The sequence below is a fragment of the Coregonus clupeaformis genome, unplaced genomic scaffold (assembly GCF_020615455.1).
Source record: "Coregonus clupeaformis isolate EN_2021a unplaced genomic scaffold, ASM2061545v1 scaf0131, whole genome shotgun sequence".
NCBI classification, from domain to species: domain Eukaryota; kingdom Metazoa; phylum Chordata; class Actinopteri; order Salmoniformes; family Salmonidae; genus Coregonus; species Coregonus clupeaformis.
The window spans coordinates 123382-195470 of NW_025533586.1; the positions used below are offsets into that span (position 1 = coordinate 123382).

Genomic DNA, 72089 nt, shown 5'->3' on the forward strand with positions numbered 1-72089 from the left:
CAGAGGGGGGAATAGAGGAGAGAAGAGAGGGAGGAATAGAGGAGAGAAGAGAAGAGAGGGAGGAATAGAGGAGAGAAGAGAAGAGAGGGAGGAATAGAGGAGAGAAGAGAGAGAGGAATAGAGGAGAGAAGAGAGGGAGGAATAGAGGAGAGAAGAGAGGGAGGAATAGAGGAGAGAAGAGAGGGAGGAATAGAGGAGAGAAGAGAGGGAGGAATAGAGGAGAGAAGAGAGGGAGGAATAGAGGAGAGAAGAGAGGGAGGAATAGAGGAGATAATAGAGGGAGGAATAGAGGAGAGAAGAGAGGTTCACAGACACTTCCGCTCAAAAGCGCTAAGAGTCTTATGGACCAACACAACACAAGCACAGAGCCGTGCCATTTGATTAGCTAAAATTACATCTGTGAACATAGAATTCCATGGTCACTCTCTTACTAAGGCCAACTTCGAATCAGTGATGTACCAGGATTATATGCACTGTGCAATAGGCTGGGGATGTCACGACTTCCTCCGAAGCTGCCTCCTCTCCTTGTTCGGGCAGGCTTCGGCGTTCGTCGTCACCGGCCTTCTAGCCACTGCCGCTCATTATCTCATCATTCCATTTGTTTTGTCTTGTTTATTACACACACCTGGTTCATATCCCCTCATCAGTACATGTAGAAGTATTCCGTATTTACTGCACTGGAGTGTTTTACGCATTGCAGCGTATCGCTGTTTACCGAATAAACCATTTATTCTGTGATTTACCCTCCTGCGCCTGACTCCGTCCAAATCACCCGCCACAGGGGACGAGGTTACGTGGAGGGTGACCTACAGCAGGAGAAACAGAGGAGCACGCAACATGGTTAGTATTTGTATTCGGACCTCTATTATACCATAGAAGAAGAAGACGAAAAAGAAGTACCGTATTTTCCGCACTATGAGGCGCACTTAAAAGCCTTTAATTTTCTCAAAAAACGACAGTGCGCCTTATAATCCGGAGCGCCTTTATATATGGATCAATTGGTTAATTGGTTGATCCATACTGGTTGTACACGGCGCTCAAGGCGCTCTGTCAAAATGTTTCAGTATGAAAAACCAATAAAAACAATTTAATAATAATGAAATGTTTCAGTACGACTGGTAAACTACAAAGCCGCACCGCTTGCAGCATTACGGCTACCGTAGTCAGTAAACACCAGTACTGTGCTTACTCACAGTCCCACACCACTTGTGTGTGTATAAAGACCCCAAAATTGTTGTCAGAACGCTTAATAAAGTTTGACTTTATCTGACTGTTTTGTTGACATTCCCTTTAGCACAGCTCCATCTAGTGGATGCATAACGCAACCCCAGTCAAACGTTTGACTGCAGTATCTTCTATTCTATAATATAATAATAATAATAATATGCCATTTAGCAGACGCTTTTATCCAAAGCGACTAACAGTCATGCGTGCATACATTTTTTTTTGTGTGTGGGTGGTCCCGGGGATCGAACCCACTACCTTGGCGTTACAAGCGCCGTGCTCTACCAGCTGAGCTACAGAGGACCACATTCTATGTGCCTTATAATCCGGTGCGCCCTATATATGAAAACAGTTCTAAAATAGGCCATTCATTGAAGGTGCGCCTTATAATCCGGTGCGCCTTATAGTGCGGAAAATACGGTATTTCCGTTGCAGTAAGTTGTGAGTGAGCCATGGTAGTGTGTATAGAAGGGTTCCCTAACTGGTGGCCCGCGGGATGAATTTGGCCAGCTAATGATTTTATTTGGCCCCGCAAAGTTTTGTGAGCAACATACAAAATATTGTAAAAAAATTATCAGAATTGTTGGATATGAAAGACTGCAAAAACACCAGCAAATAAATGTTGAAAGTTTGTTCCAAAGTATTCCCACACATAATAAATTGATGTATGTGATCGTATACAACTGTAAGAAAGTTTTTTTTTGTTTGTCAATTTGCAGTCTACAAATTATTTGTAATTATGTTCCGGCCCAATGACCATCGCTCAAGAAAAAATCGTCTTGCAAATTAATCTAGTCGATGATGCCTGGTGCATAGTGTTGTGGCGGTATGGCAGTAAGTGTGTATAGTATAGGGGTGTTGTAGTGGTATGGCTGTAAGTGTGTATAGTATAGTGTTGTGGCGGTATGGCAGTAAGTGTATATAGTATAGTGTTGTGGTGGTATGGCAGTAAGTGTGTATAGTATAGTGTTGTGGTGGTATAGCAGTAAGTGTGTATAGTATAGTGTTGTTGTGGTGGTACGGCTGTAAGTGTGTATAGTATAGGGATGTAAAATACTTATGTAAAAATACTTGAAAGTACTACTGAAGTTTTTTGGGGGGGTATCTGTACTTTACATTACTATTTATGTTTTTGACAACTTTTAATATAAATAATAATAATAATAATAATAATAATAATAATAATAATAATAATACATTTACTTCACTACATTCCTAAAGAATATTATGTACTTTTTACTCCATACATTTTCCCTGACACCCAAAAGAACTTGTTACATTTTGAATGCTTGGCAGGACAAAGAACTGGTCCAATTCACACACTTATCAATAGAACATCCCTGGTCATCCCTACTGCCTCTGATCTGGCGGACTCACTAAACACAAATGCTTGGTTCGTAAATGATGTCTGAGTGTTGGAGTGTGCCTCTGCCTATACGTAAATGTAAAAAACTGGAAAATGGTGTCGTCCGTTTTGCTTAATATAAGGAATTTGAAATTATTCATACTTTTACTTTTACTTTCAAAACTTAAGTATATCTTAGTAATTACATTTACTTTTGATACTTAAGTATATTTTAGCAATTACATTAACTTTTGATACTTAAGTTTATTTATAACCAAATACTATTAAAAAAATGTACACAAGTAGTATTTTACTGGGTGACTTTGACTTTTACTTGAGTCATTTCCTATTAAGGTTTCTTTACTTTTACTCAAGTATAACAATTGGGTACTTTTTTCACCACTGGTATAGTATAGTGGTGTTGTGGTGGTATGGCTGTAAGTGTGTATAGTATAGTGGTGTGGTGGTGGTATGGCTGTAAGTGTGCATAGTATAGTGTTGTTGTGGTGGTATGGCTGTAAGTGTGCATAGTATAGTGGTGTGGTGGTGGTATGGCTGTAAGTGTGCATAGTATAGTGTTGTTGTGGTGGTATGGCTGTAAGTGTGCATAGTATAGTGTTGTTGTGGTGGTATGGCTGTAAGTGTGCATAGTATAGTGTTGTTGTGGTGGTATGGCTGTAAGTGTGCATAGTATAGTGTTGTTGTGGTGGTATGGCTGTAAGTGTGTTTAGTATAGTGTTGTGATGGTGGTATGGTTGTAAGTGTGTATAGTATAGTGTTGTTGTGGTGGTATGGCTGTAAGTGTGTTTAGTATAGTGTTGTGGTGGTGGTATGGTTGTAAGTGTGTATAGTATAGTGTTGTTGTGGTGGTATGGCTGTAAGTGTGTTTAGTATAGTGTTGTGGTGGTGGTATGGCTGTAAGTGTGTATAGTATAGTGGTATTGTGGTGGTACGGCTGTAAGTGTGTATAGTATAGTGTTGTTGTGGTGGTATGGCTGTAAGTGTGTTTAGTATAGTGTTGTGGTGGTATGGCTGTAAGTGTGTATAGTATAGTGTTGTTGTGGTGGTATGGCTGTAAGTGTGTTTAGTATAGTGTTGTGGTGGTGGTATGGCTGTAAGTGTGTATAGTATAGTGTTGTTGTGGTGGTATGGCTGTAAGTGTGTTTAGTATAGTGTTGTGGTGGTGGTATGGTTGTAAGTGTGTTTAGTATAGTGTTGTGGTGGTATGGCTGTAAGTGTGTATAGTATAGTGTTGTTGTGGTGGTATGGCTGTAAGTGTGTATAGTATAGTGTTGTTGTGGTTGTATGGTTGTAAGTGTGTATAGTATAGTGTTGTTGTGGTGGTATGGCTGTAAGTGTGTATAGTATAGTGGTGTTATGGTGGTATGGCTGTAAGTGTGTATAGTATAGTGTTGTGGTGGTGGTACGGCTGTAAGTGTGTTTAGTATAGTGTTGTGGTGGTATGGCTGTAAGTGTGTATAGTATAGTGTTGTTGTGGTGGTATGGCTGTAAGTGTGTATAGTATAGTGGTGTTGTGGTGGTATGGCTGTAAGTGTGTTTAGTATAGTGTTGTGGTGGTGGTATGGTTGTAAGTGTGTTTAGTATAGTGTTGTGGTGGTATGGCTGTAAGTGTGTATAGTATAGTGGTGTTGTGGTGGTATGGCTGTAAGTGTGTTTAGTATAGTGTTGTGGTGGTGGTATGGTTGTAAGTGTGTTTAGTATAGTGTTGTGGTGGTATGGCTGTAAGTGTGTATAGTATAGTGTTGTTGTGGTGGTATGGCTGTAAGTGTGTATAGTATAGTGTTGTTGTGGTTGTATGGTTAAGTGTGTATAGTATAGTGTTGTTGTGGTGGTATGGCTGTAAGTGTGTATAGTATAGTGGTGTTGTGGTGGTATGGCTGTAAGTGTGTATAGTATAGTGGTTTTGTGGTGGTACGGCTGTAAGTGTGTGTAGTATAGTGGTGTGGTGGTGGTATGGCTGTAAGTGTGTATAGTATAGTGTTGTTGTGGTGGTATGGCTGTAAGTGTGCATAGTATAGTGTTGTTGTGGTGGTATGGCTGTAAGTGTGCATAGTATAGTGTTGTTGTGGTGGTATGGCTGTAAGTGTGTATAGTATAGTGTTGTTGTGGTGGTACGGCTGTAAGTGTGTATAGTATAGTGTTGTTGTGGTGGTACGGCTGTAAGTGTGTATAGTATAGTGGTGTTGTGGTGGTATGGCTGTAAGTGTGTCATCCCTCAGAAATAGGACACAGTGTAACCTACAGGGGCTGATGGGAATGCCTGCTCAGTGCTCACAACCAGGCCACTGCAGCCCTCAGACCAATCACAGGATAATATAGCTACATTCAATAGACAGACAGACACATATGCACACAGGAAAATTATCAGCAACAAAATAGTGATCCAATTAAGATCCTACATCTTAATTGGGGGGGTGTCTGTCTGTCTGTGTGTGTGTGTGTGTGTGTGTGTGGGGGGGGTGTCTTTCTGTCGTGTGTGTGTGTGTGTGTGTGTGTGTGTGTGTGTGTGTGTGTGTGTGTGTGTGTGTGTGTGTGTGTGTGTGTGTAGATGATGGTGCAGAAATCAAATGACAGCAGTCAATCACAGCGTCAAACAGACAAATCAGACGGGTGAGTGGGGACATAAAGATCACTCAGTACATCAACTCCCCATCCCTCTCTCTATCCCTCTCTCTATCCCTCTCTCTATCCCTCTCTCTATCCCTCTCTCTCTCTCTCTCTATCCCTCTCTCTATCCCTCTCTCTATCCCTCTCTCTATCCCGCTCTCCATCCCTCTCACTCTCTCTCTCTCTCTATCCCTCTCTCTCTCTCTCTCTATCCCTCTCTCTATCCCTCTCTCTATCCCTCTCACTCTCTCTCTCTCTATCCCTCTCTCCTCTCTCTCTCTCTCTATCCCTCTCTCTCTCTCTCTCTCTATCCCTCTCTCCTCTCTCTCTCTCTCTCTCTCTCTCTCCCTCTATATCCCTCTCTCTATCTCTCTCTCTCTCTCTCTCTCTCTCTCTCTCTCTCTCTCTCTCTCTCTCTCTCTCTCTCTCTCTCTCTCTCTCTCTCTCTCTCTCTCTCTCTCTATCCCTCTCTCTCTCTCCCTCTCTCTCTATCCCTCTCTCTATCCCTCTATCCCTCTCTCTATCCCTCTATCCCTCTCTCTGTCTCTCTCTCTCTCTCTCTCTCTCTCTCTCTCTCTCTCCCTCTCTCTCTCTCTCTGTCTCTCTCTCTCTCTCTCTCTCTCTCTCTCTCTCTCTCTCTCTCTCTCTCTCTCTCTCTCTCTCTCTCTCTCTCTCTCTCTCTCTCTCTCTCTCTCTCTCTCTCTCTCTCTCTCTCTCTCTCTCTCTCTCTCTCTCTCTCTCTCTCTCTCTCCCTCTCTCTCTCTCTCTCTCTCTCTCTCTCTCTCTCTCTCTCTCTCTCTCTCTCTCTCTCTCTCTCTCTCTCTCTCTCTCTCTCTCTCTCTCTCTCTCTCTCTCTCTCTCTCTCTCTCTCTCTCTCTCTCTCTCTCTCTCTCTATCCCTCTCTCTATCCCTCTCTCTCTCTCTCTCTCTCTCTCTCTCTCTCTCTCTCTCTCTCTCTCTCTCTCTCTCTCTCTCTCTATCCCTCTCTCTATCCCTCTCTCTCTCTCTATCCCTCTCTCTATCCCTCTCTCTACCTCATCTCTGTACCCCACAATTATCTGTAAGGTCCCTCAGTCGAGCAATTCCAAACACAGATTCAACACTAAGACCAGGGAGGTTTTCCAATGCCTCGCAAAGAAGGGCACCTATTGGTAGATGGGTAAAACAAAACAAAAACAGACTTTGAATCTCCCTTTGATCACGGTGAAGTTATTCATTACACATTGGATGGTGTATGAATACACCCAGTCACTGCAAAGATACAGGCATTCTTCCTAACTCAGTTTCCGGAGAGGAAGGAAACTGCTCAGAGATTTCACCATGAGGCCAATAGTGACATTTAAACAGTTACAGAGTTTAATGGCTGTGATGGGAGAAAATTGAGGATGGATCAACAACGCCGTAGTTACTCCACAATAATAACCTAATTGACATACTGAAAAGAAGGAAGCCTGTACAGAATACAAATATTCCAAAAATGCATTATGTTTACAACAAGGCACTAGAGTAAACCTGCAAAAAAATGTGGCATAGCAATTCATTTTTTGTCCTAAATACAAAGTGTTTTGTTTGGGGCAAATCCAATACAACACATTACTGAGTACCACTCTCCATATGTTCAAGCACAGTGGTGGCTGCATCATGTTATGAGTATAATTGTAATTGTTAAAGCTGCAATACGTAACCTTTTGAGTGAACTGACCAAATTCACCTAGAAATGTGTATTATACTGTAGATCTGTCATTCTCGTTGAAACCAAGTCTAAGAAGCGGTAGATCTGTTCTATGTGCGCTATTTCTATGCTTCCTGTTCTTAAGTTTTGGTTTTTCATCTTTTCTTTTAGGTTTTGTACACCAGCTTCAAACAGCTGGAAAGAAAAAAAATTTGGTTACGGAAAATATATTTTTACAGTGGTTTAGATGGTACAATGATTCTCGGTGGTATACTTGCTTGTTTTGTCACATAAACAGAAAATAGGAAATCTATTAGAATTTTAGCTTCTAGGAAATGGTGGAGCCATTTCTGTATAGTGCATTTTTAAGGACTGGGGAGTTTTTCAAGATAAAAAAATAAATGGAGATTAATTCATCTTTCAGCAGGACAATAACCTAAAATACACGTCCAAATCTACACTGGAGTTGATTACCAAGAAGACAGTGAATGTTCCTGAGTGGCCGAGTTACAGTTTTGACTTAAATCTGCTTGAAAATATATGGCAAGACCTGAAAATGGTTACCTAGCAATCAACAACAAATTTGACAGAGCTTGAAGAATTTTGAAAAGAATAACGGGCAAATGTTGCACAATTCAGGTGTGAAAAGCTCTTGGAGACTTATCCAGAAAGACTCACAGCTGTAATTACAGCCAAAGGTGATTCTAACATGTTTTGCCTCAGGGGGTTGAATATTTAATAATCAAATGTCTTCCACTTTGACATTGCAGAGTATTTTGTGTAGATCGTTGACAAAAAAATGACAATTAAATACATTTTAATCCCACAATACTTTCAGAAGGCATTGTAACCCTAACCCTAAACTTAACCCCTAAGCCTAAAATAGCCTTTTTCCTTGTGGGGACTGGCGAAATGTCCCCACTTGTGGGGACTTCTGGTCCCCACAAGGATAGTTAAACCCCCCCCCCAAAAAAAATACACACACACTCACACACATGGTTTTGTGCGTAATTTATGTGTTTTGAAAAATGTATGCACTCACTAACTGTAAGTCGCTCTGGATAAGAGCGTCTACTAAATGACTAAAATGTAAAAATGTAAAATGTTTTTGTGGAAGCATCAGACGGAGGGGATGTTATCCTGCCTGAGAGCAGGAGACCTGTGTGGGAGGGGTCAGTGTGATGACATCACACCCCTCTACCCCCACCCTGCCCCTATCCCACCACCCAATACCCCCAGGCCTCACCTCTTGGAGCCCAACACAGGGCGTGGTGCTTCGGCTGTCAGGGCCTCACATCTCCCCTCTTATCAGCTGTCTATTGCACAAGGCTGAAGGGAGTAGTCGTGACAAGGAAGGATGAAAGTCTCACATTTCACCTTTATTGGCAGGTATGCTACTGAACATGGAACAGCACACATACATACTCACAACAAGGGGATGGATTCCAGACTGATAGCTCCCTATATTCTCTCTCTGTCTTAGTTCCCTATATTCTCTCTCTGTCTTAGTTCCCTATATTCTCTCTCTGTCTTAGTTCCCTATATTCTCTCTCTGTCTTAGTTCCCTATATTCTCTCTCTGTCTTAGTTCCCTATATTCTCTCTCTGTCTTAGTTCCCTATATTCTCTCTCTGTCTTAGTTCCCTATATCTCTCTCTCTGTCTTAGTTCCCTATATTCTCTCTCTGTCTTAGTTCCCTATATTCTCTCTCTGTCTTAGTTCCCTATATTCTCTCTCTGTCTTAGTTCCCTATATTCTCTCTCTGTTTTAGTTCCCCATATCAACCTACAGCAGGAGGCTTATTCTGCCCTCTTCTGGATTAAGGGAGTGCTCACAACGCTACAAGTCAGGCTTGGGATTTGCATGCATTTGGGAATGACACCAACTCACACAGTGTGTCTCTGTGTGTGTTTGTGTGTGTGTGTGTGTGTGTGTGTGTGTGTGTGTGTGTGTGTGTGTGTGTGTGTGTGTGTGTGTGTGTGTGTGTGTATGTATGCGTGTGTGTATCTAACAGAAAGAGAGATGTTTTTGATGTGAGCGCTAAAGCACCGCCTACTCACCACGACACATATTTGGAGAGTTGATCTGAGTATAAAATGATCTACATGAATAATACTGTAGTCAATCATGATGCATTAGAAACATGACCTTGTGAACAATAACACCATTAGCCTCCAGCTTTAACAAACACTGTGAATGATAGAGTTTGTTTTTTTACCAGTCGTTTTTCACCACTTACTGTTTACTTGTGTCTGATTTGCTAACAGGACCTCATTGTCCTCCACCTTTCTGTGTGGTAAACACATACATTGCAGTTTGACTGCATTTATAGCAGGCTACCTTACAGTGCATTATAACACCTTCTATAAGCAGTTATAACCACTCTTAGGTCATTATATCGTCATAGTATCTGCTGTGTTCTGTGGTGCAATTGAAGAATAGTCTACACACAGACAGCTACTACACTTTGGTGCGCATCTCTCGGTATTGGCCAACAAGAGTTCATTGCATACAGAGAGACAATGTGATTAGATGTTGCATCAGACAAGCTAATAAATGCATGTTCTGCAATTCACCCTTTGCTAAGCCCCGCCTCCTTGGTTACTGTTGCTAGCTAGGTCAGCATTTTCCGGGGAAGCTCAAGTAAAGCTCAAGCTCAATTCCTGGGATGCTCGATTGGACTCATGGGCGGCGCACAATTGGCCCAGCGTCGTCCAGGGTAGGGGAGGGAATGGCCGGCAGGGATGTAGCTCAGTTGATAGAGCATGGCGTTTGCAACGCCAGGGTTGTGGGTTTGATTCCCACGGGGGGCCAGTATAAAAAAAATATGTATTCACTAACTGTAAGTCGCTCTGGATAAGAGCGTCTGCTAAATGACTAAAATGTAAATGTAAATGTTTGTTTCAAGAAAAAGTTGATTAAGGATGACAAGGGAAAGTCACTCCAGTCAACCCAATACAACCTGTCAGGTTGGATGGGAAGCGTCTCTGCACAGCTATTTTCAGGTCTCTCAGAGATGTTCGATCTGGTTTAAGTCTGGGCTCTGGCTGGGCCACTCAAAGACATTCAGAGACTTGTCCCGAAGCCACTCCTGTGTTGTCTTGGCTGATGCTGACACCACCATGCTTCGCCGTAGGGATGGTGCCAGGTTTCCTCCAGACGTGACACTTGGCATTCAGGCCAAAGAGTTCAATCTTGGTTTCATCAGACCAGAGAATCTTGTTTTTCATGGTCTGAGAGCTGTCATCTGACTTTTACTGAGGGGTAGCTTCCGTCTGGCCACTCTACCTCAAAGGCCTGATTGGTGCAGTGCTGCAGAGATGGTAGTCCTTCTGGAAGGTTCTCCCATCTCCACAGAGGAACTCTGGAGCTCTGTCAGAGTGACCATCGGGTTCTTGGTCACCTCCCTGACCAAGGCCCTTCTCCCCCGATTGCTCAGTTTGGCCAGGCGGCCAGCTCTAGGAAGAGTCTTGGTGTTCCAAACTTCTTCCATTAAAGAATGATGGAGGCCACTGTGTTCTTGGGGACCTTCAATGCTGCATAAATTTTTTGGTAGCCTTCCCCAGATCTGTGCTTCGACACAATCCTGTCTCTGAGCTCTACGGACAATTCCTTCAACCTCATGGCTTGGTTTTTGCTCTGACATGCATTGTCAACTGTGGGAGCTTATATAGACAGGTTAGTGCCTTTCCAAATCATGTCCAATCAATTGAATTTACTACAGGTGGACTCCACTCAAGTTGTAGAAATATATCAAGGATGATCAATGGAAACCGGATGCACCTGAGCTCAATTTCGAGTCTTGTAGCAAAGGTTCTGAATACTTATGTAAATAAGGTATTTCTGTTTTTTATTTTTAACACATTTGTTAAAATTTCAAAAAATCAGTTTTCGCTTTGTCATTATGGGGTATTGTGTGTAGATTGATGAGGACAGTTTGTTATTTGATCCATTTTAGAATAAGGCTGTAACGCAACAAAATGTGGAAACAGTCAAGGGTCTGAATACTTTCCGAATGCACTGTATATGAATTCTAGCTACTTTTGAAGCACATGTTGTGCTCTAGAAACAAATATTTAACCCTGTAAAGGACATGTGTTTATCATAAAAAGCTAAAATGTTGATACAAAAACCTGTCATTGAAATACAAAGTAATTTGTGGAATATTAGGTTTCAAGATTGTGTAAAAACACTACTCTTATCCAGAGCGACATACAGAAGCAATTAGGGTTAAGGGCACATCCACAGATTTTTCACCTAATCGGCTTAGGGATTTGAACCAGCAACCTTTCACTTACTAGCCCAACTGCCACCCTATTGAGATGCATTACATTGGAAATTCTACACTCTCTTTAAGAGCGTCAAGTTTGTGAGCTATGAGATCAGTCTGTCATTCATTGCTATGATCATTGATCTTCGAAAGAAGCTATACCTTTCCCTTTCTTTCTGGTAAAGTAACCAGGTTGTTAGCTAGCTAGCTAATGAGGTAACACGACTGACCAAGGTGTGAACAAATGCCCGTGAGTGGTTTATGAAGAGGGCTTAAAGGGGCACTGAACTTCCTCATTTGGCTTAGTTTTTTTTAGCTTGGCCATTAAGAAATGCAGCAGCCATGACTGAAGCCAAACGAGAGTTGTTTTGGGAGGGTGGTTTAATGTGGATGTCTCTTGTGTGTTTGTGTTCGCACGTGGCAAGCGTTTGTACATTCATACATTCATACACTGAGTGTAGAAAACATTAAGAACATCTTCTTAATATTGAGTTGCACCCTCTCCTTTTCCCCTCAGAACAGCCTCAATTCGTTGGGGCATGAACTCTACAAGGTGTTGAAAGTGTTCCACAGGGATGCTGGCCCATGATGACTGTTGAGCATGAAAAACCAAGCAGTATTGCAGTTCTTGACACAAAAGAACCCTGTTCAACGCACTTAAATATTTTGTCTTGCCCATTCATCCTCCGAATGGCACACATACACAACCCATGTCTCAATTGTCTCAAGTCTTAAAAATCCTTCTTTAACCTGTCTCCTCCCCTTCATCTACACTGATTGAAGTGTTTTTAACAAGATACATCAATGAGGAATCATAGCTTTCACCTGGATTCACGTGGTCAGTCTATGTCGTGGAAATAGTAGGTATTGTTAATGTTTTGTACGCTCAGTGTACATTACTATAATAAAACAACTGCATGTGAAAACTTTGTAGATATCACCATCTAGAGGCTTAGACTCAAACAACTGACTCCCACAACGGGTTGTTTAATAACACAGATATTTTCACCTCTCTCACTCTCTCTGTGGGAAAAGCTAAATACATTTTCCATGCTCTCTCTGTTTCCAAGTAGACCATGTGAACCTTGCTACATCTCTGTTGTCAAAATATGCCATGCGCTGCTGGGTCATTGATGGGAGCTTGTTTTCATCTCTCTCACGCTCTCTTCAGAAATAGCTACAATGTAGTGCAACGGAGCAGAATGTTCTGGATTTTGTACTTAGTTTTAACTGGTTGAAATGCTATTTCTACCCTGTAGGCACCTGCAACTAACCACAGGTGAGTTAAGGTACACAGTAAACGATCAAAATTGCCTCCAACCAAATTCATTTAAATGTCTAATTATTTAGTCCAGGCCAATTTTTTAAGTTGATGTGAAAAAGGTCCATTTCAGTTTTGTTTTCTTTTGTGTCCTGTGCAGTTGTAAATCAAACAAATACACGTTTAAACACCAAATGTTTTTTTTTTTTCAATTTGAACTTATTTAAAAATAAATAGTGATTCATGTAAAGTTGCCAATATATTTGACTGCATCTGTAAATAAATCTTTCATGCTCTCTCTTTCCAATTAGACCATGTGGTCAGTGCACCTTACTACATATCTGTTGCCAAAATATGCCATGCACTGCTGGGTCATTGATGGCTGCTGGGTCATTGATGGGAAGCTTTGCCTTCACAGTGCAACACTGTAGGTTTCAAAATAACACCAACTTCCATGTGTGTCATATCCTTCGATGCACGCTAGCATTAATAAAGTTGTATAATTTATTAGCTTAACAACGAGACCATCTTGATAATGCCTCATACAGAATGAATGGCACAAGGGAAAATGCAAATATGAATGTAACAAGATACATTAGCAAGCCAAAACCACAACATATAAAATATATTTACTACATTAATCTACATTTACATTTACATTTACGTCATTTAGCAGACGCTCTTATCCAGAGCGACTTACAAATTGGAGGGAAAAATCTACAATTAGTTTGATGTGAGCCTAGCTGGTTTGCATGTTCCACCATGTCTGCTTGTAAAGCCACAATGGAAAAGGTGTCCTCTGTTGTCTTAATAAAATGTGATGATTCATCTCTGGCATCCACTCCAGCGTGTGTGATGAAACAGTAAGCACATTCCTCAGCCAGCCAGTTATTGTTTGGTTTGCAACCTGCTTGCAGCCTGCTTGCAGTCAACATACAGTAGCTTCATTCACTTCCTACAAAAGACTCCAACCACACAAGACAGAACAATGGTAAGACACACCTCTTTATTTTCTGTCATTTATTTTTACAGAAGAGATAATTGAGATATCTTAAATTATTTATCAAACGTATGTCTCTATGTTATGTCATGTTTCACTGTGAAATCACAAGTTTATATTCAATTTTTCTCTCTGAGACCCACTGTACTGATTGGTACAGTAGTTTGTGAAAGTTTAAAGTTAGGTTGTCTGTATTCATTCATACACTGCTTATGGTATCCAACAACTAATGTATCTACAAACACATAATACTGTATTATTGATGTACTAGTGAGTCAAGGTTAGTGAATGAAATAGCTACAGGGTTGAGGTTAGTGAATGAAATAGCAACAGGCTATCCTCCGGACCGTACCCCTCCCACTCCACGGGGTACTGAAGGCCCCTCGCCCGACGCCTTGAGTCCATGATGGCTCGTACAGTATACGCCGGGACACCTCGATGTCCAGAGGGGGCGGAGGAACCTCCCGCAGCTCAGACTGCTGGAGCGGACCTGCCACCACCGGCCTGAGGAGAGACACATGGAACGAGGGGTTAATACGGTAATCGGGGGGAGCTGTAACCTATAGCATACCTCGTTCAGTCTCCTCAGGACTTTAAATGGCCCCACAAACCGCGGACCCAGCTTCCGGCAGGGCAGGTGAAGGGGCAGGTTTCGGGTCGAGAGCCAGACCCGGTCCCCATGTGCATACACCGGGGCCTCACTGCGGTGGCGGTCGGCGCTCGCCTTCTGTCGCCTGATGGCCCGTTGCAGGCGCACATGGGCAGCGTCCCATGTCTCCTTCGAGCGCCGAAACCATTCATCCACCGCAGGTGCCTCGATCTGGCTCTGATGCCACAGTGCCAGGACCGGCTGATAACCTAGTACACACTGAAACGGTGACATGTTAGTGGAGGAGTGGCGGAGTGGCGGAGGGAGTTTTGGGCCATCTCTGCCCAGGGGATGAAAGCTTCCCACTCCCCCGGCCGGTCCTGACAATAGGACCGCAGAAACCTACCCACATCCTGGTTAACTCTCTCCACCTGCCCATTACTCTCGGGGTGAAAACCTGAGGTCAGGCTGACCGAGACCCCCAGACATTCCATGAACGCCCTCCAGACCCTCGATGTGAACTGGGGACTACTAACATCTTACTACACAACATACACTTAGTATTACTTTCTTAGCTACAGTATAAATATCTCCCTGCCATTTTACATCATTTATACAGCAGCATACAATTAATTTTTTGGACTCACCTTGTTGTGCTGTGCTCACTTGAACAGGAAGGTGGCGCGCAAATCTTGTCATCAAAGTCTGGCATTCTCTGGATTTATGGTGCTTTCATCACAACTGGGAACTCTGAAAATAACAAGGTCGAATCATGACGTCAGTGATCTTCAGGTCGGAACTCTAGAAAGAGGCCCAAATTCCCGACTTGGAATTCCAAGTTGGATGACCGTTCAAAATGTATTTTCCCAGTCAGAGCTCGTTTATTTCCGAGTTCCCAGTTGTCTTGAACGCACTGAAGTCTGAGATTTCCGAGTTCCGAGTTTCCAGTTGTTTTGAACCTGGCAGAAGTCATTCTGGATTGACAACATGGCTAATGTATTCAACCTTTTCTGGCCCATGGTGTTGCATGCAAATGTTTATCCTTTTAAGCTTGGAAAAGAGACCCTTAAACCCAGACTTGGACCACACACCCTCTACAACGAATAGCAGGGTAGTGATTGCTTTGTAACGCTTTTAGTTAGCCACTCATTCCTTCCAAACCACTAATTGTTGAATTTGCGATTTCCAACTTGTTGTGTAATGTTTATGTCCAATGGCCGATGAGTACATATACGTTTTATCTATAATTTATCTTCATATGACAAGGATTGGAAAGGATATGCCGGTAGATTGTTGACTTGATTCATGATGATGACTGCTTGTCTAGTTTGCTAACTAAGATTTTGAAAGTATGATGTTGACATGATCAGTCCAATCAATGCTACAGTAGATATAACACTATTTGATGTCATTTTATCTGTGGCCAATGTGTCACGATCGTTACATGATGCGGACCAAGGCGCAGCGTGGTAAGCGTACATCTTTATTTACATACACAACACGAACAAAACAACAAACCAAACGATACGTGAAGTCCTAGGTTAAACACCAAAACAAACCTTACGGAAGAAGATCCCACAAAACAAAAGTGCCAAAAGGCTGCCTAAGTATGGTTCCCAATCAGAGACAACGAGCCACAGCTGTCTCTGATTGGGAACCACCCTGGCCAACATAGATATACACAATCTAGAACACCCATAGACAACTAAACATAACAAGTCCACACCCTGGCTCAACATTTAAGAGTCCCCAGAGCCAGGGCGTGACACAATGACCTTGAGCCTTCTTGGATTGGCACTTCTAATGTAAATCTATGGCAGCACCCAAGGGGCTTGAACTTTCTAGCTCTCCCTGTAGATTTGTTGGTGACGTAGTGTCCCCATGAGTGACAGAACACTGAGCCAATCACAGCGCCACTACAGAACATTACCAACCCCTACGCTCTGTATCTTCCACTGGCTCTCCCACCACCACAGAAAGGAAATAAAAACTAGTCAGTTGTAAAACTCAAGAAAGCAAAAAAGAGACCATGTTTGTATGCGGCTTTATTAACTCAATTGTTTTTTAAATTTTTTACATTGTTTGCAAACTGATATTTAACACGTATTAATGCCCAAAATAACAGGCAAAACAGGCAACACACAAAATATATATATGACATTAGTCCTCTGATTACAGTAAAGAGGAAGACAATATCACTCAAGCGGTTATCAAACGTTTCATGCCAAAATAACTGCATAAAATCTAATCAAATTGTATTTGTCACATGTGACGAATACAACTGGTGTAGACTTTTCCGTGAAATGCTTGCTTATGAGCCATTCCCAATGATGCAGAGTTTTAAAATAATAATACAAATAAAATAGTAACAGAATAGGAATACAATAAAATACACAAGAATGGAGCTGTATACTGTACAGGGAGTACCATACAGCCTAGGTGTGATTATCCAACCATTTGGATCAGTTTGGGTCTATTCTCGACAGAGTACACTTTCCAGAAAGGTACATTAGAAGGCTACTCATAGCGTATTTTGATCACACCATCGCACCTGCTCTCTCTCTCTCCTCTGAGCCAGGGGCGTATTCATTAAAGAAACCGTTTACCATTTATAACCAAACAGAAGCAAACAGAATGAGTGTACAACGGGTTGTTGTAGGCCTAGTCTATCTTTTCCTGGGACTCCAAGAGCTAAAGAGGAATTATTAGCAATTATATTGCAGTGAATAGGCCTAGCCTATAGGCCTACCCAATGAATTTACACGCCATGATTGTTGTTGTGATAAACCACCATTTTTTTTGTGCTTTCAAGACAACTGGTAAACCGAAAAAAAAGGAAGGGAAAAAAACTTGGTCAAATCATGACGTCAGTGATCTTCAGGTCGGAAAGTCGAAGCTTAAAAATATGTCAGAGTTTCCGACTTTGAATTCAGAGTTGAAAGTTTCGTTTTTCCCAGTCGGAGTTCGTTTGTTTCCCGAGTTCTTAGTTGTCTTGAAGTCACTGATGTCGGAAGTCGGAGATTTCAGTGTCTCAAGTTGTTCTGAATGCAGCATTTATGTTACGCTCTAGCTTCCTACTTCATCACTACAAGCGTTACTTTATTCGCCAGATACTCTACACGCCCACGTTCTGGAAAGGCCAAGCACAAAGAGGGACTGATCGAACAGCCAATGGAAAGGCAAAAGCGAAATGCCCACCCAGCCGGACTCAGCTAGGAGAATGAGGGAGAATGAGAGAGAGAGAGAGAGAGAGAGAGAGAGAGAGAGAGAGAGAGAGAGAGAGAGAGAGAGAGAGAGAGAGAGAGAGAGAGAGAGAGAGAGAGAGAGAGAGAGAGATAGAGAGAGAGAGAGAGAGAGAGAGAGATAGAGAGAGAGAAAGAGAGAGAGAGAGAGAGAGAGAGAGAGAGAGAGAGAGAGAGAGAGAGAGAGAGAGAGAGAGAGAGAGAGAGAGAGAGAGAGAGAGAGAGAGAGAGAGAGAGAGAGAGAGAGAGCATGGTTGTACACCAAATTGACATATAGTCTAATTCAATACGTAAATTCCAAAATGCTGACAAATGCTGAAATGTAATCGTTAACAAATTACATGACCCTCCCCTGGATTAAATAAAAAAAAATACACAACCTTCCCGCTGAGTGAAATTGAAAAAGCATAAAGCCCTATTACCACCACACCGGCGGTCACGAGTCTAATTCCACGTGACCGTTTAGTCCCGGTAATTAGGCTTCTCCAAGCTCTGATGCTGCTGATGGTCATTAGTAGCCTACCAAACGTGCTAACTGCCTGGTACTCAGCACTCTATTGTCCCTCTAATCACTCTGACATCAATACAAATGTAAATCGCAAATCTAATCAAACACTTCATGAGAGCCCATGAGCTCATGTTGCGCAACATTTCTATAGGCCATGCAATTGCGGGAGAAAACAGAATGATGGCCTATATTAAAAAGAGGAGGATCCCATCAGCTTTCTATAGGCTAGACCTAATATATTTATTTCTCAACTTTCCTAATATTAAGCACATTGCTTATATTTACAACAGGAGTATAGCCTACCTGGCTGGCATGAAAATAAACCACAAGGAAAAGCGTCCTCCATTCGCTATTTAAATGCATAGATGACATGTATTTTTTCCCGCTGCCCCTGTTTCAATACAGGTGCATGATAATGGTCCATTCTAAATGGAAACAAATATCACACATATATTATTTAGTATATTTAAAGACAAGATTAAATGAAGAATAGTCTGATGGGAATGATATATTATCACTTGTGAATGATGCCCAGCACAAGAAACAAAGCCTTTTTTTCTTCAAATGAAGCACATTAATCAGCTTTACAAGGGGTGTAAAGCCTAACTGGCATATATAAGCAGCGCGTGAGGTTCATATTTGGGGAAGATAATTTTCACCATAAAAATGCACCTTTATAATAAAAGCATGACATGTATAAATGGATTTGTGGTCACTTTTGATAATGGTGTTTTCCACTAATGGAACATTCGCGCTTATAGCCTACTGCCATGTGCACATTGCTGCGCTTATGATGTGAAGAAATAGCCTAATAGTTGATCAACATTTTAAGCTAAACGTTCTGATCTGTTGCAAAGGTTTTTTGATGCTAGTGGTTGTATTAATTTGGGATCTATCGCATTCCACAACCGTCCCAGACTATGTTTGGAATATTTATTTCTCGCTCAGATTAGAATAGGTCGACTTTTGTACTATTGGGGATAGTAGATTGACATTGGCTAGTGCTTTTGCTGTTCGTTAGACCTATTCATCTTGTTGGATGACGGAAAATAAATGTGGACAGTTCATCCAATATCTTCAATATGCACCCCGGAATTGGATAAGGACGCGCACAGTTGCGTCCCGGTGTGTCTGTCTTCACTTGTATGTAGCCTTTGTGAAGGCGCAACACACTCAGGGAGAAGGGCACAACGCAGCACTCCGGGCCGCAAAAGGCATGGATTTTTTACGGTGCATTATGGCCACAAAGGGGATTCCGCTGTGAAATTCGAGGCATTATCAAGTGCTTGTCAAATTGTGAATGAGAGTCTATTGGAGTGTGTACAGCCTGTGCAAGAAACTAAGCAGAGCTCATGCCTTTCAAGTGACTTTTTTCAAATCATCATTAGTCTCATCATGCTGCATGTGGGCACTCCCTCAAATCGTTTAGAGAAAATATGTATTATTTATTCAGCTTTGTTCAATTGTATTCTTCATACTATGAAATAATATAAAATAATTCCACGGAATTCTACGCAAATCTTGTCTGCTAAATGAACTAGTGTAGCCCACAGCCATATGGCATACCAGATCAGGACCTAACATAAGGACAACTCAGAGTATGCTATTCTGTTCTTCTGAAATGGACTACATTTTCTACATGTCATGTTTCTTTAGACCTGTCTAAAATAAATAATGGATTTATTGTGAAGGTGTAGGCTATATTACATGGATTTATTAGACTTTTTTAAATGGCGTGTAGGCTATATGTGGAAGCCAGGAGATGCTAAATACAGTTGAAGTCGGAAGTTTACATACACTTAGGTTGGAGTCATTATTACTCGTTTTTCAACCACTCCACAAATTTCTTGTTAACAAACTATAGTTTTGTCAAGTCGGTTAGGACATCTACTTTGTGCATGACACAAGTAATTTTTCCAACAATTGTTTACAGACAGATTATTTCACTTATAATTCACTGTATCACAATCGCAGTGGGTCAGAAGTTTACATACACTAAGTTGACTGTGCCTTTAAACAGCTTGGAAAATTCCAGAAAATGACGTCATGCTTTAGAAGCTTCTCATAGGCTAATTGACATCATTTGAGTCAATTAGAGGTGTACCTGTGGATGTATTTCAAGGCCTACCTTCAAACTCAGTGCCTCTTTGCTTGACATCATGGGAAAATCAAAAGAAATCATCCAAGACCTCAGAAACAAAATTGTAGACCTCCACAAGTCTGGTTCATCCTTGGGAGCAATTTCCAAACGCCTGAAGGTACCACGTTCATCTGTACAAACAATAGTATGCAAGTATAAACACCATGGGACCACGTAGCCGTCATACCGCTCAGGAAGGAGACACGTTCTGTCTCCTAGAGATGAACGTACTTTGGTGCGAAAAGTGCAAATCAATCCCAGAACAACAGCAAAGGACCTTGTGAAGATGCTGGAGGAAACAGGTACAAAAGTATCTATATCCACAGTAAAACGAGTCCTATATCAACATAACCTGAAAGGCCACTCAGCAAGGAAGAAGCCACTGCTCCAAAACCGCCATAAAAAAGCCAGACTACTGTTTGCAACTGCACATAGGGACAAAGATTGTACTTTTTGGAGAAATGTCCTCTGGTCTGATGAAACAAAAATAGAACTGTTTGGCCATAATGACCATCGGTATGTTTGGAGGAAAAAGGTGACAGCTTGCAGGAGGGTCTGGTGCATTTCACAAAATAGATGGCACCATGAGGAAGGGAAATTATGTGGATATATTGAAGCAACATCTCAAGACATCAGTCAGGAACTTAAAGCTTGGTCGCAAATGGGTCTTCCAAATGGACAATGACCCCAAGCATACTTCCAAAGTTGTGGCAAAATGGCTTAAGGACAACAAAGTCAAGGTATTGGAGTGGCCATCACAAAGCCCTGACCTCAATCCTGTAGAACATTTGTGGGCAGAACTTAGAAAGCATGTTCGAGCAAAGAGGCCTACAAACCTGACTCAATTATACCAGCTCTGTCAGGAGGAATGGGCCAAAATTCACCCAACTTATTGGGGGAAGCTTTTGGAAGGCTACCCGAAATGTTTGACACAAGTTAAACAATTTAAAGTCAATGCTACCAAATACTAATTGAGTGTATGTAAACATCTGACCCACTGGGAATGTGATGAAATAAATAAAAGCTGAAAGAAATCATTCTATGTACTATTATTCTGACATTTCACATTCTTAAAATAAAGTGGTTATCCTAACTGACCTAAGACAGGGAATTTTTACTAGGATGAAATGTCAGGAATTGTGAAAAACTGAGTTTAAATGTATTTGGCTAAGGTGTATGTAAACTTCCGACTTCAACTGTATGTTTATGTTAATTAACGGTAAATTACTGTGAGACCGACAGTTATTTGCTTGACAATCATCGGCTGATGAAATTTCGTGACCGCCACAGCCCTACGCCCCCCATTTTCCTCCAGGTAATAATAATAATAATAATTGCTGAAATTTCGACCAGTCCCTTAGTGAATGAAATAGCTACAGGGCTCAGGTTAGTGAATAAAATAGCTACAGGGTTGAGGTTAGTGAATGAAATAGCTACAGGGTAAAAGATAGTGAATGAAATAGCTCCAGTGTTGAGGTTAGTGAATGAAATAGCTACAGGGTGAGTGATAGCTCTGTTTTGCCAACATACTCAGTTGTGTTGTTTAGATACCTGCTGACTGCTGACAGCAAGTCAGGTCAACCCACTAAATGGGAAAACAAACCTCTCCTCTCCTCTCCTCTCCTCTCCTCTCCTCTCCTCTCCTCTCCTCTCCTCTCCTCTCCTCTCTCCTCCCTCTCCTCTCATCTCATCTCCCCCCTCTTCTCTCCTCTCCCATCCTCTCCTCTCCTCTACTCTCCTCTCCTCTCATATCCCCCTCTCCTCTCCTCTCCTCTCCCCTCTCTCCCTCTCCTCTCCTCTCCTCCCTCTCCCTCTCCCCCTCTCCTCCTCCCTCCCTCTCCTCTCCTCTCCTCTCTAGGTGTTTAACTGTACAGTGCAAAATGACCTCCTGTTGAAGTACTACCTGACACCTGCCTACGCCCTGGAGTTTGCCCTGGGTTTCCCCAGCAACCTGCTGGTGGTCCTGGGCTATGTGTTCTGCCTGCCAGAGTGGAAGAGCACCAATGTTTACCTGTTCAACCTGGCTGTCTCTGACCTAATCTTTCTGTGCACGCTGCCACGTCTCTCCTACCTGTACGCCTACTCCCAATCAGAAGACTGCAACTTCGGCTGCATCATCAACCGCTACATCCTCCACACCAACCTCTACTCCTCCATCCTTTTCATGGTGTGGGTCAGCATGGACCGCTTCCTGCTCATACGACACCCATCACGACATCACTTCCTGTTGACCCAGAGGGCAGCCCTCTGCTTGTCTATCGTGACCTGGGTGGCAGTTAACATCCAGGTGGCCCCCCTCATCTTCTTCATGGTCCAGGACATGCAGAAAGAGAACTTGACCTTATGTCAGGACTTTGGCAGCCTGGGGGATGTGGAGAACATGCTGGGATACAGTCTGGGCCTGACAGTGACTGGATACCTGCTGCCTCTGCTGGGGCTTGGCCTCTTCTCCTACCACATCAGCTGGCTCCTCCGTGCCCACGAGGAAGTGATACAGGGCAGCGGGACATCGTTCCGCCGGCCCGTACGGGTTGTCACTGCTGTAGCGGCCATGTTTCTGGTACTGTACCTACCCTATCATGTGATGAGGAATGTGAGGATAGCGTCGCGGCATCCCTGGGCAGGGATGCATAGGTGCTCCATGGTGTATATAGAGAGTGTATACATCCTGAGCAGGCCAGTGGCGTTCCTTCATAGTGCTATTAACCCTGTGTTCTACTTCTTCATGGGAGACAAGTTCAGAGAGCTCCTATTGGCCAAGATCAGAGGCTTGGTGAGAAGGATAGAACAGATGAGGGGGTCTGCAATGTGAGATCCTGTTGGACACACACACACATGCACACACACACACACAAACACACACATGCACACACACACATGCACACACACACATATACACACAAACAAACTCACACACAAACACACACATGCACACACACACACACAAACACACACATACACACACACACAAACACACTCACACACAAACAAACAAAAATGCTAAAACAAAAGGAAAATGGAGAGAAGCACCAAAATAGGAATTGCAGAAATATGATGTCAGACTGACAGGGGATATGATGTCAGACTGGCAGGAGATATGATGTCAGACTGACAGGGGATATGATGTCAGACTGGCAGGAGATATGATGTCAGACTGACAGGAGATATGATGTCAGACTGACAGGGGATATGATATCAGACTGACAGGGGATATGATGTCAGACTGACAGGGGATATGATATCAGACTGACAGGAGATATGATGTCAGACTGACAGGGGATATGATGTCAGACTGACAGGGGATATGATGTCAGACTGACAGGGGATATGATGTCAGACTGACAGGAGATATGATGTCAGACTGACAGGAGATATGATGTCAGACTGACAGGGGATATGATGTCAGACTGACAGGGGATATGATATCAGACTGACAGGGGATATGATGTCAGACTGACAGGGGATATGATGTTAGACTGACAGGGGATATGATGTCAGACTGACAGGGGATATGATGTCAGACTGACAGGGGATATGATGTCAGACTGACAGGGGATATGATATCAGACTGACAGGGGATATGATGTCAGACTGACAGGGGATATGATGTCAGACTGACAGGGGATATGATGTCAGACTGACAGGGGATATGATGTCAGACTGACAGGGGATATGATGTCAGACTGACAGGGGTCAGATCAGATCTAGCAGAGAGTCACATTCTGACCACTGACCTTACTGCTGCTAGAGATAGGTTGGGACTTTACACTATCAGGCAGTGGTGGAAAAAGTACCCAACTGTCATAGATACCTTAATAGAAAATGACTCAAGTAAAAGTGAAAGTCACCCAGTAAAATACTACTTGAGTAAAAGTCTAAAAGTATTTGGTTTTAAATATACTTAAGTATCAAAAGTTAATGCAATTGCTAAAATATAGTTAAGTATTAAAAGGAAAAGTACAAGTATATATCATTTTAAATTCCTTATATTAAGCAAACCAGACGACATGGTTTATTTTTATTTTATTTTATTTTTACAGATAGCCAGGGGCACACTCCAACATTCAGACATAATTTACAAACAAATCATGTGTGTTTAGTGAGTCCGCCAGATCAGAGGCATTAGAGATGACCAGGGATGTTCTCTTGATAAGTGTGTGAATTGGTCCATTTTCCTGTCTTGCTAAGCATTCTAAATGTAACAAGTACTTTTGGGTGTCAGGGAAAATGTAGGAGTAAAAAGTACATAATTGTCTTTAGTAATGTAGTGAAGTAAAAGCAAAAGTTGTCAAAAATATTAATAGTAAAGTACAGATACCCCAAAAAACGACTTAAGTAGTACTTTAAAGTATTTTTACTTAAGTATTTTACACCACTGCTATCAGGCAGAGCAGAGACAGACATATTGATAGACAGACAGACAGACAGACAGGCAGACAGACTGATAGATAGACAGATAGACATCTCAGATATTATTTTCAGTCCTCTTAAGAATGTTTCAATGTCAATACAATAGAATAGGAGGGTAACAGTATCAAACTCCTGACAGCCTAGTCTTGAGGCAAGCACAATAACCCAGATCCAATGAAGACAGGGAACACAGGGAAGACAGGAAAGACAGGGAAGAAATGGAACACAGGGAACACAGGAAAGACAGGGAAGACATGGAACACAGGGAACACATGGAACACAGGGAACACATGGAACACAGGGAACACAGGGAACACATGGAACACAGGGAAGATAGGAAAGCCAGGGAAGATAGGGAAGACATGGAACACCGGGAACACAGGGAAGACAGGAAAGACAGGAAAGACAGGAAATACATGGAACACAGGGAAGACAGGAAAGAAAGGGAAGACATGGAACACAGGAAAGACAGGAAAGACAGGGAAGACATGGAACACAGGGAACACAGGGAAGACAGGAAAGACAGGAAAGACAGGGAAGACATGGAACACAGGGAACACAGGGAAGACAGGGAATACATGGAACACAGGGAACACAGGGAAGATAGGAAAGACAGGGAAGACAGGGAAGACAGGAAAGACAGGGAAGACATGGAACACAGGGAAGACAGAAAAGACAAGGAAAAGAGGGAACACAAGGACGACAGGGAAGACAGGGAAGACAGGGATGACAGGGAACAAAGGAACCACAGGAAAGACAGGAAAGACAGGGAAGACAGGGAACACAGCGAAGACAGGGAACACAGGGAAGACAGGAAAGACAGGGAAGACATGGAACACAGGGAAGACAGGGAATACAGGGAACACAGCGAAGACAGGGAACACAGGGAAGACAGGAAAGACAGGGAAGACATGGAACACAGGGAAGACAGGGAAGACAGGGAACACAGGGAAGACAGGAAAGACAGGGAACACAGGGAAGACAGGGAAGACATGGAACACAGGGAAGACAGGGAAGACAGGGAACACAGGGAAGACAGGAAAGACAGGGAACACAGGGAAGACAGGGAAGACATGGAACACAGGGAAGACAGGGAAGACAGGAAAGACAGAGAACACAGGGAAGTCAGGGAAGACTTGGAACACAGGGAACACAGGGAAGACAGGAAAGACAGGGAAGACATGGAACACAGGGAAGACAGGGAAGACAGGGAACACAGGGAAGACAAGAAAGACAGGGAAGACAGAGAACACAGGGAAGACAGAAAACACAGGGAAGACAGGGAAGACAGGGAAGACAGGGAACACAGGAAAGACAGGAAAGACAGGGAAGACAGAGAACACAGGGAAGACAGAAAACACAGGGAAGACAGGGAAGACAGGGAACACAGGGAAGACAGGAAAGACAGGGAAGACAGGGAAGACATTGAACACAGAGAAGACAGGAAAGACAGCAAAGACAGGGAAGACAGGGAACACAGGGAACACAGGGAAAGACAGGGAAGACAGTGAAGAAAGGAGTAGGCTACATTTTGGTTAGTAGCATTCTGAGTGTTGATGTCTTTGAGCCCAAACTGAAGACTGATTGGCTTATTTAAGACTGATAGGCTTGTATCTCTCTCTCTCTCTCTCTCTCTCCTTCTCAATCTCTCAATTCAATTACATTTACATTTAAGGGCTTTATTGGCATGGGAAACATATGTTTACATTGCCAAAGCAGGTGAAATAGATAATAAACAAAGTGAAATAAGCAATAAAAAGAATAAAGACATTTCAAATGTCATATGTCTATATACAGTGCTGTAACAATGTGCAAATAGTTAAAGTAAACAAAGGGAAAATAAATCAACATAAATATGGGTTGTATTTACAATGGTGTTTGTTCATCACTGGTTGCCCTTTTCTTATGGCAACAGGTTACAAATATTGCTGCTGTGATGACACACTATGGCATTTCACCCAATAGATATGAGAGTCTATCCAAATTTGATTTGTTTTCGAATTATTTGTGGTTCTGTTTAATCTGAGGGAAATATGTGTCTCTAATATGGTCATACATTTGGCAGGAAGTTATGAAGTGCAACTCAGTTTCCACCTCATTTTGTGGGTAGTGTGCACATATCCTGTCTTTTCTTGAGAACCAGGTCTGCCTACAGCTACCTTTCTCAATAGCAAGGCTATGCTCACTGAGTCTGTACATAGTCAAAGCTTTCCTTAATTTTGGGTCAGTCACAGTGGGCAGGTATTCTGCCACTGTGTACTCTCTGTTTAGAGACAAATAGCATTCTAGTTTGCTCAGTTTTTTTGTAAATTCTTTCCAATGTGTCAAGTAAATATATTTTTGTTTTCTCATGATTTGGTTAGGTCTAATTGTGTTGCTGTCCTGGGGCTCTGTGGGGTCTGTTTGTGTTTGTGAACAGAGCCCTAGGACCAGCTTGCTTAGGGGACTCTTCTCCAGGTTCATCTCTTTGTAGGTGATGGCTTTGTTATGGAATGTTTGGGAATCGCTTCCTTTTAGGTGGTTGTAGAATTGAACAGCTTTTTTCTGGATTTTGATAATTAGCGGGTATCGGCCTAATTCAGCTCTGCATGCATTATTTTGTGTTTTACGTTGTACACAGAGGATATTTTTGCAGAATTCTGCATGCAGAGTCTCAATTTGGTGTTTCTCCCATTTTGTGAATTCTTGTTTGGTGAGCGGACCCAAGACCTCACAACCATAAAGAGTAATTGGTTCTATAACTATAACTGATTCCTCTCTCTCTCTCTCTCTCTCTCTCTCTCTCTCTCTCTCTCTCTCTCTCTCTCTCTCTCTCTCTCTCTCTCTCTCTCTCTCTCTCTCTCTCTCTCTCTCTCTCTCTCTCTCTCTCTCTCTCTCTCTCTCTCTCTCTCTGCCTTTGTCTCAATCTCATTAACCTATAATGTAAACAATGTGACAAAACAATCTTGTCTCCATGACGTCAACTACTTTATGGAATTGTGATAGACGTGATGTTCCTCTCTTTTACTGATAGGATCGAAAGAAAGGCAGCACTGCTCTCGGGTCAGCTTTCTCCTTTCAAATTTTACCTTAACGTCACGTTAACGCTACCCATCATGAAATATATTGACGCAAAAATTTGACAGTAGCCAAATAGTAAAATAAAAGTCAATTGAATTAACATTAAATTGATTTCAATGTCATTGAAATATATAATAATATATAGGCCTATAGCCTATACTGTAGGTAGGCTATTACAATATATAGACCTATAGTCTATACTGTAGGTAGGCTATTATAATATATAGACCTATAGTCTATACTGTAGGTAGGCTATTATAATATATAGACCTATAGTCTATACTGTAGGTAGGCTATTTATAATATATAGACCTATATTCTATACTGTAGGTAGGCTATTATAATATATAGACCTATAGTCTATACTGTAGGTAGGCTATTTATAATATATAGACCTATATTCTATACTGTAGGTAGGCTATTTATAATATATAGACCTATATTCTATACTGTAGGTAGGCTATTTATAATATATAGACCTATATTCTATACTGTAGGTAGGCTATATATAATATATAGACCTATATTCTATACTGTAGGTAGGCTATTTATAATATATAGACCTATATTCTATACTGTAGGTAGGCTATTTATAATATATAGACCTATATTCTATACTGTAGGTAGGCTATTTATAATATATAGACCTATAGTCTATACTGTAGGTAGGCTATTTATAATATATAGACCTATAGTCTATACTGTAGGTAGGCTATTTATAATATATAGACCTATAGTCTATAGTGTAGGTAGGCTATTTATCTTTTAATGCAGTCACCTTGGTTTTCATTTGAAGCATATTTTTATCCTTCGCAAAGACTTTGACAACTTTGTATTTGTAGTGAACTTGGTTGCAGTCACAGCGAGACTGTGTTTAGCGGAGATCTCCTGTGTATGAAGTGACACGGGAGGGCAAAAAAAGCATCTAACGCTGTTCTACAAGTGGTCTGAGGCGGGCGTTAGATTAACGAGCGTTTTCAAGCCGCAACGTTAATAATGATGGTTTTAAGGAAACAGCTCGGCGATTTAACAATGCTCCTACGAATCTTCTAACGATTGTTGTGACGAGGACCCAGGAGGAGGTCGTGATTTACAATCACACATTAACATGGGAATCAGGGTCACCCTTACTGCCATTGAGTGGGTTACAAGAGCTGGAATGTGCTTCATTACATGACAGGGTCATAAAGTCCACCAGGAACCATAACTCATCTGTTCACCACCTTTCTTTACCACCCTAAGTATCCCTGGAAAGGGCAAGAGACAAAAAACGAAAGGAGTCAAAAGGAAACACATTTTTTTGGTGAACAAAGAGTAAAAAGGGTACCAGGACATATTAAACACGTTTCTTATGAATATATTATACAGAAAAACTCACGTTTTGATATGAACCTAATATACATTGTGATATTTCTTTCCTCTGCTTTCCTACGTTACTGAAAGTATAATATGCATTTCACGATAACATAAAATGTATGTATCTTATTCAAGACGTGTTTAGGATCTATGGATTGCTTATTTCCTTTTAAAGATTGTGAAATTGTTCTCTGTACAGAAAAAAACAAAAACATTCTGGGGAAAATGTATGAGGAAATCTCAGGTTTATCTCATATGAACATTAAATGTGTTGAGTTCTCTGAACCAATGAGGCGTTCCCAATGTCACTCTGTCTGGCCATTAGAGCCCGCCTTTTGTTAGTCTCCCTATAAATCGGAGGACTTACTAAACAGATAATAGAATCTGAGAAACCTTAGGAGATCAAGTTCCTCAAGTCGAGGCCACGCCTACACCACGATCCCATCTCCCTGGAAACTGAGTTGAAAACTCAGCCAAAAGACAGATGGGAATTGAATCGACATGAGAGAGGAGAGCCGGCATAACAAAGAATTGTCAATCTTGGACTGAAACAGAACTTTAGGAAATGGCCTCTGAACTCAGAGGCACGTCTTCCTCACGGAGAAACAGAAGAACGAATGGCCCACAAGAGTGGGGTCTAGGACACCTTTATGCCGTATGCTGCAACACAAAGCTGACTGCACCAAGAGACGGTATTGACGTGGGTCGAGGAGTGAGACAATGAAAGAGAGAGAGAAAGAGATTTCCCCAAAATTATCATTCAGTACAAAGAATTTGAAACTATAAAAAATGAAGAAAACATCCAATATTTATTGGGTGAAAGCCAAAACGTGCAGTTTTGGCAGCCAAATATGTGTCCTCCTGCCACAACCTGAGGGACAGCCAGTGAAAAGTGTAATGTAATGTCAATAATATTTCCTGTTTTGTTTTGGCTTTCATAGCATGTAATGTGTCTTCTCAGTCATGTTGAGACTGGTCGACTACTATTGCTTTAATGTATTGTTATTCTCATTAATATTGTTGTTGTGGTTGCTGTTAATGGTAATCCCATTTCCACTACTACTATTATTATTGCTGTTGGTCCCACCATTTTTGTTATATGTATACTTTGACAATGTAAGTAGTTTAACTTGCCATGTCAATAAAGTCTATTGAATTGAATTGAACTGAATTGAGAGAGAGAGAGAGAGAGAGAGAGAGAGAGAGAGAGAGAGAGAGAGAGAGAGAGAGAGAGAGAGAGAGAGAGAGAGAGACAGAGACAGAGACAGAGACAGAGACAGAGACAGAGACAGAGACAGAGACAGAGACAGAGACAGAGACAGAGAGACAGAGAGAGAGAGCGAGAGAGGACCTGACCATTGACTTAGTAAATATTTGACATCATTATCTGTGTTTCCTTCTTGACTATTCAGCAAAATGATAACGTTAATAGTGCAATGATCTGTTTGTGTGAGTGTGTCTGATCTCCAAACGTATTCAACACAGACTCACACAAACACACACACTCACACACGCAAACCCACACACACAAACTCACACAAACACACACACTCACACACACACACTCACACAAACACACACACTCACTCACACACACTCACACACACACACTCACACAGACACACACACTCACACAAACACACACACTTACACACAAACTCATACAAACACACACACACACACACACACTCATACAAACACACACACTCTCACACACACACTCACACAAACACACACACTCACACACGCAAAATCACACACACAAACTCACACAAACACACACACTTACACACAGCATTCCTGCTTGGCTTCAGGCCTTTCCAGGCTATTTCCCCATCTTAGAAAATGCAGTTAGCCTAAATGACTGTTGCAGTGAAACACATCACTCACTGGGAGGGGTGACTCAATTTTGTTAATACTTTTCACAGTGTAGCTGGCAAGCAATGCTCGTAGCGCTTTCCTGCAGTCGAAAGACAAAAGCGCCCTCTAGCGGCCTCATGAGTGAAATGTTAATACTTTTTTCAGAGTTTCATAATTAATAAAATAAAATAAAATGTTTCTATGTCAACCAGTTTTGTTATATTTCAGTCTTCTGTGATGTATATAAAGTGTAATATTGGGATGCAAACTAACATTTGTATACAATTAAACTATATCTGACATGGTACAGGTGTCTTCATTTTTTAAAGCCCATAACCATGTGTGTGAGGCGTATACTTTTGTTTCAAAGTAGATCTGTTTAATACTACCATTTTGTGTGACCCTGATTTAGCCCACTGCAGTAAAAGGTTAACAAACAACGAGCAAGCAAACAAGGTGTAGAAGATTAAGAAACAGACGTTCTGTAGGGTCATCTTTGGTATCGCCATAGTCCAGTATTGGATTGATTTGAATTCATGCTATAGTTAATCGTATACTTCAAATCAATTCTAGATGCATGATGAAATTCCACCCCTCCAGGTTTTATCCTTCACTACCTGGCCCATCTAAATGCATCATGATGTTCTCTGAATGCATACTGACCCCATGACACATTCACTCTATAGTTGATTCATGCTTATACATTATTTTATTTTTCATACTGGCCCCCCCGTGGGAATCAAACCCACAACCCTGGCGTTGCAAACGCCATGCTCTACCAACTGAGCTACATCCCTGCCGGCCATTCCCTCCCCTACCCTGGACGACGTTGGGCCAATTGTGCGCCGCCCCATGGGTCTCCCGGTCGCGGCCGGCTACGACAGAGCCTGGATTCGAACCAGGATCTCTTGTGGCACAGCTAGCACTGCGACGCAGTGCCTTAGACCACTGCGCCACTCGGGAGTACAAACCTCTCCGCAGGGACCCCTGGCCATTCCATGTATTTGAACTCTTCCTGAGATAGCACACTTGATTCAGCTTGTCGACTGATCATCAAGCCCTTGATTAGTGAAACAGGCGAGCTTGTTCATGGCTACAACAAAATTGTGAAACATCTGGGGGTCCAGTTCTGAAAACCATTGGACTATCCTACACTGTCTGGGGGTCCAGTTCTGAAAACCATTGGATTATCCTACACTGTCTGGGGGTCCAGTTCTGAAAACCATTGGACTATCCTACACTGTCTGCTGTACATCACCAGTCCCCTTGGCCCTGAAGCTGCTCTCAGCGGACCATCCACCGTCTTCTTGGTCAACCCCTCCTCAGGGTTGGGAAAAAATTGACTTACTTTGACTGTGAAATGTGGTTGTCACAGGAGGCCGCTGAGGGGAGGACGGCTCATAATAATGGCTGGAATGGAGTCAATGGAATGGAGTCAATGGAATGGTATCAAACCCATGGAAAATGTGTTTGATGTGTTCGATACCATTCCATTCCAGCCATTACTATGAGCCTGTCCTCCCCCAATTAAGGTGCCAACGGCCGCCTGTAGTGGTTGTCTTACCTAGCTATCTTAAAAGAGAAGATAGCTTTTTTTACAACCAAATCTCTATTCACTTCCTCATCCTCATTGTGCAGTACGGGGGGTTCTGAAAAAACATGAACAAATGCTCCATAAACACCCTGATACGTCCTTTTAGCAACGGAAAGGCTCTCAGTATAGTGATGCAGACCTTCAGTTGTACACATGAAATTGTGTCATTTCGAACTTTGGGTCCTCATTTTAAAGGGTCCTCATTTGGGTCCTCATTTTAAAGTTGCGTCATACTTCAGCACAGCTTGCGGGGTGCTGTGGAATGTTATGGCATCTTGGAGTGCATGACTTCATAGGATTTTACTGTCAGCCATTGTTGCCATTAATGCTAAAATGACCACCAGAGGGCGGCATTGAGGGCGTCTTTATGAACCTTGTTGGCGCTTGCTTACTTTTTCCAAATAATCCTACAACGGTCCATGCAGGCCAGACGTTTTGATTCCTACACCGTATTCGAAAGAGCATATTCCAAGGTTTTTAATTAACCTACTTATGAACACAAAATGTTTTTTAAGATGGTCTCTCTTTCAAAATATGTATTCTTAGAATAACCACAGCCTACTAATGACAATCAGCAAATACCAATTTGGGGAAAATATCCTTTCTATTGTATTCTGTTAAATTCCATCATATTCACATTGTAAAGGACTGGTTAGTAAGCAGGTGAGGTTTGCTAAATGAACAGGTTCATTTCATTGACATGGCGTAGCCATAGCTTCAGCTACTATAGCACATGGTGCTTTGAGGATGAAATGCTCAGAAAGTGTTTGTCTTTTATGCTATTTATCTCAATGTAGGCCTACTGCTAGAGTGTAAAATACACACATTTAGGAAAAGTCAGAGACAGGTGGGTTCAAGGGTTTTTATTGAAATGAAGTTATTGAAATGATGTGGAGCTGTGGGCCTAAGTGTCCTGTTTACTGTAGCTGTTTTAGCTTAACTTACTTATTGGCATAAAGCCTACTTCAATATACAGTGTATAAATCATTCATTAAATTTGTGCATGTCATCCCACAGCATCCCATGTCTTTAAATACAGTCTGGCATTTTAGTTATAAAACGAAATAACAAAGGGAGCCTTGATTAATTAAACCATGATTAAACCGCAACGTCAGCTAAAGCTATTGAATTCACAAATGCTTTTGACAGTTTTTAATATTGGCTGTACTAGAGACTTTAAACATTTTTTTTTTGTTAGAACAGACTTTATGGGATTGATTATTTTTTGTTTGTAAATTGTTATTGTGTTTGTTGTGCTGTTTATACTGTTAGAAATTGAGCTTAATTAAATTGATTAATATTATGGTGTTTCTATTCCAAGAAAAATGAAAATGCATTTTACAGTAGCCTGAGTAGGTACAACGTGACCGGTCGGGAGTAGGTCTAGGTACAACGTGACCGGTCAGGAGTAGGTCTAGGTACAACGTGACCGGTCGGGAGTAGGGCTAGGCTACTAAGAGACTGCAAGTGAAGAGCAAAATAATCCTACATTTTCCACACCCTGATTGTAGGCTAACCAATATCCAAATGGAGATTCAGTGAAAATAAAAATCTGATTGATTTATCAAGACCGGTCCCAATGCTTGTCTCAAAGCAGCACGAAAACGGTGCCGAAATAGTTGACCACGCGAAGAAGAAGAGGCTATTGCTTCAAATCAATTGGATGATTTTGGGTGTTTCAGTAAACAACACTATTCTTCTTCATCCTCATCATTCAGTTCATTCAAATTCAGTTGTAAGATTTTGTAACACTCGAAATAACATGATATCGTTTGATTAAATAATCGAAAGGAAGAATGTGAATATTTTATTAGCCTAGTGGATATACAGTGCAGTTTGTTACATTACAGCCTTATTCTAAAATGGATTAAATCATTTTTCCCCCTCATCAAGCTACACACAATACCCCATAATGACAAAGCTAAAACAGGTTTTTAGCAATTTTAGCAATTTTGTTAAAATTATAAAACAGAAATACCTTATTGAGCTCAGGTGCATCCTGTTTCCATTCGTCATCCTTGAGCTGTTTCTACAACTTGATTGGAGTCCAAATTCTCTCTTGGAAAGGCACACACCTGTCTATATAAGGTACCACAGTTGACAGTGAATGTCAGAGCAAAAACCAAGCCATGAAGTCAAAGGAATTGTCCATAGAGCTCCGAGACAGGATTGTGTCAAGGCACAGCTCTGGGGAAGGGTACCAAGAAATGTCTGCATCATTTTTAAATGGAAGAAGTATGGAACTACCAAGACTCTTCCCAGAGCTGGCACACGGCCAAACTGAGCAATCGGGGGAGAAGGACCTTGGTCAGGGAGGTGACCAAGAACCCGATGGTCACTCTGACAGAGCTCTAGAGTTCCTCTGTGGAGATGGGCGGCAGGTAGCTTAGTGGTTAAGAGCGTTGTGCCAGTAACCGAAAGGTTGCTGGTTCTAATCCCTGAGCCGACTAGGTGAACAATCTGTCGATGTGCCCTTGAGCAAGGCACTTAACCCTAATTGCTCCTGTAAGTCGCTCTGGATAAGAGCGTCTGCAAAATGTAAAATGTAAATGGGAGAACCTTCCAGAAGGACAACCGTCTCTGCTGCACTCCACCAATCAGACCTTTATGATAGAGTGGCCAGACGGAAGCCACTCCTCAGTAAAAGGCACATGACAGCCCGCTTGGAGTTTGCCAAAAGGCACCTAAAGGACACTCAGACCATGAGAAACAAGATTATCTGGTCTGATGAAACAAGATTGAACTCTTTGGCCTGTAATGCCAAGCGTCACATTTGGAGGAAACCTGGCACCATCCCTACGGTGAAGCATGGTGGTGGCAACATCATGTTGTGGGGATGTTTTCAGCTACAGGGACTGGGAGACTAGCCAGGATCGAGGGTAAGATGAATGGAGCAAAGTACATAGAGATCCTTGATGAAAACCTGCTCCAGAGCGCTCAGGACCTCTAAACCCCTAATCACACAAACAAGACAAAGTAAGAGTGGCTTCGGGACAAGTCTCTGAATGTCCTTGAGTGGCCCAGCCAGAGCCGGGACTTGAACATGATCGAACATCTCTGGAGAGACCTGAAAATAACTGTGCAGCGACGCTCCCCATCCAACCTGACAGAGCTTGAGAGGATCTGCAGAGAAGAATGGGAGAAACTCCCAAAATAAAGGTGTGCCAAGCTAGTAGCGTCAATCAATGAAGAATCAAGTCTGTAATCGCTGCCAAAGGTGCTTCAACAAAGTATTGTGTAAAGGGTCTGAATACTTATGTAAATGTGATATTTACTTTTTTTTTTATATACATTTACAAAAATGTCTAAAAACCTGTTTTTGCTTTGTCATTATGGGGTATTGTGTGTAGATTGATGAGGGGGGAAAATGATTTAATCAATTTTTGAATAAGGCTGTAAAGTAAGAGAATGTGGAAAAAGTCAAGGGATCTGAATACTTTCCCAATGCACTGGAAGTATTTGAGGCATATCGTGTGAATTTGGCCTCATGTAAAATCATTGTCAAAGGGCAAGTGTCACGACTTCCTCCGAAGCTGCCTCCCCTCCTTGTTCGGGCAGGCTTCGGCGTTCGTCGTCACCGGCCTACTAGCCACTGCCGCTCCATATCTCATCATTCTTGTCTTGTCAATTACACACACCTGGTTCATATTACCCTCATTAGTACATGTATAAGTGTTCCCTCTGCCCCCTTGTCCTTGTGGGTGATTGTTTCGTGTGAGAAGAGTGTAGCTCGGTGGAGCTACCTGTACTTTGTATTGCCGGGGTATATTTTCCCTGTGTGCCTGTATTTGTTCCAGTGCGCCTGTTTTGCGCACTGGACTGTTGACGCTATCCAGTGTAACTGTGTACTACGGAATAAACTCTGTATTCTGTGATTTACCCTCCTGCGCCTGACTCCTTCAAATCACACTCTCACAGAATCACCCACCCTCTATGGAGTCAGCAGGAGAGGAGCGCATGCCTGGAGTCGTGACACGGGTCCAGGAGCATTCAACGATGCTAGCCAGCTTGGGAGAAGCGATGGATCGGGTTCTTCAGGTCGTCCAACGCCTGGAGAGGAGAGGAACCGATCTGTCGAGACCAGCTGGGCAACCAGATCCAGCCACCCACACCCCAGCACCCAGAGGGATCCATATATCCCGACCACGGGAGTTTGATGGGACAGCTGCTCTCTGCCAAGGATTCCTCCTCCAACTGGAGCTCTACTTCTCCAGCATCAGGCCGGCCCCATCGGAGATGGAGAAGGTGTCCGCCCTCGTCTCCTGCCTCTCGGGGAAAGCCCTGGAGTGGGCCAACGCAGTCTGGAACGAAGGAGGAGCCGCGTTGGACAACTGCGGGGAGTTCGCTCGCCTCTTTCGGGCTGTCTTCGATCACTCGCCCGAAGGTCGAGAGGCGGGCGAGCGGCTGGTCCACCTGAGGCAGGGGACGAGGACTGCGCAGGACTTCGCCTTGGAGTTTCGGACTCTAGCAGCTGGGTCCGGGTGGAATGAGCGGGCCCTTATCGACCACTTCCGGTGCCATCTGCGGGAGGACGTCCGAAGGGAGCTAGTCTGCCGGAACACCATGTTAACTGGTGGACATGGCCCTCTGTTTGGACAACCTGCTGGCAGCCAGAGGACGTCCTGGAGGGGGTCTGCCCGTTCCCACCCCGGCCGACTCGGATCCAGAGCTGATGGAGCTGGGTGGAACCGCGATCCGAGAGAGCGGAGGACGACAGCGCCAGTGTCACTCTGGTGGCACGAAGGGACATTGCACCGCACGTTGTCGTCAGCGTTCTTTTGGGTCTGGAGGCGGCAGGCAGGGCACTCTCGCATCACCCCAGGTATCAAACACCCACTCTCGTTCAGAGCCCTCTGCTGTGCACTGTACCCTACCCATCTACTTTCCTGATCACATGGTAGTTCCCCAGTGTAAGGAGCTAGTCGATTCAGGCGCAGGTGGGAACTTTATGGACAGGGCATTCTCACACAGTCCAGGCATTTAATTGGTTCTCCTATCCATTCCACTCCCCATCAGAGCACTTGATAGTCGACCATTAGGGTCCGGGTTTGTTAAGGAAGTTACAGCACCAGTCACCATGATTACCCACGAGACTCATTGCGAGCAAGTCACTTTTTTATTATAGAGTCTCATGCTTTCCCTGTGGTATTAGGTATCCCTTGGTTACCTCCACCGTGCGCATTACCCCCGAATACCTCGATTTGGTGCACGCGTTTTCTAAAATGCAGGCCACCAAATTACCACCCCATCGGGCGGGGGATTGCGCGATAAACCTCCGGGTAGACGCTGTGCCTCCCAGGAGTCATGTGTATCCCCTGTCACAGTCTGAAACGGAGGCTATGGAAACATACGTCACCGAGTCCCTGCGCCAGTGGTATATAGGTCCCTCCACTTCACCCGCCTCCTCAAGTTTATTTTTTGTGAAGAAGAAAGACGGCGGTCTGCGCCCTTGCATTGATTATCGACCACCGAACAAGGAGACGATAAGATTTAGTTATCCTCTACCACCCATTCCATCTGTGATCGAGTCAATGCATGGGGCGCGCTTCTTCACCAAATTAGATCTCCGGAGTGCGTACAACCTGGTGCGTGTCCGAGAGGGGGACGAGTGGAAGACAGCATTCAGCACAACCACGGGGCATTATGAATACCTGATGATGCCCTACGGTTTGATGAATGCTCCATCCGTCTTCCAGTCCTTTGTGAATGAGGTGTTTTGGGACATGCTTGGTCGTGGTGTATTTGTCTACATCGATGACATTCTGGTGTATTCCGCTACGCACGCCAAGCATGTGTCCCTGGTTCGCAAAGTGCATACAGAAGTGTATGTTTCTCCTTCCTCGGATACCGCATTACCACCTCAAGTGTGGAGATAGAAGGAGATCGCATTTCAGCCGTGCATAATTTGCCGACTCCCACCACGGTTAAGGAGGTGCAGAGCTTTATTGGCTTTGCCAACTACTATCGGAGGATTATCTGGGACTTTGGCAAGGTCGCAGCTCCCATTACATCTCTGTTGAAGGGTGGGCCATCCCAGCTCCGCTGGTCTGCTGAGGCTGACAGGGCCTTCAGTAACCAGCCCTGGTACTGGCCCACTCCGATCCATCACTACCGTTCGTAGTGGAGGTGGATGTGTCCGAGGTAGGGATAGGCGCTGTCCTATCTCAACGCTCGGGCACACCACCCAAGCTCCGCCCCTGTGCCTTCTTCTCTAAGAAGCTCAGCCCGGCGGAGCAGAACTAAGACGTTGGTGATCGGGAGCTGTTGGCTGTTGTCCAAGCCCTGGCCGTGTAGAGGCATTGGCTCGAAGGTGGCGAAACACCCTTTCCTCGTCTCACCGTAACCTGGAGTACATCCGGGCAGCGAGGAGGCTGAATCCTCGCCAGGCCAGGTGGGCGTTATTCTTCACCCGGTTTGATTTCACACTATCATACATCCCGGGTACGAAGAACGTGAAGGCAGATGCATTTTCACGGCTGTATGACACAGAGGAGAGGCCCAGAGACAACAACCCCATACTCCCGGTCTCCTGCATTGTGGCGGCGGTAGTATGGGCGATGGACACGGATATAGAGCAGACGTTATGCACAGAGCCATCTCCACCTCAGTGTCCAGCTGGGCTGCAGTACGTGACTGCTCTTATCCGTGATCGTCTGATCTACTGGGAACACATGTCACCCTCCTCTGGTCACCCAGATATCGGTCGTACAGTGCGCTGCCTGACCGGAAAGTACTGGTGGCCTACCTTGGCTAAGGACGTGAGGGTGTATGTCTCCTCCTGCTCGGTGTGCGCCCAGAGTAAGGCACCTAGGCACCTCCCAGCGGGTAAGTTACAACCTTTACCAGTTCCACAATGACCATGGTCTCACCTGAGTATTAATTTCCTGACTGATCTTCCCCTCTCCCAAGGTAACACCACCATCCTGGTCATTGTGGACCGCTTTTCCAAGGCCTGCCACCTCCTTCCTCTGCCCGGTCTACCCACGGCCCTGCAAACTGCGGAGACCCTGTTTACACACGTCTTCCGGCACTACGGGTACCAGAGGATATAGTGTCTGACCGAGGTCCCCAGTTTACATCCAAGGTCTGGAAGGCGTTCATGGAACGTCTGGGGGTCTCGGTCAGCCTGACCTCTGGTTTCCACCCTGAGTCTGATGGGCAGATGGAACGGGTAAATCAGGATGTGGGTAGGTTCCTGCGGTCCTACTGCCAGGACCGGCCGGGGGAGTGGTCGGTGTTCTTACTGTGGGCCGAATATGCCCAGAACTCTCTCTGTCACTCCTCCACTAACCTAGCGCCATTCCAATGTGTTTTAGGCTACCAACCGGTTCTGGCACCGTGGCACCATAGCCAGACCGAGGCTCCTGCCGTGGATGACAGGTTTCGGGCGCGCGGAGGAGACGTGTCCACCTCCAACGCTGACCGCCACCGCAGTGAGGCCCCGGTCTTCGTACCGGGTGATCGGATCTGCCCCTCCGCCTGCCCTGCCGGAAGCTGAGCCCGCAGTTTGTGGGGCCGTTCAAAGTACTGAGGAGAATCAACGAGGTCATGTATAGGTTATTACTCCCCCCTTATTACCGTATTAACCCCTCGTTTCATGTGTCTCTCCTCAGGCCGGTGGTGGCAGGTCCGCTCCAGGAGTCTGAGGTGCGGGAGGTCCCTTCGCCTCCTCTGGACATCAAGGGGGCCCCGGCGTACTCCGTCAGTTCCATCCTGGATTCGAGGCGTTGGGTGGGGGTCCTTCAGTACCTCATGGAGTGGGAGGGGTACGGTCCGGTCCGGAGGAACGGTGCTGGCTCCCGGTGAGGGATATCCTCGATCCCTCCCTGTTGTGGGATTTCCACTGTCACCATCCGGCTTGCCCTGTTACGCGTCCTCCTGGCCGTCCCCGAGGCCGGGGTCGGCCCGCTGCTGGAGCTGCGCGTCAAGGTGGGGGTACTGTCACGACTTCCTCCGATGCTGCCTCCCCTCCTTGTTCGGGCAGGCTTCGGTGTTCGTTGTCACCGGCCTTCTAGCCACTGCCGCTCCATATCTCATCATTCCATTTGTCTAGTTTTGTCAATTACACACACCTGGTTCATATTACCCTCATTAGTACACGTATAAGTGTTCCCTCTGCCCCCTTGTCCTTGCGGGTGATTGTTTTATGTGAGATTAGTGTAGCTCGGTGGAGCTACCTGTACTTTGTGTTGCCGGGGTATATTTTCCCTGTGTGCCTGTATTTGTTCCAGTGCGCCTGTTTTGCCAGAGAGTCTGTTCTAATGAAACAAAATTGTAAAGCCTTTAATACAGCATAGCAAAGTTTAAAAGCAGCCGGATTTGTGAAATTGCTTTATCCGATTTGTGGTTGCATGAGGCTTGGTGATCACAGAATCAGTTGGATATTAAACAAACACTCAAATGGGCAACAGAAGCAGGAACAGAAGCATAGGGCTGAGTGACTCACTCATTCCTGGTTTTCGTTCAAAATAAGATATATTATAATGCAGGGTTAAAGACACATTCTTTCTGATTGACTTTAGCATATGCAGTCTCGCTCCTCTTGCTACAGCTCATTTCGTTTGAATTATTATGTGGAAAATAATACATTGATATATTTGTAGGGGTTGATGCATTTTTCGTTAGGCAAATCTGGTGTGTGATATTAAGTTAGAAATTTAAAACTTTAGAGGACTTAAGCCTTGCAAGTTTGCCATTTTTGGCCATTAGGCTGCACTTTACAATAGGACTCAACTCTGACTGACCGCAGCATCTATCAGTAGTCTAAACTGTGGCACAAACTGGGGGACTTTTCACACCTAGCCAAGCTATTAGACTATCCTTTTGTAAATTAATGGAGGTGTGAACGTTTCAGTGCGAGAGTCTCTCTACTCTTGCACTAGAGTCCTGCGTCGGGTAAAAAAAAAGTCAGCTGGCAGGTGGTCCCTGAGTTGAGAGAAAACTTGGGTAAATACAATGGCGCAATTACACTTGACATGTGGGCTGACCATTTTCGAAAAATAGGATATATGTGCCTTACAGCCCATTACATAAAGGAAGAGTGGGTGTTATCCACCACTGAGTGGGACAGTGCAGCTCAAAACTGCAGATAACATAAGGCCAGCTATTGTGAAAGAATACTTGTGGATCTTGTTGATTTCCTGGTAATTGTGTGGTTCCAAAGGATAAAGCGTTACCTGCAGATGGATGTGTGGTTTCAGAGAGAAGCCAGCTGCCAGCCTGCGACCAGGCACGGTGGGCTTTTGGTTTCTCTCCTTCTAAAAACAGAAAGAAAGAATTCTAAATAACAAATTGTGTGACAGCCCCTCTATATAAAGTCAGTTTGTGAAACACAGAGTCCTTTGCTGATATGAAGAAGAAACTGAATGAAAGGGAGTCCAGCGAGGACAGGGGGAGGACAGGGAGTCCAGCGAGGACAGGGAGGACAGGGAGGACAGGGAGGACAGGGAGGACAGGGAGTCCAGCGAGGACAGGGAGTCCAGCGAGGACAGGGAGGACAGGGAGGACAGGGAGTCCAGCGAGGACAGGGAGTCCAGCGAGGACAGGGAGGACAGGGAGGACAGGGAGGACAGGGAGTCCAGCGAGGACAGGGAGGACAGGGAGGACAGGGAGTCCAGCGAGGACAGGGAGTCCAGCGAGGACAGGGAGGACAGGGAGGACAGGGAGGACAGGGAGGACAGGGAGGACAGGGTGGACAGGGAGTCCAGCGAGGACAGGGAGTCCAGCGAGGACAGGGAGGACAGGGAGGACAGGTAGTCCAGCGAGGACAGGGAGGACAGGGAGGACAGGTAGGACAGGGAGGACAGGGAGGACAGGGAGTCCAGCAAGGACAGGGAGGACAGGGAGGACAGGGAGGACAGGTAGGACAGGGAGGACAGGGAGTCCAGCGAGGACAGGGAGGACAGGGAGGACAGGGAGGACAGGGAGTCCAGCGAGGACAGGGAGGACAGGGAGGACAGGGAGTCCAGCGAGGACAGGGAGGACAGGGAGGACAGGTAGGACAGGGAGGACAGGGAGTCCAGCGAGGACAGGGAGGACAGGGAGGACAGGGAGTCCAGCGAGGACAGGGAGGACAGGGAGGACAGGGAGTCCAGCGAGGACAGGGAGGACAGGGAGTCCAGCGAGGACAGGGAGGACAGGGAGGACAGGGAGTCCAGCGAGGACAGGGAGGACAGGGAGGACAGGTAGGACAGGGAGGACAGGGAGTCCAGCGAGGACAGGGAGGACAGGGAGTCCAGCGAGGACAGGGAGGACAGGGAGGACAGGGAGGACAGCAAGGACAGGGAGGGGAAAAAGGTAGCCCATATTTTCAAGACCTGAGCTACTTCCTTTATTTATTTAATTTATGAAATGTACTAGTTTATTTAGGCAATGTAATATGTTAGTTTAGGCTATGGCTATTTCGCAGCATAAATCTATATTTGTCAGCATAAAACTGAGTGACTCACTCATTCGTGGATTTGGATCAAAATAAATAAGTACCAACATTCTTTCTGATCGTCTTTAATAAATAAACGTTTTGACCAAGTTAATCTGCTCATGTTGTGTGTGTGTGTGTGTTCAATTATTTGTGACTTTGTGGTTACAATTAAGAATGTAAACGAAATAAATCAAAGAAATCCTATGCATAATGAATAATCAGCTACATGTTGCAAGCTTGTCAAGTTAGCTAGGCTAAGGGTTAAGGTTAGGGTTAGGTTTTGGGGTTAGAGGTTAAGGTTAGAGCTAAGGTTAGGTAACATACAAGCTAACATGCAAGCTAGCTAAATTGTTAAAATGTAGTAAGTTGTTGCTAATTTGCTAATTAGCTAAAATGCTAAAGCTGTCCATGACTTCATTCGAACACACAACGTTTGGGCTGCTAGACGGTCACGTCATATGCCCACCCCGACCAACCTCACTCCTATTGTTTCTGTCTTAAGTAACCTACTGTCTTTATCTGTGATTAAAATGCACTGTATACATAATTGTGTACTGCACATGACAAAGGCCTTTTCAGACAAGGCCTTTCAGACAAAGGCCATCTTTCTTCTCTCTGTAAAAGTCAATACACTGGCCTGTGTGTTCGTGTGTGTGTACTGTATGTGACTGCACTGGCTTAGCGGTGTGTGTCTATGTTTCATTCTCGGGAAATCCCAAAGTTTATCAACACGTTTACGAAAAGCGTTTTCAAGTCACAAGTTTCTTATGGGATTGGGTTTGGTGTTGATGTAACAGGGGGAACTGTACAGCAAATAACTTGTGCACGCACACACACAGTCACACACACACACACCCACACACACACCCACACAGCGTTGCACTGTGGCACTTGTGATAACCTCTCAATGGAGTAGTTTATCAGGTGCTGCTAACCGCCGGGTCACAGTGTTTTAGCAGTCATGGTCAGCAGGGGAAAGAACCAGGTGGACAAATAATGTTTGTGAAACCTTTACCTCTCCGGGATGAAGAAAAAGTAGTCCACGCTATGCCCAGGAGGACATGTTCTAGGCTGGGCTGTGATGTCTGGAAGTCCCCTGAGGGGAGATGACCTATTTCTCTGAAAATGGAGGTCGGAGGAGACATTCTTTAAACATGACGTGTGTGAAGTAATTAATACTCTTCTCTGCTGGTTGTCTGGAGAGGTTTGCTGTGATTTACAGGAAAACAGGAGCACCTTGATTCTCTGGCCTGTTTATATGAATCTCAACAGGTGTTTAATTTGGTAATGTGTTCCACATTGACACATTATTTGACACATTATTTGACATTTTCTCTTTTGTCTTTTAATTAAAAATCACTATGCTTTTCACGCACAAACACACACACACACACACACACACTGACACACACACACACACACGGCTTCATGCCTCTGTAGATCTTCTCCTCTCTCTCTCTCCTTCTCTACCTCCTGCTCTCTCTCTCTCCTCTCTCCTCTCTCCTTCTCTACCTCCTCCTCTCTCTCCTCTCGCTCCTCTCTCCTTCTCTACCTCCTCTCTCTCTCTCCTCTCTCTCCTCTTTCCTTCTCTACCTCCTCCTCTCTCTCTCCTCTCTCTCTTCTCTCATTCTCTATCTCCTCTCTCTCTCTCCTCTCTCTCTCTCCTCTCTCTGACCCCATAACAACTGATCCCACAGGAAATGCTTCACTCAAGCAGCTCTGACTTCTCAGAAGCAATATGTCTCCCTCTCTCTCTCCATCCATCTCTCTCTTTCCCTGTTACAAGAAATACACCAAACATAAACAATACATTTTCGTTGGGTTTCAACATTCAAACATTTTACATGGAGCTATATTCAACACGCACGCACGCATGCACACACACACACCCACACACACCCACGCACACACATGCACACACACACACACACACACACACACACACACACACACACACACACACACACACACACACACACACACACACACACACACACACACACACACACACACACACACACACACGGGCATTATCCAGTCAGTCATTATCTGGGACAGAATGGGAAGCAGACTGGTTCATTTTATTGTCAGAAAACATAACAAAATGATGCATGTCTTCAATTCACCATATTTCACATGAAAAACAACAACTGTCATGATATTTAAAAGGATTTGTAAGGAGAATACTGAAACAAATAAAAATAGTATCTCTGAGATTAGATGAGATGAGATTAGATTATGTGTCATCAAAGTCATCAAAATGCACTTTGTCTGAAACACGCTAATCCCATGATAAAGAACGCTGAGCTTTATTTCCCCAACAAGATTATTCTGTGACAAATCTGCGAATGGTGGTGAGGAGTGTCAGCTGAGCTGAGGAGGCTTTCAGGGGAAAGATAAGGAGACTGATAGCGAGAACAGTAGCTCTGCAGTAAACTCAAAGCTGCTACTTTAAACTGCTTTCAATTGACTGCAGCTCTGTTAAACCTCAAAGCCTGAAAATAACAGCTACATGCTCAGACTTTAAACACTCCAAACCTGACATCCTGTAAGGGTTTTACCCCTTCTCATGTTGGTCCTTCCAGGTCACAGGGCAGGCGGATTGAGACCCAGTTAGACAGAGAGCGAGCGAGAGAGCAAGATAGTTATTTTGACCCTTGTTTATTGTTGTTACTGTTGTCCCGTTGACAATATTGATTATTATTGTTTTAATTATGTTAATATTGTAAATATCCAAAGTAAGCTTTGGCAATATGTACATTGTTATGTCATGCCAATAAAGCAAATTGAATTGAGAGAGAGAGAGAGAGAGAGAGAGAGAGAGAGAGAGAGAGAGAGAGAGAGAGAGAGAGAGAGAGAGAGAGAGAGAGAGAGAGAGAGAGAGAGAGAGAGAGAGAGAGAGCGAGAGAGAGAAAGGTGGGGTGGAGAGGGTGTGGAGACACGTGAAGAGGCTCAGTACACCTCACATGATCACAGGGCCTACAGGGGATGAGAACTCAACTATGTTTATCCCAAATACTCTCTACTGGTCCTCAATAACAGCAGTGGTGGAAAAAGTACCCAATTGTCATACTTGAGTAAAAGTAAAGATACCTTCCAAGAAAGTAAAATAGTAAAATACTACTTGAGAAAAAAAGTCTAAAATATTTGGTTTTAAATATACTTAAGCATAAAAAGCAAATATAATTGCTAAAATATACTTAAGTATCAAAAGTATAAATAATTTCAAATTCCTTATATTAAGCACATTTTATTGTATTTTTATTTATTTACGGATAGCCAGGGGCCCACTCCAACACTCAGAGATCATTTACAAACGAAGCATTTGTGTTTAAGTGAGTACACCAGATCAGAGGCAGTAGGGATAACCAGGGATGTTTTCTTGACAAGTGCGTGAATTGGACCATTTTCCTGTCCTGCTAAGCATTCAAAAAGTAACGAGTACTTTTGGGTGTCAGGGAAAATGTATGGAGTAAAAAGTACATTATTTTTCTTAGGAATGTAGTAAAGTAAAAGGAACGGTAGTAAAAGTAGTCAAAAATATAAATAGTAAAGTAAAGTACAGATACCCCAAAAAACTACTTAAGTAGTACTTTCAAGTATTATTACTTAAGTACTTTACACAACTAAATAACAGCCAGGTCACACGTGATACAAGTCAGTATTCGTGGAAACCGGCCACTAGGGGCAACATTGAGCGCTTATACCTTCAAGTAGGTTTCAGTTTTGTCAGAGTGTTGTGGACAGGGAAGGCAGATGGGCGTAAGCATCTGCCTCTGATTCCAAAGGTTGCAAGTTTGAATCCAGTGATAGACAGTTATTTTTGTTTTAAGCCTATCCTAAACCTTAGGAGTTAACGCCTAACCTTACGATTTCAGTTTTGTTTTTACATGATTTTAGCAGACGCTTTTATCCAGAGCGACTTACAGTAAGTAATGAGCGCATACATTTATGTACTGATCCCCCATGGGAATCGAACCCACAACCCTGGCGTTGCAAACACCACGCCACAAGGCAGTTAATGCCTAAACTTAACCCTAACCTTACAAATTTGGAGTTAATGCTTAAACACTTAGAAATTTGACGAGATTCAGCTGCAGCATCAGATGGATATGTCAGAATTCAAATGTAGAACACTTGGCTTCATCAAATGTTTCCATCTGGCATCAGTTGTTCTGCCTCATTGGTTTCCTTGGTGATTCGAAAATCCAGACAAACCTGTTTTGACTGGTATCTGGTATTGTTGTTGGGACGCAGTGCCATAAAGAGTGGAAAATCCATCAGTTTTCAAGCACAAAAAAAAAAAAAAAAACACTGTCTATCACTGAAAAAACAACAACAAAGACAAAAATCAAAGCAGCACCTAAACAACTGCTGAGTTGCTAGGGGAAACAGAAATGAACATTGAAACACCGTAACTTTTCTTCTGTTTTCTACAAGTTATGCTGCAGCCATTTTATGAAGTTTTCCGTCATCGTGCGTCCAATCAGGAAGTCGGTTGGCCACACCGTGAACATGAGGGCGCCGTGGAAACCACTGGCGTAGTGTTCGTGCGTCACCTCCACGCCGGCGTGGCGCAGGCGCGTGGCATACATCACCCCGTCGTCCCGCAGCACGTCGTACTCACAGGTCAGCACGTAAGCCTTGGGTAGCGAGCGTAAAGCGGCATCCGGGACCAGCAGGGGCGAGGCCCGGGGGTCAGCGATGGAGCGCGATGGCCTGTCCGACCCCGCCCCTCCCGCCGACAACGCCACGACCGGAGCGCTGTAGTTGTACTTCCCCCGGTAGGACTCTGGCAGGAAGGCACTCCAGTTGGCGAACTTGAGCAGGGCAGCAGACTCTGGGCTGTTATGAGTGTTGGCCATCATGTCCCTGAAGAAGGTCTTGTCGCTGGTGAAGTACTCGCTCCAGAAGCGCACCATGAGGGTGCGGGGCAGGATAGGCATGTTCTGGTTCTGCTGGTAGGACGGGGTATTGAGGTCCAGAGCCTGCAGCACCGGGTAGAGCAGGGCCTGGACCTTCAGCTGCAGCTGCTGTTCTGGATCCTGCTGCAGCTGTAGACACACACACACACACACACACACACACACACACACACACACACACACACACACACACACACACACAGACAGACAGACAGACAGACAGACAAACACACACACACACACACACACACACACACACACACACACACACACACACACACACACACACACACACACACACAGACAGACAACACACACACACACACACACACAGACACACAGACAGACAGACACACACACACACAGACACACACGGACACACACACACACACACACACACACACACACACACACACAGACAGACAGACAGACAGACAGACAGACAGACACACACACACACACACAGCACACACACACACACACACACACACAGACAGACAGACAGATACACACTCACACACACACACACACACACACACACACACAGGACCATAAGACCTACTGTTCTGTACTGTACCGCAGCCTTGGATGGCTCCTCCTAATCTCATCTACTCATAGATCAAAACAACAGTGGATAGATAGTACTGCTAACCTGCTGGGACACGGCTGCAGCCAGGTTTCCCCCGGCGCTGTCCCCAGACACAGCGATGCGTCCTGGGTCCACAGTGTACTGGGCCAGCACCACCCTCTGGAGGAAGTGCTTCACCACCCGGTACACGTCCTCATACGGGACAGGGAAGTGGTGCTCTGGGGCCAGGCGGTACCTGGGCGGACACAGGGGAGGGGTCAGAGGTCAACTGAGCTAGAATTCAGGTCATCTCACCTGAGAACAATTAGTGTACCAGCTGAGGTAGCTATAGCTAAATGACAACACCATTTCCTGTACCCTATGGAAGTCAATATGGACCTGAGGCAACTAGGACATAGTGACTAATCTCTATACAAACTCAACAATAAGGACATAGTGATTAATCTCTTTAAAAACTAAACAGTAAATCAGGGTGGATCTAAAACGACATGCAACTAGTTTAGACATAAAGTATCTCTGACTCACTGGTTGTGACCCAGGGGTTAATTACACTACAGTACTTCTAACTTGTCATGTTGTGTTGACATTACTAAAGCAAAACCTCCTAATCCTGTATTGTCAGTGTACTCTATGGGATCAATCTAATCAGGGACCAAAGGCTAGCTGATACAAGAGCATTGTTTTTCATGAGCTGGTTTAGAGATGAAAGGCAAGTCATATAATGATCCTGTATAGTACAGTCATATGACTCAGCCCATTAACGTTATCACACAAGTTATATAAAAACAGTTTGGAACCTAACGCATTTGGAAAGCATTGGAATGTCGACACATTGTTGGCAGGAATTTGGCTGGCAGTTTGCACAGATACAATACCCCCACACACATGCAGCCATGCTTTCACAGAGGGAATCACAGGTGTGATGTGGTGTACAAAGTGCTCTCTGTCTCTCTCTCTCTCTCTCTCTCTCTCTCTCTCTCTCTCTCTCTCTCTCTCTCTCTCTCTCTCTCTCTCTCTCTCTCTCTCTCTCTCTCTCTCTCTCTCTCTCTCTCTCTCTCTCTCTCTCTCTCTCTCTCTCTCTCTCTCTCCCTCTCCAATTTCAATTTAAGGGCGTTATTGGCATGGGAAACATATATTTACATTGCCAAAGCAAGTGAAATAGCTAATAAACAAAAGTGAATTAAACAATAAATATTAACAGTAAACATTAAACTCACAAAAGTTCCAAAAGAATTTCAAATGTCATATTATGTGCAAAAAGGGAAAATAAATAAACCCCAAAAGACTGGTACTGTATATAACATTGATACCAGATGTATGTCAGATATACAGTACATCAAATATATACTCACTCTACAGACACGACCACAGAGTTAAGATCCATTACCATCTGCCTAGCTAGGAGGTCGTATGGTCCCATTCCTACACAAAGAGAGGAGAGAAGAGAGAGCCGTCAGAGACAATATCATCTAATAATATCTTACATCGTCAACAGCTACAAAGTACTCAATAGTATCTTGAGCAGTATCTTGAGCATCTCATGCTCAATAGTTTTGTAGTCCTGGCAAGTCACACACAAACACACACACACACACACACACACACACAAACAAACAGCAGATTGCAGGCACAACATGACACTTGTCGCATGTCACATAATTGCCTTTGGTTACCAGGGGGTTACCATGGTCTCTGTGTTGAACAGCTTGAACAGAGTGTACATTCCTCAGGAGAGGTGGAGGGTGAACAGAGTGTATATTAATTCCATAGTAAACTGTAGTATACTGTAGAATACTATAGTAAATACTACCGTATTATCTGCAAACAAAAACACTGTAGTAAATACTACAGTTATGTCCGCAAAAACACTACACTTTTTTAAAACTATAGTAAATACTACATTATTTAAAGATGCACTATGCAGAAATCGCTTTACCATTTCCTGGTTGGTAAAATTCGAATAGTTGGCCTGATTTCAGTTTATGTGACAAAACAAGCAAGTATAGTGTAGAGAACCATTGTACCATCTAAACCGCTGTGAAATAATGTATATTTTACATAAGTGAAAATATAGTATTTCAGCTGTTTGAAGCTGGTGTACAAATCTGAAAGTAAAAGACGCAAATACGAAACTTAAGCCCGGGAAGCATAGAATCAAATCAAATCAAATTGTATTTGTCACATGCGCCGAATACAACAGGTGTGTAGACCTTACCATGAAATACTCACTTACAAGCCCTTAGCCAACAATGCAATTCAAGAAATAGAGTTAAGAAAATATTTACTAAATAAACTAAAGTAAAAAAAAATTAAATAAAAGCAACACAATAAAATAACAATACCGAGGCTATATAATAATAATAATAATAATAATAATATGCCATTTAGCAGACGCTTTTATCCAAAGCGACTTACAGTCATGCGTGCATACATTTTTTGTGTATGTGTGGTCCCGGGGATCGAACCCACTACCTTGGCGTTACAAGCGCCGCGCTCTACCAGCTGAGCTACAGAGGACCACGGTACAGGTGGTACCGGTACCGAGTCAATGTGCGGGAGTACAGGTTAGTCGAGGTAATTTGTAAATGTAGGTAGGGGTAAAGTGACTATGCATAGCTAATAAACAGCGAGTAGCAGCAGTGTAAAATGGGGGGGTGTCAATGTAAATAGTCCGGATGGCCATTTGATTAATTGTTCAGCAGTCTTATGGCTTGGGGGTAGAAGCTGTTAAGAAGCCTTTTGGACCTAGACTTGGTACTCCGGTATTGCTTGCCGTGCGGTAGCAGAGAGAATAGTCTATGACTTGGGTGACTGGAGTCTTTGACAATTTTTTGGGCCTTCCTCTGACACTGCATGGGGGCATGTTCGGCCCTCCTTTTCCTGTAGTCCACGGTCATCTCCTTTGTCTTGCTCACATTGAGGGAGAGGTTGTTGTCCTGGCACCACACTGCCAGGTCTCTGACCTCCTCCCTATAGAATGTCTCATCGTTGTGTCGTCAACAAACATAATAATGGTGTTGGAGTCGTGCTTGGCCACGCAGTCGTGGGTGAACAGAGAGTACAGGAGGGAACAAAGCAAGCACCCCAGAGGGACCCCCGTATTGAGGATCAGCGTGGCAGATGTGTTGTTGCCTACCCTTACCACCTGGGGGCGGCCCGTCAGGAAGTCCAGGATCCAGTTGCAGAGGGAGGTGTTTAGTCCCTGGGTCCTTAGCTTAGTTATGAGCTTTGAGGGCACTATGGTGTTGAACGCTGAGCTGTAGTCAATGAACAGCATTCTCACATAGGTGTTCCTTTTGTCCAGATGGGAAAGGGCAGTGTGGAGTGCGATTGCGATTGCGTCATCTGTGGATCTGTTGGGGCGGTATGCGAATTGGAGAGGGTCTAGGGTTTCCAGGATGATGGTGTTGATGTGAGCCATGACCAGCCTTTCAAAGCACTTCATGGCTACCAATGTGAATGCTAATAGCGCACATTGAACAGAATTACCGCTTCTTAGACTTGCTTTCAATAAGAATGACAGATCTATAACTTACATTTCTCTGTGAATTTGGTCAGGTCACCCAAAAAGTTACATATTGCAGCTTTAATTTGCATATAGCCTACCCATTCCCCTCCCCCATATCGCTGGTTATTTCTTGTCTGGATTCCCAGTGCTGACATTCAGCCCACTGAACCTCTCCGACATTACATTGTGGACGGGTGGGTGCATGGATGGATGGATGGATGTTGGTGAATGGATCAGTGGATGGATGGATAAATATACTGTATAGATATACGCCTTGACTAATTGCTTGCTTGGTAGATGGATTAATTACCAAGCAACTAACTGCTACTCACTGGAGCTGCCCAGACACCATCCTCCTCCATGCAGGTATATGACTGCTCTCCTTAGCTCAGTGTTGCCGTCCTGCAGTTTGGGTTGGTACACCACCACCTCCACCCCATCAAACAGCTCCTCTGTGACGTGCACATGTTGGTCTGACACGGGCACCACCCGCTCAGCAAAGGTGATGAACATCATCACCCCCATGTAGTCCTTCATCCCCACCAGTTCACTGAAGTCTGCCTGGAGAGAGAGAGATGAAGAGGTATGTTGGAGCAGAGGTAGAGAGAGAGGCAGGGATAGAGGGTAGAGAGAGAGGCAGGGATAGGGGGTAGAGAGAGAGGCAGGGATAGGGGTAGAGAGAGAGGCAGGGATAGGGGTAGAGAGAGAGGCAGGGATAGGGGTAGAGAGAGAGGCAGGGATAGAGGTAGAGAGAGAGGCAGGATACACGTTTATCCTGACACCCTCTCCATCATGCATTCTTCTCTCCCTCTCTGGTCTACCGCACACAGACCGGACAAGTAGGCGCGCAATGGATTATGGTCATTGTAGTTAATTACAAAATTTTCTGAGCTAAACTATGTAGAATATTGACCTGTTGGTAAACTACAACTCACTACCAAATCGCACAGTTCGGTCTTGATCCGATTTATCTCTAGAGAAACTGTGCATTGATCTCACAGGAAAAAAACTGAACGAAATGGAATTCAAATAATTGAATTGACATGGTAAATTAGTTGTTTAAAAACCGGAAAATAACAGACATTTTGGTTAATCGCTCAGCACTAGTGTAATCATCAACCCAAGTTTACTGTTGCGACCAGGCGGCACAGACAGACTAGGGACCTTTCTAGGGAGACTAGACCCTTTCTCCTCCTAAAGCAAATTTGCGGGTGTTAAAATCTCGGTGTTATGAGTGTTATACCTGAGTATTGAGTCTAGTGGGGTTAACACCAGTGTTATACCTGGGTATTGAGTCTAGTGGGGTTAACACCAATGTTATACCTGGGTATTGAGTCTAGTGGGGATAACACCAGTGTTATACCTGAGTATTGAGTCAAGTGGGGTTAACACCAGTGTTATACCTGAGTATTGAGTCAAGTGGGGTTAACACCAGTGTTATACCTGAGTATTGAGTCAAGTGGGGTTAACACCAGTGTTATATCTGAGTATTGAGTCTAGTGGGGTTAACACCAGTGTCATATCTGTGTGTTGATTCTAGTGGGGTTAACACCAATGTTATATCTGAGTGTTGAGTCTAGTGGGGTTAACACCAGTGGGATTGTAATTGACACCACCTGCTGTGAATAAACGAAGTGTTATTTGAATCACAGTGGAATCAACACTGCGTAGGTGTTGTTATTCGACTGTGTTGAGTTCATTTCCGTTAACTCTCTCAGAGTGAAAAAGACATCGGAGAGGCCTCGTTATCATATTTCTCAACAAGCATTGATGCAGGTTGCTTTTTAGAGTAGTTTGTTTTAATACATAGCTTTCTGCATGCACATTGATTGACTAATTGATCTTATACTACACAAAGATAAATAACATACATTTTTCTAAACTAATCCAATCTGTAAGTGGTTGGACTTTTTCACACGTAATTGAATTGGTTGTTCCAGTTTAAGTAGTCTCATTTATCAACCTTCCCTACCTTGAGAGCCACTCTAACTGCAGTTGCGGGTGATTCAAAGTTCAAATAGTTGGCTATCCTATCTCTGGCTGGATTCCAATAGGAATTATATAACACTTTTTGCAAGCCAGCATATTGAGATTTGCTGATGTGGCCTGCAAACCAGACGTTTCAGTGTTAGGGAATTAACACCTGTGGTGTTACAGTAATTCATTTTTTTGGGGGGCTATTGTGACAGAAACATTATTGTTGCATTATTGTATGGCTTGCAGTCCTGTAGCCTTCACCAAGTGAGTGCCCGCCTAAGGGAATGTTTTATCATAAAAATGTAATTATTTATAATAATAATAATATGCCATTTAGCAGACGCTTTTACCCAAAGCGACTTAGAGTCATGCGTGCATACGTTTTTGTGTATGGGGTGGTCCCATACATTGATTTTTTTTTGACAACACCATACTTCAACAGCCTAGTGTTACCCTAAAACAGTGGTATGGGAACGTGTAACTGCATCAGCTCTAAAGGTTTAAGTTAAGTTGGAATTTACAACACCCACGGGTGTTAGAGACCCAACACTCTTGGGGTGTTTGTTTATCAACACTTTGAAAAGTATTAGTTTAACATTATTTGAGATGGTCACATCAGAAAGTGTTAGATGTAACACTGGGGGGTGTTCACGTTCTGATTGCAAATTTGCTGTGTGTATCGTATCTACATCAACAAACCCCTCTGGTGTCATGCTGGGGTATAAACAGTCTTCTAATTTGGTGGTCTTCCGTTCATAAGTACAGCATCGATTTTCTTAATAGGGTCTATAATTAGAACAGATCAGCAGGACTACAAAAACCTGGATTACCGTTTGACATGATCTGCTGTAACTGTCATTCAGCGTGTCTGCATGTGCACATCAACCTCAGTGGAATCAATGTTAAAATAACACAAGATTTTGAATGCACAGCCTATATGTAAATACAAAAAATATGACTAAATATGTTTTTAGGTACAGTAAAACAAAGATTTGGGCATTATTTTCATTTAATATAGAATAGTCAGCTATGCATACCAAGAAGAGAATGTTCCCACTACCCTCTTTATGTTGGGACAGGCAGAGGAAAACAGAATGTTCCCACTACCCTCTTTATGTTGGGACAGGCAGAGGAAAACAGAATGTTCCATTTACCCTCTTTATGTTGGGACAGGCAGAGGAAAACAGAATGTTCCCACTACCCTCTTTATGTTGGGACAGGCAGAGGAAAACAGAATGTTCCATTTACCCTCTTTATGTTGGGACAGGCAGAGGAAAACAGAATGTTCCATTTACCCTCTTTATGTTGGGACAGGCAGAGGAAAACAGAATGTTCCCACTACCCTCTTTATGTTGGGACAGGCAGAGGAAAACAGAATGTTCCCACTACCCTCTTTATGTTGGGACAGGCAGAGGAAAACAGAATGTTCCCACTACCCTCTTTATGTTGGGACAGGCAGAGGAAAACAGAATGTTCCATTTACCCTCTTTATGTTGGGACAGGCAGAGGAAAACAGAATGTTCCATTTACCCTCTTTATGTTGGGACAGGCAGAGGAAAACAGAATGTTCCATTTACCCTCTTTATGTTGGGACAGGGAGAGGAAAATAAAAACCAAAAGATAATGAAACATCAACTCCTTCCCTACCTGTCTCTTTCCCCTCCGTCCCTCTCTCCCTCCCAGGGTTGTACCACCCACTCTCCCTCCCTACCTGCCTCGACCTCTGAACCTTGGGGGGGGGGATGGGGCTGCACAAGATAGCTACTGGGAAGAGGAGACATTGCCGGCGGTTCCCCACTATAGGGTCACCATCACAAGTGGCAAGTGTGGCAGTACAATATTGGTTGCTTATGATGTTATTATAGTTCACGTTCCACCTTCATAAGTAATTGTCTAAGAGGTTTGGAGGGTGGGTGCTCCATTTGTTAAGCGGCCAAGTTAACAACAGTGTATAGCCAAGTTTAGAAGAGAAATCCTTTAGAATATAATGTAAATATCTATACAATTCCCATTGACAACGTTAATAGAAATCCTATAAGAATAAAAAAACATTGACATCCTATAGGATCCTATAGGATTCCAATACAATAATCCAATTGGATTACAATTACAATCAAATAGAAATATTATATCAGATTTTGGAACCAGTCCTATTGGACTCCTATGAGATTCTATCCTATATGGTTTTGTCTTATGGGATCCTTTAGGATTCTACTACCAATAAAAAAAGGTGCCAGGGGTTGACCGGGGCCAATCAGGGGTTGACCGGGGCCAATCAGGGGTTGACCGGGGCCAATCAGGGGTTGACCGGGGCCAATCAGGGGTTGACCGGGGCCAATCAGGGGTTGACCGGGGCCAATCAGGGGTTGACCGGGGCCAATCAGGGGTTGACCGGGGCCGATCAGGAGTTGACCGGGGCCAATCAGGGGTTGACCGGGGCCAATCAGGGGTTGACCGGGGCCGATCAGGGGTTGACCGGGGCCAATCAGGAGTTGACCGGGGCCGATCAGCTGACTACTGACATCTCCTCATCCCCTGCCCGTGCTCTTCAGAGTAGGACGAAGTCGCCCCTAAATCCACTGATCTTAAAGTGTTGTGTTACCCCCTTATGTATAAGGATTTGGTGAGGATAAGCTGCTAGATCTGTGCATTGTGTAACGTTGTCACTTTCTAGCCAGAGGGGGGTGTCAGAGCTGATGTATTCTGCTCTGGGCTTGTATAGGAGGAGAAAGGGTCTCGTGCGTCTGTCCGTGACACCAGGTCCCAGTAAACCTGGGTAGATGATTTCAAATTACGTTTGCCTTTTCGGAGCTTTTACACTACGTTTCCTCACAAATCCATTCAGTCAAGGTTCCCTGTTGGTATTTATACGCGTGCCATGCACCGGCCAAATATGTGTCAGAAAAGGCCTGGTCCTTGGTCTTGGACAGAGACAGGCAGGACCGTGGATAATTAAGCTGTCGAGATTTCATAATAGTAGGTGACTGAATAGCAGGGGAAGTTCACCCGTTGGCCCCCATGAACAAAATATATTTGTTTCACTTCTCTCACTCAACATGGACAAAGTGAAATATTGTCTGCTTAATAAAAGTTAATAATTCTAGTTAGAGGGAATTCAGTCTGGTTTAACCCATTGTTCTCTTTATAATATAATATTTTATAATTTGAAATAATAAATACAATGTTGAATTATATCATATCTGAATCGATAAACACCTCTGTGTCATGAATGCTGCGGTATAAACAGTCGTCTAATCTGGTGTTCATCCGTTCATAAATACTTCATCGATTTTCTTAATAGGATCTATAATTAGAACAGGTGAGCAAGACTACAATACCTGGATTACCGTCTGACATAATCTGGTGTAACTGTCATTCAGCATGTCTGCATGTACACATCAACCTCAGCGGAGTACATTTACTAGACTATAGGCTACTAGGCTATTTACCAAGTCTATTTACCATGCCAAAGGACTGGCCAATAACCTTGTAATTCTAGTCAAACAATAACATCTTAAAACCATACATGTATTTTAGGCATGACTCCCACGCACATCCGAGAAGCGCAGCTTTGAGTACGATCCCTCTATAATAGTAACTTCACAACAATATTAAACACATCAACAGGATAAGTCTGCCTAAAAAAAAAAAATCTGAATCAAAAACGAATATTCTATTTTATTGAAAAATCGATTCTTGCATTATTCTTACCAGGTGGCTGAGACTTCTGAAGAAGCAGTCGGTCAACATGAGTTTCCATCTCTCCTCTATCTTGTCCGGGATGGGCTGGTAAACATAATATGCGGTGAACGCTCCCAAAGACAGGAGTAAAAATATGCCTTTCAAACGCATTTTAGGAAGAGTCCGCATCTATTGGTGGCAGGGTGCAGAAAGAAACTATGTCAGTTGTGCTTATTAACAAGTCACTTAAATCCGAGCAAAGCGTAATCTTGTATTAATTTTGGAACTGAGCCAGCCTGATATGAAAGCACCTGTAAACGTTATCTGATCATTATAAACGAGCATGATCATAGCTTTTCACCATGACTATCACTGCCTGCGCACAGCAGGCGGTTGTGTCGTATGATCCGCTGGTCTTCACACCCATGGAACGAGAAAAATGCGTTAATGCGAAGCGCGCCAGTGAGTTGAAACGATCGAACTGAGGAGTGAGCAATCCCCCCCCTCCCTCCCCACTCCCTCTTGCAGTCCACTCGGTTCCCCACCGGGTGAGGAACATGAGCCAGAAAACTTGCTGCGACAGCACCAACAGCTTGTGCGCAACTTTCACAACTGCGTCGCCCTGTATGTTTGTTAGCAGGTTGCAGGTTATTCTATCGGCGTAGAATACAACGTGTTAAAGGTTCCGGCACGTAGATAATACAATTTCACAATTATACACATTCTTCAAGCCGAAGCACAACATGTGGTGTCAGCACACTCCACCCAGGCGAGATGCGAGCAGCCAATGATTTATGTACACTAGGTGACTGGCATGGGGAGCTATTTCGTAGCCACCGCGCCTCCATCTTGGCCCTCCCAGACATCATAAAAAATATTTAGGAAGCTATGGAAATGTTTTATTAATGTCTACATTTGTTTTTTTTTCCCATGCTTATTCTATAACAGACAACTTAATGCATACTTTGAAATTATATTATGTGAGCTAAACGTATATATATACACAGTACCAGTCAAAGGTTTGGACACCTACTCATTCCAGGGTTTTTCTTTATTTTTTACTATTTTCTACATTGTAGAATAATAGTGAAGACATCAAAACTATGAAATAACACATATTGAATCATGTTGTAACCAAAAAAGTGTTAAACAAATCAAAATATATTTTATATTTGAGATTCTTCAAAGTAACCACCCTTTGCCTTGATGACAGCTTTACACACTCTTCACATTATCTCAACCAGCTTCACCTGGAATGCTTTTCCAACAGTCTTGAAGGAGTTCCCACATATGCTAAGCACTTTTCCTTCACTCTGCGGTCCAACTCATCCCTAACCATCTCAATTGGGTTGAGGTCAGGTGATTGTGGAGGCCATGTCATCTGATGCAGCACTCCATCACTCTCCTTCTTGGTCAAATAGCCCTTACACAGCCTGGAGGTGTGTTGGGTCATTGTCCTGTTGTTAAACAAATGATAGTCCCACTAAGCCCAAACCAGATGGGATGGTGTATCGCTGCAGAATGCTGTGGTAGCCATGCTGGTTAAGTGTACCTTGAATTCTAAATAAATCATAGACAGTGTCACCAGCAAAGCACCCCCACACCATCACACCTACTCCTCCATGCTTCACGGTGGGAACCACACATGCGGAGATCATCCGTTCACCTACTCTGCGTCTCACAAAGACACGGCGGTTGGAACCAAAAATCTCAAATTTGGACTCAGCAGACGAAAGGACACATTTCCACTGGTCTAATGTCCATTGCTCGTGTTTCTTGGCCCAAGCACGTCTCTTCTTATTATTGGTGTCCTTTAGTAGTGGTTTCTTTGCAGCAATTTGACCATGAAGGCCTGATTCACACAGTCTCCTCTGAACAGTTGATGTTGAGATGTGTCTGTTACTTGAACTCTGTGAAGCATTTTTTGGGCTGCAATTTCTGAGGCTGGTAACTCTAATGAATGTATACTCTGCAGCAGAGGTAACTCTGGCTCTTCCATTCCTTTGGCGGTCCTCATGAGAGCCAGTTTCATCACAGCGCTTGATGGGTTTTGCGACTGCACAAGCAAAGTTCTTGAAATGTTCCGTATTGACTGACCTTCATTTCTTAAAGTAATGATGGGACTGTCGTTTCTCTTTGCTTATTTGAGCTGTTCTTGCCATAATATGGACTTGGTCTTTTACCAAATAGGGCTATCTTCTGTATACCACCCTTACCTTGTAACAACACAACTGATTGGCTCAAACGCATTAAGAAGGAAATAAATTCCACAAATTAACTTTTAACAAGGCACACCTGTTATTTATAATGCATTCCAGGTCACTACCTCATGAAGATAGTTGAGAGTATGCCAAGAGTGTGCAAAGTGAGATACCCAATGGGCTGGACGATTCCCTTCTCAACCCTCATCTTTTAAAAAAGTATACTAAAAACGTAGAAATCAATTAACACAATGGAAAAATCAAGAGATGGGGTGTGTGCTAGTGGGTCTTTGGCAGGTGTGATGTAGTTGATGTTTGTATCATTTGTTTGTGTATTTTGGGAAACATTTTGAGAAACATATTAAGATGGATTTATTCATACATTTTTGGTGAAATAAAATTAACAAATCATTGAAACGACTTCATTTATTTTAATATAAGCAGTGGGGAGAACAAGTATTTGATACACTGCCGATTTTGCAGGTTTTCCTACTTACAAAGCATGTAGAGGTCTGTAATTTTGATCATAGGTACACTTCAACTGTGTGAGAAAAATCCAGAAAATCACATTGTATGATTTTTAAGTAATTAATTTGCATTTTATTGCATGACATAAGTATTTGATCACCTACCAACCAGTAAGAATTCCGACTCTCACAGACCTGTTAGTTTTTCTTTAAGAAGCCCTCCTGTTCTCCACTCATTACCTGTATTAACTGCACCTGTTTGAACTCGTTACCTGTATAAAACACACCTGTCCACACACTCAATTAAACAGACTCCAACCTCTCCACAATGGCCAAGACCAGAGAGCTGTGTAAGGACATCAGGGATAAAATTGTAGACCTGCACAAGGCTGGGATGGACTACAGGACAATAGGCAAGCAGCTTGGTGAGAAGGCAACAACTGTTGGCGCAATTATTAGAAAATGGAAGAAGTTCAAGATGACGGTCAATCACCCTTGGTCTGGGGCTCCATGCAAGACATCAAAACTATGAAATAGCACATATGGAATCATGTAGTAACCAAAAAAGTGTTAAACAAATCCAAAAATATTTTAGATTTTAGATTCTTCAAAGTAGCCACCCTGTGCCTTGATGATGGCAGGTAGCCATCAGGTAGGGTGACAGGTAGTTTAGTGGGTAAGAGCGTTGTGCCAGTAACCGAAAGGTCGCTGGTTCTAATCCCCGAGCCGACTAGGTGAAAAATCTGTCGATGTGCCCTTAAGCAAGGCACTTAACCCTAATTGCTCCTGTAAGTCACTCTGGATAAGAGCGTCTGCTAAATGACTAAAATATAGAAAAATATATAAAATATGACAGCTTTGCACACTCTTGGCATGCTCTCAACCAGCTTCATGAGGTAGTCACCTGGAATGCATTTCAATTAACAGGTGTGCCTTGGTAAAAGTTAATTTGTGGATTTTCTTTCCTTCTTAATGTGTTTGAGACAATCAGTTGTGTTGTGACAAGGTAAGGGTGGTATACATAAGATAGCCCAATTTGGTAAAAGACCAAGTCCATATTATGGCAAGAACAGCTCAAATAAGCAAAGATAAACGACTGTCCATTATTTTATTATTATTATTTTAAGACATGAAGGTCAGTCAATCCGGAAAATTTCAAGAACTTTTCAACTTTCTTCAAGTGCAGTCGCGAAAATCATCAAGCGCTATGATCAGTGGCGGCTCCTGAAAAAATTCTCAGGAGGGGCAATTTTTCTGATGATTTAGGTGACCTACACACATTTTTAAAAAGATATGTCCAGCAACAACATGAAGACAGGGGCAGCATATAAGTCAATACCAGAAGCATTTATTGACTGATCTCAAAAGTGTTGGCTTACAAAAGCAAAATAAGTTATCACAGTAAAAATAATCAAGGGTGTTCTTTCACATTCCTCAACACTGCATAAACAATATGTATGGCTTTGTAAAAATGAACAACCATATTCTGGCCAATTGTATAGATTTGTAAATATGAACAACCATATTCTGGCCAATTGTATAGATTTGTAAAAATGAACATGAACAGATTTTTTATTTTTTTGAATGGCAGTACCTTTCAAACATGTCTGCTTGCAGTAAGGTAGCACTCACAAGGTGGCCAGAGAAAGAGAACCTTTCTTTGGTGTGATCCAGGATGGTGTTGCAGACCTCTTCAGACAGCCTCTGCTTCTCCTCTTCTCTCAAAGCTGTTCTGGGTCTTTTGGCTCCTGTTGCTTCTTGCAGCTGCTGTTGAGAGGAGTCCCTGAAGGCAAACAGACCAATGTGTTTGTTGGCTTTGTACAGTATTGTTGTCTATGTGATGCACAGGTATATGCAATGTATCCATGTATAGTACAAATACTTCAGTTCCACTTAAAATGGGCAGGGATGCATAAAGTCTTTAGTGTTTAAGTTAGCCTTTGTGTCTCACATAGCCTGGATGTTCAGCACAGTATACAGTGGTGCTCATAAGCTTATGATCCCATGCTAAAGTTGACTAAAAAGAGGAATAAAAAGAAAAGAAAATTGGTGTCCTTAAAGGTTGGATTTTCCAACTTTTTAATTAAGTCATTAAGATCAATTTCCAAAAGATGATTTTTTTATTTTTTTATTCCTCTTTTAGTCAGCTTTAGAATGTGTTCATACACTTATGAGCACCACTGTACAGTACACATAGTATATAAAATAAGATAGATTACACCACTGGCCATATATAATGACAATAATGTAATTTCAAACACAAATGCAGTCTCCTTTCATGCATACATTTTCAAATAAAGCTCTGCTTTGAGAAAGATCGAATGATATTGTTTAATCTTTATCTTACCTTATGGCCTGCACACTGCTTGCGAAGCTGTCGAGGGCACGTTTGATAAAGACAGCATCGATGTCCTTATTCTGTAGCTTCTGGTACGGTGGGCTGGTCAAATGAACCCAATGAACCCGTCCGGATGGCTTCAAAACATTCTATGAGGTCGTCTCGATTCTCGTAGACAGTGTTCACGACTCTGCTGTTGCTAACCTCATCGTTGTGGCGGCGGACAGCTAGCCTGTATCCCTCATCCAGTTGAGTGGCAATATTCACTCTCACCAAAGCAGACAATCTCAAACAGCTATCAATGTGGGTCTTTGACAGCTCAATTTTTCTTAATCTTTTCTGAAAGATGGTGCATGTCGGTTACAACAGTCGCTGTCCAAGCGTTGCTGTCTGCCGTTCATGGTTACGTTACGTTACGTATGACGAAAGCGCGTAAGTGCAAGCCCTCAGACACCCATAGAGAATGTATTGAAAGCTCAGAAATTTGAAAAAAAAATATTTTACATTAGAGGCTATGAGAGACTTCTGGGCGATTTTCAACCTGACTGAAATCGCCCCAAAACGGGCGGGGACATTTGAAGCACGACTTTAGCCTGATTGGACATTTAGTGGCTGGCAGATCAGACGTGAACACTGAACTACTGTTGCCATGATATAATTGATTAGAAAAAAAATCCCTTCCTTTTCCCGTTTGGCAGTGCGTCGCCCATATCGCCCTATTGAACACACCGCCCATGGCTATGATGAAACTGGCTCTCATGAGACTGCCACAGGAAAGGAAGACCCAGAGTTACCTCTGCTGCAGAGGATACGTTCATTAGAATAACTGCAGCCCAAATAAATGTCATACATCTCAACATCAACTGTTCAGAGGACACTGCGTGAATCAGGTCTTCATGGTCAAATTGCTGCAAAGAAACCACTACTAAAGGACACCAATCAGAAGAAGAGACTTGCTTGGGCCAAGAAACATGAGCAATGGACATTAGACTGGTGGAAATCTGTCCTTTGGTCTGATGTGTCCAAATTTGAGATTTTTGGTTTAAACCGCTGTGTCTTTGTGAGACGCAGAGTAGGTGAACGGATGATCTCCGCATGTGTGGTTCCACCATGAAGCATGGAGGAGGAGGAGGTGTGATGGTGTGGGGGTGCTTTGCTGGTGATTTATTTAGAATTCAAGGCAAACTTAACCAGCATGGCTACCACAGCATTCTGCAGTGATATGCCATCACATCTTTTTTGCGCATAGTGTGCAAATCTGTCATCAAGGCAAAGGGTGGCTATTTGTAGAATCTCAAATATAAAATATATTTTGATTTGTTTAATGATTCTATATGTCTTATTGCATAGTTTTGATGTCTTCACTATTATTCTACAATGTAGAAAATAGTAAAAATAAAGAAAAACCCTTGAATGAGTAGGTGTGTCCAAACTTTTGACTGGTTGTGTATATATTTATATATATGTATATATATATATATATATATATATATATATATATATATATATATATATATTGTAGTAAATTTCAATTCAACCTGAATAATTTGTTACACTGTGGCTGTGTGGTTGAATGTGTAAAATATTACTGCCCCAGCAGTCGGGGATTCAATTCCTACTCCTGCCTGTCCCACTTTCCCTCCTTCTCTGACTCCTCCTGTTTCTAATCTGTCTAAATAAAGCTTTGAAAAAATGCTGTTTAATACACTGAAAACAAACTTAATGGAATTCCACCCAAAAATATCCTCTGTATCTTTATCTTATATTTAGGCAATAAATTATTTGCATTTCTTAACCAAGGGACCAGTTTGGATTTGGCTTCAGACCAATCAAATCACTTCCTAAGGAAAACGTCATTTTCTGAAAAACGTGTCTGTTTCTGGTCAGCTTGTGTTGATGTCCTGCAGTAGCTAGCTTGCTAAATCGGCCCTTTCCTAAGACATGGATGAAGATGGGGAATTGACTTGGGGTTTTGACTTAATTCTCTGTACAGGCCAATGATTATGACGGCGATTCTGATCTAACCATAAATGAATATGTTGTGCCACTGGCCTGTGACGATTGAAGTTCAATATGTAGCCTAGATGTATCCTAGTAGGCTCACGTTAACTAGCTAGCTAGCTAACTTAGCTGGTTCATTGTTGCCAATGCGAGGAACTTAGGCTAGTATCAAGCATTTTAGCTAGTTAGCCTATGACAACAAAAACTAAAAGTGTATGACAGAGGTATAGACCATTTTGCGAACAAAAGAGAGTAGGATGACTTGGGTGTTCAACTAGTCTACAAGTAGTGTGAGTAAAAAAAAAAAATGTTTTACTTGCGTGCACACACACGCACGCACACAGACAAATAGACAGACAGAAATCAGTCCATGTATATTTAGCAACATTGATTGGACTAAATTGTTTTTGGTATCTTTAAGTTTGTTTTCAGTGTATTAAACAAAGCATATATAGCCTTGTTGATTTGATGTTGTTAAAATTGAAATGGTCCTGGAATAGCGGAAGCAGTGCTCCTGTTGTCATGGTGCTGACTTGCGGTAACTCTGTGGTTCTAAATCAGTAGTTGTTTAGTAAACTGTCGAAAAACATTAACTTACTTTACCATGCTCTAGGTTACATTTAATATTTGCTTTGAGGATTTCACTGAACAGATGTTGCTCCGGTTTTGTAATGAAACAAATGTAGGTGTCGTTGAATTTATTCCACCACTGTGTGACTGTTGTCTTTTTGTCGTCATGGCCTTATTGCATATCACGGTGGCGTACGAACGAATGGGTTGTAGAGCAAGCAACGCAATTATGACAACATAGGTTGTAATATGGCTTTTTTACAGCTTGGCTAGGAGGCTTCAACAGTTATTTTAACCACGTACCGCTACTGGTGCCATCTCTAAAATAATGTATTTATTTATTATTATTATTTAACATTTACATTACATTTTACCAGCAAGTCAGTTAAGAACAAATTCTTAGTTACAATGACGGCCTACACCGGCCAAACCCGGACGACGCTGGGCCAATTGTGCGCTGCCCTATGGGACTCCCAATCACGGCCGGTTGTGATACAGCCTGGATTTGAACCAGGGGGTCTGTAGTGACGCCTCAAGCACTGAGATGCAGTGCCTCAGACCGCTGCGCCACTCGGGAGGCCAAAAATGGGTTATTATTACGGGTTTCAATGAAGGATTTAGGTATAGAAGAACTAAACTGCCTAGGTTACTATCTTATTCATTTGAATAGAACACTGTTATGAGCAAGGCCGCAGGGTTCCAGTCTAGAAGCACGCTATCCACTGTGCTCAGAGGACACTTTCGGTATTGCAGTTTAGCTGAAGTTGAACCCAAAAAGACAATTACATTTTAGTCATTTAGCAGACGCTCTTATCCAGAGCAACTTACAGTTAGTGAGTGCATACATTCGCATACTTGCACCCCGTGGGAAACGAACCCACAACCCTGGCGTTGCAAGCGTCATGCTCTACCAACTGAGCTACAGGGGACTAAATCGCATAGACGGCCCCATAGTGAAGTCCAATTTGAAAATTCCCCAAAAGACACTTTCGTTATCACAGTTGTGTCAAAAATATCCATTGAATATCATGTAATAATTGTCTAAGATTTTAAAATTTTATATTAATCCAATGATTGACTGATTGTGGGTTCGATTCCCACGGGGGGCCAGTATAAAATAAAAATAAAATGTATGCACTCACTAACTGTAAGTCGCTCTGGATAAGAGCGTCTGCTAAATGACAATTTTTTTAAACAAATAAAATAAAATGTACAAAAATGACATTGTCACAGCTTGCCCAGCTCCAGAGCGTACAGAGTGCCAGTGCACAGGTGTTATCGGCTCTGTAAAGAAATGGCGTATGCAAACATGAGTAGATTACGAAAAAACAACGGTCGGCCATCTTGGACACTGTCTCCATTTCATATATACCTCAGCGGTTATGAGTGGAGATCCCACCTACAATGTAGTTTGATGATTGATGGCTTACTAGCCAATCAGGGGACAGCCCTGAGGTTAATGTTCTTTGTGCACTGATTTGAGTGTCAGTTTAAAGTGCAACTGAAAGTGTTTTAGCAACATAAAATCTTATCTTATTCAAATCTGTGCATATACACCCCCAGGAAGAATACGATGCCTTATTTTTAGATTTTCTGAGAAGCTAGCACTTAGACATGTATTCATACTTTCATAGAACGTTTGGGAATGACGTAGAATGAGGCATTTGTGAAAGTTCTACAGTGATATAGAGTGGGAGAGGGCGTAATAGACACTGCAGTAAATAAAACTGAAGAAAAGTGTGTCAGTCTTGTCCAGGACCGGACAGGTGCACCATAGCCATTCAGAGCTACTGTAGGCTTATATGCAAATAAGGCATTTTCCACATGGCCATCATTCACTTTGACCTGGAATGTGTGTTTACAGGCAATAGCAACAGCGCAGCTTTAGATAATTAGAAAGCTTTCGCTAAAAGCCAAATAAATATGTGTGAAAATGTATGCACTCACTAACTGTAAGTCGCTCTGGATAAGAGCGTCTGCTAAATGTAGCATAAACTGGGAATTTGATGTTTTTCAATTATATTATGATTGTCGGTTTGTTTCATATCTGCAAAGTAGTTAAAATGCTGTCAGTTCCACTTTAACTTGAAGTATGGCCCTGGCATAGAACCTGCTGTTCTATGCTGGAAGTAGTCAATCTCTGTGTTGCATTAGCTACATTTTCAAGTTGTGAATAAACACCCTGAAAGAGAAAAGGTTGTTGTGGCCTTCTTCCAATACCATCCACCAACGAGGAGTTGACCGAAGAACAGTCATTCAGCCAGAGTAAGAGCAGTCATTTAGCTACAGTAAGAGCAGTCATTTAGCCAGAGTAACAGCAGTCATTTAGCTACAGTAAGAGCAGTCATTCAGCCAGAGTAAGAGCAGTCATTTAGCTACAGTAAGAGCAGTCATTTAGCTACAGTAACATCAGTCATTTAGCTACAGTAACATCAGTCATTTAGCTACAGTAAGAGCAGTCATTTAGCTACAGTAAGAGCAGTCATTTAGCTACAGTAAGAGCAGTCATTTAGCTACAGTAACATCAGTCATTTAGCTACAGTAACAGCAGTCATTTAGCTACAGTAACAGCAGTCATTTAGCTACAGTAAGAGCAGTCATTTAGCTACAGTAACATCAGTCATTTAGCTACAGTAAGAGCAGTCATTTAGCTACAGTAAGAGCAGTCATTTAGCTACAGTAAGAGCAGTCATTTAGCTACAGTAACATCAGTCATTTAGCTACAGTAACAGCAGTCATTTAGCTACAGTAACAGCAGTCATTTAGCTACAGTAAGAGAAGTCATTTAGCTACAGTAAGAGCAGTCATTCAGCCAGAGTAAGAGCAGTCATTTAGCTACAGTAACAGCAGTCATTTAGCTACAGTAAGAGCAGTCATTTAGCTACAGTAAGAGCAGTCATTTAGCTACAGTAACATCAGTCATTTAGCTACAGTAACATCAGTCATTTAGCTACAGTAAGAGCAGTCATTTAGCTACAGTAAGAGCAGTCATTTAGCTACAGTAAGAGCAGTCATTTAGCTACAGTAACATCAGTCATTTAGCTACAGTAACAGCAGTCATTTAGCTACAGTAACAGCAGTCATTTAGCTACAGTAAGAGAAGTCATTTAGCTACAGTAAGAGCAGTCATTCAGCCAGAGTAAGAGCAGTCATTTAGCTACAGTAACAGCAGTCATTTAGCTACAGTAAGAGCAGTCATTCAGCCACAGTAAGAGCAGTCATTTAGCTACAGTAAGAGAAGTCATTCAGCCAGAGTAACAGCAGTCATTTAGCTACAGTAGGAGAAGTCATATAGCCACAGTAAGAGCAGTCAATTAGCTACAGTAAGAGCAGTCAATTAGCTACAGTAAGAGCAGTCATTTAGCTACAGTAAGAGCAGTCATTTAGCTACAGTAAGAGCAGTCATTTAGCTACAGTAAGAGCAGTCATTTAGCTACAGTAACATCAGTCATTTAGCTACAGTAACAGCAGTCATTTAGCTACAGTAACAGCAGTCATTTAGCTACAGTAAGAGCAGTCATTTAGCTACAGTAACAGCAGTCATTTAGCTACAGTAAGAGCAGTCATTTAGCTACAGTAACAGCAGTCATTTAGCTACAGTAACAGTAGTCATTTAGCTACAGTAAGAGAAGTCATTTAGCTACAGTAACAGCAGTCATTTAGCTACAGTAACAGAAGTCATTTAGCTACAGTAAGAGCAGTCATTTAGCTACAGTAACAGCAGTCATTTAGCTACAGTAACAGCAGTCATTTAGCTACAGTAACAGCAGTCATTTAGCTACAGTAACAGCAGTCATTTAGCTACAGTAACAGCAGTCATTTAGCTACAGTAAGAGCAGCTATCCAAGTTGAGCTAACTCTGGTGAAACTACTGAAGAGGCTAGTCAACCCAACGGACCAAGATAAAGGCGAAAGAAACGCACACCTATTTAGGCGAGGTGCTGGCTGACGGCGTAAAACACTTGAAAAAGAAAAGGAAAGCCGCACACTCTAGGAGCTCAGATGCAATAATTGAATATCCTAATAACCAACGTTTCCACAGACAAGCTGTCTTCATCAGGGTATAATGACAAACACTGCGGGTCACTGGTTTATATAGTGTGAAAGGACACACGCAGGTGTCTGTAATCATGGCCGGGTGTGGCCTAATAGCATTGGCCAATTCACAGATAAAAACAACATACAAAAAACATGGATAGCATATGATCATAGATACTTGGCTACATAGGCCCACAACATTTACAATGAATAGCAAAATCACAAGAATGGCTTCAAATCAAAGTCTATGTTGAGACCAAAGGGAGCAAGGGTCTTTAAATTAAAGATCCAGGCAGCCTCTCGTTTTAACAATAAGTTGTCGAGGTCACCCCCTCTCCTAGGGAGGGTGACCTGTTCGATGCCGATATAACGTAGGGAAGAAATCGAGTGGTTCGCTTCCAAAAAGTGGGCAGCGACTGGGTATGTAGAGTTTTTGCACCTAATGGTGCTACGATGCTACGAGATTTGTACTTTTAATTTGCGCTTTGTTTTACCCACATAATTTTTTACCACAAGGACAAGTTATAAGATAAATAACTGCCTTAGTGGAGCACGTAATAACACCTTTGATTGGGATCTGTTTCCCTGTTTGGGGTGTTTGAAGGATCTACATTTGGAAGTGCCATTGCATTGAGCGCAGCCGTTACACTTGTAGTTTCCATCCGGTAGAGGCGCAAATAGACGTTGTGCAGGGATATTTAGGGGTGGTAAATCAGAGTTTACCAATTGATCTCTGAGATTTCTGCCCCGCGAGAATACAACCAAGGGAGGGTCTGAAAACACATCACCAATACTATCATCGGATCTTAGAATGTGCCAATGTTTGTGAACGATTCCCTTAATTTGTTCAGAGCACTTTGAATAGCGTGTAGTTAGAACGCAAGAATGCTTCTTTTTGCGAGACTGTCCTTGAAAGAGATCAGGTCTCGATTTGTTTTGAATTTTCTCAATGGCAGTATTAATCTGACCATTTTTGTACCCCCTCTCCTTGAATTTTCTTTGCGTCTCAGCCATATTACGGTCAAAATCTGATTGTTTTTTACAAATTATTTTGATTCGACAGAATTTTGCTATTCATTGTAAATGTTGTGGGCCTATGTAGCCAAGTATCTATGATCATATGCGATCCATGTTTTTTGTATGTTGTTTTTATCTGTGAATTGGCAAATGCTATTAGGCCATGATTACAGACACCTGCATGTGTCCTTTGACACTATATAACCCAACGGACCAAACACAACAATACAAAATAGTAGCTAGCAAGATGGTTTGCATCAACTACCTTCACTAAAACCACTGCAAAGGTTTTGCCTGCAAACTTTACTTTCAAATCATGACGTTATGGCATGTCTGCCTCGTGATTCAATGTGGTCGCAGGGCAATTCGTATTATTCTGACATAAACCGCTATTCCATTCATTATGTAACCTAACGTTACAGGTCACACTAAAGTGAATTGGGTTACGTTTAGAATAAGGGTTAGGGGAAGGCTTAGCTAAAATGCTACAGTTCTCCCCGATGCGACTTTGAACATGCAACCTTTGGATTGCTAGACTGTCGCGGATTACACCCACCCATCCTCCCCGATCAACCATTAGTAGGTATTATACGTCTTGGAGGTGCTCAGAAATACGTGTATATTTCGTATGGCTCTGAGGCCAGGCTGCTTGATGTTTTGGGAGACTTCTCTGTCTGAAGAGGACCCACTCCAATCTTCTTTATTTTCTTGTTGAATTTGCCAAAAGAGTCCGTCATTGAAACCAGACCCTAGTCACTGTTGCCTAGTCACTGTTGCCTAGTCACTGTTGCCTAGGGTCAGGTTATCGAGACTATGTAGCGTACATGAGTAAAAGGGCAGATGGCGAGAGAGAGAGAGAGAGACTTGGCCTGCTGCCTGTGACTTCAGGAAACCTGTCCATGCTAAATGGGGAAGATTTACTAGTAGAAACCTATCCTCTCTCTCTCTCTCTCTCTCTCTCTCTCTCTCTCTCTCTCTCTCTCTCTCTCTCTCTCTCTCTCTCTCTCTCTCTCTCTCTCTCTCTCTCTCTCTCTCTCTCTCTCTGCCTCCATACATACAGACAACAAATATAACCCTATAATGTACTTGTTATTTTTTTGTATTGATATATAATTATCTGTATAATGCTTGATGTTTATTCTTAAATGTTTTGTTTGAATGTTTTTGTTTAATATTTAATTTAAACAATAACAACCATTTCTCCCTGCACCTGTTTCACTATAAAGTTAAGGGATGGGGCTGGACAAATGTAATCACTCTCAAATTAATAGACAGACCTATGGATGTAAAGACTGACCATCCATGATATCAATTGTATAATTTTAACCATATTTTGAGGCTATACAGTGTTTGTTTACATGTACGTTGTTTACAAACATTTGGAGTAAAACAAGCTTATATTTGGGGTTCTGATGGGGTTCGACAGTTGAACTAAGCTCATGAGGCATTTATAAGTTATATTCTTCAATAATCAAGGGGTACATATAATACATTTATAAGTCCAAAAATGAATGTCATGCACAGTCGCCCATTTAAAATACACTACAAAAGTATGTGGACACCTGCTCGAACGTCTCATTCCAAAATCATGGGCATTACATTTACATTTTACATTTTAGTCAGTGAGTGCATACATTTTCATTAATATGGAGTTGGTCCCCCCTTTGATGCTATAACAGCCGCCACTCTTCTGGGAAGGCTTTCCACTAGATGTTGGAACATTGCTGCGGGGACTTGATTCCATTCAGCCACAAGAGCATTAGTGAGGTCGGGCACTGATGTTGGGCGATTAGGCCTGGCTCTCAGTCAGCGTTCCAATTCATCTCAAAGGTGTTCAATGGGGTTTGAGGTCAGGGCTCTGTGCAGGCCAGTCAAGTTCTTCTACACCGATCTCAACAAACCATTTCTGTATGGACCTCCCTTTGTGCACGGGGGCATTGTCATGCTGAAACATTTTTACAATACGCGCTTCAGCACTCGGCGGTCCCGTTCTGTGAGCTTGTGTGCCCTATCACTTCGCAGCTGAGCCGTTGTTGCTCATAGACATTTCCACTTCACAATAACACTTACAGTGTACCGGGGCAACTCTAGCAGGGCAGAGATTTTACGAACTGACTTGTTCGGAAGGTGGCATCTTATAACGGTGCCACGTTGAAAGTCACTGAGCTCTTCAAGTAAGGCCATTCAACTGCCAATGTT

The 72089-nt window shown here is 43.1% G+C and overlaps 3 protein-coding genes across 3 annotated transcripts; 2 read left to right on the forward strand and 1 right to left on the reverse strand.

Moving 5' to 3' along the window:
• The first annotated feature begins 15267 nt into the window (after positions 1-15267).
• Positions 15268-22690, forward strand: LOC121566977 (succinate receptor 1-like). The gene is made up of 2 exons (XM_045213621.1): positions 15268-15273; positions 21737-22690. Exons 1-2 carry the CDS (start codon positions 15268-15270, stop codon positions 22688-22690), a joined length of 960 nt encoding a protein of 319 aa, XP_045069556.1.
• Positions 22691-24506: 1816 nt separating this feature from the next.
• On the forward strand, positions 24507-25799 carry LOC123483473 (trichohyalin-like). Its single transcript, XM_045213622.1, has one exon. The coding sequence runs from the start codon at positions 24507-24509 to the stop codon at positions 25797-25799; it is 1293 nt and encodes a 430-aa protein (XP_045069557.1).
• A 20347-nt stretch (positions 25800-46146) lies between these two features.
• Positions 46147-57725, reverse strand: LOC121566848 (arylacetamide deacetylase-like). The gene is made up of 5 exons (XM_041876728.2): positions 57289-57725; positions 51933-52161; positions 49445-49514; positions 48156-48327; positions 46147-47632 (listed from the first exon to the last, which is right to left on the reverse strand). The coding sequence occupies exons 1-5, from the start codon at positions 57445-57447 to the stop codon at positions 47012-47014; spliced, it is 1251 nt and encodes a 416-aa protein (XP_041732662.1). The 5' UTR covers positions 57448-57725; the 3' UTR covers positions 46147-47011.
• Between the last annotated feature and the right edge of the window lie 14364 nt (positions 57726-72089).

Bases quoted from the DNA above. Each gene is read 5' to 3' on its own strand.
- LOC123483473 (XM_045213622.1), top strand. From the start codon at position 24,507: ATGGAACACAGGGAACACAGGAAAGACAGGGAAGACATGGAACACAGG.
- LOC121566848 (XM_041876728.2), bottom strand. From the start codon at position 57,447: ATGCGGACTCTTCCTAAAATGCGTTTGAAAGGCATATTTTTACTCCTG. The intron at 52,162-57,288 runs GTAAGAATAATG...CTCTCTCTCCAG, and splicing joins TCAGAAGTCTCAGCCACCTG to GCAGACTTCAGTGAACTGGT. The intron at 48,328-49,444 runs GTGAGTATATAT...GTGTCCGCCCAG, and splicing joins TCTGTGGTCGTGTCTGTAGA to GTACCGCCTGGCCCCAGAGC.